The sequence below is a fragment of the Petromyzon marinus genome, chromosome 43 (assembly GCF_048934315.1).
Source record: "Petromyzon marinus isolate PM22_M1 ecotype Great Lakes invasive population chromosome 43, UKy_Petmar_22M1.pri1.0, whole genome shotgun sequence".
NCBI classification, from domain to species: Eukaryota; Metazoa; Chordata; class Hyperoartia; order Petromyzontiformes; family Petromyzontidae; genus Petromyzon; species Petromyzon marinus.
This window is the reverse complement of record NC_133709.1, coordinates 15,368,136-15,440,224: the sequence shown is the minus strand read 5'-3', so window position 1 is coordinate 15,440,224 and position 72,089 is coordinate 15,368,136. Positions and strand designations below refer to the sequence as shown.

The following is a 72,089-nucleotide window of genomic DNA, read 5'->3' as shown; positions in this document are numbered from 1 at the left end:
GATGAAGGTGATTTACAATTGTCATTCTTCATTTACAGGTGTGTTATACATTACTCTCAGAAGAGAAAATTACATTCGGTACGTCACATTCCGTAACTTTAGTTCATTCAGATGAAGCCAGAAGAGTCGCAGACGAAAGAAGACGTCGATTAAACGGAGGAAGACGGCAGAGATGGCGTCATCGACAAAGTCACGACACACTGGATCGTTTACGACGTGAAAATACCCGTCACGTGACGGGCAATTACGCAACTTTTATACGTTATTATTAATTTCTATTTTGCTTTTTCAGGTGACATTTTTCAAAAATGGAAAGGTAATTGACCAAAGACGAACGAGTTCGATTGTCATTTGTATGTGTGGTGGGTAATTGTTGGGCGTAATACGCCGCCACCACTTTGGTTGAGCAGGTACTTCAAGTCAGGGGGCAATAGCGAGTACGGCCTGTGCTAAGCAGGACTCGTGGGTCAGGCATCCCGGGGGGGGGGACGGTTGGGAACCGGAGGGGGACACCCCAGGTCCCCGGGTGGGGGGCTGGGGAGGATTGCGCAACAATCCAGGTCCCTCGAGAAGGTTCCAGATGGTGGGCGTGACCAGGGGCGGGGTGACCCTGGGAGCCCCATAAAAGCCGGACCCCAGTGCGGCTGAGGCAGTTCGCCTCAAGCCGAAGACCCAGAAGCCCACCTGAAGATAGGACCCTGGACCCCAAGCCCCGCCGTCCTTATAAGGGCCGGGGCTCAGTGAGGCCAGTGATCAATAGGCTAGGACCCTGAGGATCCCCCGACCCGACGCCCTTCTCAGGGCCGTGTCTGTGTGGGCCAGCGGTCGAGACCCGAGGACCTTGGCTGGGTCGGGTCAGCCTCCCCTAGGTCCCGCTAGCCGGAGGGCTAAGGAGTGGTTAGCCCCAGTAGTTAGGGCACGTTAGCCCGGAGGCCGTACCTCCTTAGGTGGTGGGTAGAAGGGGCCATTACCCCTCCGTGTTAGGGACCTAAGTGTTACTGTTATTGTTGTCATAAATAAATACGTGTTGCCTCCTACGAAGACTCAGTCTCCATACAAACCCACTACATATGCAAAAGAAGGCAGCTGTGATTGATTTTTTTAAAGGCCTAAATTAATTTGAAGAAATAATAAATTCGTCCATCGTGCATTAATGTAAATAGATGTAAGTTTTAACGTTTATTAAACAAATCAAATAAAGCTCTGTTATCTGTTGAAATAAACATGATAGCTCTATGTGGCATGACTTGTGGGCCACGCTTTATAGGCGACGTTATGAAGAGCCAACTGTGATGTGCTCTGAGGAAGGGGCATTGACTGAAACGTCGTTTTTCTATATTTAATAATACTTTATATATGTATTGCACGTTATTATCAGAGTCAGAATATTTATACTGGAGGAATCCGATGAGCTATAAAGCTATTTTTCACATGTCCAATTGGCACGGGTCAGAAGGTTACAACAACGAACAACACAAACACATAATAGGAGTACAATTTAACTTAATACTGAAATTACACCGTTCTCATTATTCTTAAAGTTAACAATTATCATTATTAATATCGATAACAAATCCTCTGTGACTTGTTCAAATAAATACGATACCTGTGTCCTGACTTTTGGGCAACCATCTATAGGCGACGTTATGAAAATTTAAAAAAACTGATGTACTCTGCAGAAGGGACATTGCCTGAAACGTCGCCTATCATTTTCCTGTAACAATTCCCCCACCCCCGTGCACTCCTAGAGTTGTGATTGGCTGAGCGACGCCAGCAGGCCCCGCCCGCCACCCGGGGCTCCTCCCCCTCACCTGAGGATCCGCCGTCAGACGCGGCCCCGCCGCCGCCTGCGCGGCTCCCGTCAGCTCCGGCACGGCGACCCGCGCCGTGCCTCGGGCTTCATCCGGGGAGGGGGTCCCGGGCACAGCCCCGCGGGATCCCTCGGGGGGGTCGCCAACTGCAACAAGAAGCACAGCGATCACATTTTACACTGCGGATAAACACACGGCTCTACATTTCCCACTGAAGATAAACATGGCACTGGATTCAGTGGCCCCATCCAGCACCCGTGCTGCTACTCTTAACCAGACATTTTGCCCCACATTGAAGTGTAAGGCTCAAGTTCGCGACAAATGTGATGTGCCTGTCACGTGGGCCGCTGGGTGTTTTGAGCTCCCCGTGTTACTCGTGAAGGGCAACAGCAGTGGCTCCAACGCGGCCCTTGCGTTGGTGGCTGCCACCCTAACGAGAGGTCGCGTGGTCGCACGCTCACCTTGGGGTGCAGGCAGCACAGACACGCCGATGTTCTCGCGTGCTGTGGCTGTCACCGGGGAGGGTTCAGGCCGGCCGTGGGGAAGGCAGCTGGGTTGGGTGCAATGCCTCTCGTCGGCCGCCACCGGCACCTCGTTGGACGAGGTGGGGGCCAAGACCGTGAGGTCGTTACCGGACGAGGTGCCCTCCGCTCCAGCTGCCACAGTCGTGGTTGGGTCCTGCCACAGCAACGCAGTCAACACATCCACAATTACTCCTCCCATCCGGACAGGGATCCCAACACACGTTGGACTGTTTTATCACCAAAAGAAATACAATTTTAGTCCATGAACCGATAATCGATCTGCATAAAATGTCTCAGAAATATATATAGACTATTGATTTTTAGAAGAAGCCACAACTCACAAAATATTCTAAGAAGGGGCCATTGACTAAAGACGAACGAGTTCAGTTCGTTGTTATGCATGCAGAAAAAGGTAGCTGTAATTTTAAAAAAGGTGCTAAATGCATTTCAAAAGAGTCATGGATATCAGTTGTAACATTTGTTAAAATTAAACTAAATAACCCTTTGTGATTACTTAAGAAACATACAATAACTTTGCGTGTCCTGACTTTTGGGCCACCCTCTGTAGTCCACGTTATGAAAGGGTCTAACAACTGTTGACGTGCTCTGCACAAGGAACATTGCCCGAAACGTCGCCGATCATGATCCAATAACAATTTCCCCACACCCGTGGATTCCCAGCGTTGTGATTAGCGCCAGCGGGCCCCGCCCACCACCCGGGGCTCCTCCCCTCACCTGAGGCTCCGCCCTCAGATGCGGCCCCGCCGCCGCCTGCGCGGCTCCCGTCAGCTCCGGCACGGCGACCCGCGCCGTGCCTCGGGCTTCATCCGGGGAGGGGGTCCCGGGCACAGCCCCGCGGGATCCCTCGGGGGGGTCGCCCACTGCAAGAAGAAAGAGGAGCACGTCGATCACATTTTACACTACGGATAAACACACGGCTCTACATTTCCCACTGTAGACAGACATGGGCCTGCCTATCGCTTCTGAAGAACTAAATAGCTCAGTGGGCTTCACCTGGTTTAATAAAAAAAAAGAGTAGTTTATTTAGTTTACGGGATTTTCTTACCTTTCTTATACCTTTCTCGTGTCGGTATTGGTGTAACTTTCTGAACCCGTCTCTACTGGACATTTGTTTAAAAGAGCTTCATAGCTCATCGGATTTATCCACGATGAATAAAGTTCATGATCTTGAATTGATGAGTGACGGTTGGTAACTCACGGGGGGTCCATTGCCCCCCCCCCCCCATGAGTGACGGTTGGTCACTCACGGGGGGTCCACTACCCCGTGAGTGATGGTGCTCAACGCGACCGCTTAACCCCGACACGAATCACGACCTAAAATGACCACTTGGCCGAACCCAACCACACACACGCAGAGGGATCTTGAGCAGTGCTCTGAGTTGTTGGCCGCTCGGCGTTTTGGGCCTCTTGAGTGCTTATTTATCGTGATATTGGTTATTTAAAGCGACCAATCACGCAATTAAACCATACGGGTGGTGCTACTGCGTCGGCAGTGGTGAACAGGTTGGACCAGAACACAACCACTCGGCACTCTCCGTGTCGATAGCGACACTGCGGCCTCCATAGGTGCAGGTGGACGTGGGTCATGGCCCGACTTCAACAGCCCCATCTATTGTATTTGTTTCCCTTCGCAATGGTGCTGTTGACGTGGTGTAGATTTATTATCACGGCGTCTTCTGACCAAATATGGACGAATAAACACATTCACGATCGTGTTCCCTCATCTCTCTATATATAAGAGGGAAATTTGTGAATGTGTCTGTTCGAAATGTTTAATATACTTCCCAACATGCAACAAACTAAAAATTTGGCATGTGGGTAGTTTCCAGATTGTATACAATACAATACTTTACCGCCTGTCTCATATGTGTTGTGAGTGTGTGCGTGTGCAGGGAAAAAATCCACAGTTTTGAGGTAAAAATCTGGATAATTTCCCTTTAAAAGTCCGACGCTCACCTTGGAGAAGCTCTCCTGGCATAATCGGTCGATGGGATTCTCAGCTTGTTGAAAGTGTCGCCGCTGTTCACGTTAAAGAGAGCAGGGACGACGCAGAATCACACAAACACGTCTGGTCTTCTCGCCGTGCTGGAGTTCTGTGACCGTTACGGGCCTCACGTGACCATTGTGTCACCTTGACAACGACCACGATCATCATCTTGGCGACATTCAAACTCGGCACGTGGTCCCTCGTCATCGTTACGACGTTGGAGACGCGAGAGGCACGTGGGGGGCACGAGGGGGGAGGGGCTCGTGGGGGCACGAGGGGGGAGGGGCTAGTGCCATCCCCCCCCCCCCCCCCCCCGTGAGTGACGGTTGGTCACTCACGGGAGGTCCACTACCCCATGAGTGATGGTGGTCAACGCGACCGCTTAACCCCGACACGAATCACGACCTAAAATGACCACTTGGCCGAACCCAACCACACACACGCAGAGGGATCTTGAGCAGTGCTCTGAGTTGTTGGCCGCTCGGCGTTTTGGGCCTCTCCGCTCAGCAGCTGCGACCCAAATCGACGTGGATCGGGGGCTCAGGGGACGCGTGGCGAGGTTGGAACGAGAGGCCTCGAGAGTGAAGAAGAAGAAGCGAGGGGAGAGCGAGGCGAGCTTGGGGTGAGACTCTGAGCGGCAGAAGGTGAAGCAGACGTGGAGTGGGGAACACGTGCAGGGTGAGGACATCAGCATCAGTCACTTAATCATCATCGCCATCAACATGATCATCATCCACATCATCATCAGCATCATCATCGTCCACATCTACATCATCCACATCATCATTATCATCATCAACATCATCAGCCACGTCATCCACAACATTATTCACATCATCCTCAACGTCCACATCATTATCATACACATCATCTGCATTCACATCATCATCAACATCCACATCATCCACATCATCATCATCCACATCATCATCAACATCGCCATCCACATGATCATCGACATCATCATCCACATCATCATTGTCCACATCATCATCAACATCATGATCCACATCATCATCATCGTTATTATCCACATCTACATCATCCACATCTTCATATTCTTGGTTCTTTCGGTAAAGTCACGAAGATGAAAACATAAGAATAAAATGACAATAAATTAAAATTAAATTTAAAAAAATTAAAAATACAAATTCTAAATTGAAAATAATAAAAGCAAAAAACCCACGATGTTTCCATGACAACACAAGTGGTCTTCATCGCTTCATTTAGGGGTAGGCCCTCATCCAGCAGTTGATTCATCCACGCGTGGCCGGCGTGACGAGGTATGGTCACACAGCCACACCCACACGGTGCGTGAGAGGCGTTCATCCAGCAGTGGATTGAACAAGCCGCGTAGATGGCAATGTATGGGGTGCGTCATGCAGGTGTCCGTGTGTGCACCTGTGTGTGTGTGTGCGTTGGTGTTTGATTGACGTTTCTCTCAAAGCTGATGTTGCAACAATCTTCCTGCTGAATATTTGACCATCTGGTCATACGGGATTCGGATTATCCCAATCGTACGGTGTTGTCTGTACGATACCCGTTGAATCAAAGTAGAGTACAAAGTATGTGGCCGCTGTCGATGTCCACACGATGATAAGCCACGTGGGTGAGCTCTCATTTGTGATGGCCAAAGTCGCTTCCGACAAAAGAGCTACGCAGCTCAGAGCGCCTTACCTGGCGGAATAAAAAATAGTTTAATAAGTTGAGTGTGATGACGCAGCAGCAGCTGCTGCAGGCGCAGCCCTGCAATTGCTTGCTCGCTCCACTGTCGACGCACCGGCCTCCACCTACAGCGAGCTCTCTAGAGTCTCACCTCTCGAGGGATGTCTTTGTCCGGCTCTCCCACCACGGACACACCGACTTCGAAGAGGCGGCGGTACCCACACTTTACCCCACCGCGCCTTGGCGCACTGCTGGGTGGACAGAGGCGGCCGGGGGGAGGAGGGAGAGTTAATAGACGTGGCCCCATCGTCTCAACTGTCAGCGAGTACCTCTGATTATTATTCTTATTATTACTATTCCCACGGTGGTCAATAGTAGCTCTGTATCCTATAATGCTGCTCTCTGTGTGTGTGTGTCAAGTGCAAGGTTGGCAGAAGTGTGTAACTCTGTGCAGTGTGCTCCAATGTGCATTCACGTGTGCATTGGAGAAGCTTCGCCCCTTGTGAATGCGTGTCGGTGTTTCTGTCTCCTGGAAGATTAGATGTTATCTGAGAATCAAGCAGCACTCGAGTATTTGTTTGTGACATTTTATAGACGGTACCTTTTATTTCAAACCACTTTTTACTTCAACGGCTTCAATATAATTTAATTATGATGATGATTAAAATATAAAAGTCTTCATACACTTTCCGGCAGTAACACAGGAGGTGTTAAGATGCGCAAACACCAAATAGGCACCCCGACTGCAAGGCATCGAGTCTGCATTGACCACACGTCGTGCTCGTGGTCAAGCATCCAAACCGACGTGCTCTGATGATGCACGCCTTGTCCCTGAAACGACATTGGCCTCCAGCAGAGACGTCCTCCGTCGTGGCCTTGACCCACCCACAAGTTGTCAGGCCAGAGAACAACGACACGAGGAGGCGAACGGCAGCACAGAGGCGATGCAAACACCAATCCGTGAATGTGCAGCTAATGCAGACTCGATGCCTTGCAATCGGTGAGTCCATTTTGGGCGTCTTAACACCTCCTGCGTTATTGCCAGAAATGGTAAAACGCCTCTCTTCTGTCTACATCGACACGTCGATACCGGCAACACAACTGGTGCCGTGGATGTGTAGCTCGTGATGTATATACAGTAGTGTGTGTGCGGAGAGACAGATATGAAAGAGACAGTGTCACTTGATCTGTTTCTATTCGATAACCTCCTACCACTGTGAGACAGGCGAGGCGTTCACTTCCGTGGGGTGCCACGGGGTGGCGAGATGTTAACTTCCTCGCCTGGTATACATGAGGTCGTGGGTTCGGTTCCGATGCTGACGCCTGCTGCTGTATATTTGGAGTTTGCGGTGTCTCTCTCCCCGTGGTCGCGTGGATTTGTCTCCAGGTCCTCCGCGTTTTCCCACCACATTTAAACAACACGCGTCTAGAGTATTTGTGTCTGCCATACATGTCTCCGTGACGAGCCACTTCGTTAAGCTATCATTTGTTATAGCCAGGTCGCTGCTGAGAAAAATCTACATCACTCAGTGGGGCCTTACCTGGTAATATAAAATATAAATATTTTAGTTTGGAATGTCAACCAGCACTGCTTCGCATTGAGCTGCATGCGATTGCACTGGCAATGATCTCTCTACAGACACAGGACTCACGAGGTGGCTTTGCAGTCACGTCAGCTCATTTTCCCTCGAGCAAGAGACGACAGTGGTGGACTGTACGGTCCATAGCTTGAGTCGCGCTGTGGCTGGTCTTGAATGTGCCTCTATCTCTGCGAGTCTCTTATGGGTCTCTACGAGTCTCCATGTATCACAACGTGTGTGTGGGTTTACTCTACGGTCCATAGCTTGAGTTGCATGGCCACAGTCGCACTACTGCTGCTGCATGTTGCAGCTCGTCTCTAATTTTCCATTCGTAAAAACGTGCACATCGTTCCGTTGATGTTCTGGTGCGGTTCATGGTGACAGTGGTGTATTTGCGGAAGATTGTCCATGCCAGGAGGTGTGCGGTGGTTGATATTTGGGTCCCGAACGAGGCGTTCATTCCGGACGTCCGTGCTGTTCCACCGTTCGCCGGCGATCTTCCAGATCTGTGCGAGAGCCACAGCCCCGATGGATCCGAGGTTCATCCACGTACTCGATAGCAGCGATTTCTCAACCCCTTTCGTTCCAACGGGACACTTTCGAGCCCGCTCGATCTTCACGGCGCACCGAACCAAAGAGTCGGTCCTGCTAATGAGCACAACTTTGCGGCGGCATACCGCTCGAGATGCCACGAGGAGGTTGGGGCAGCTCAGAGGTCCTAGCGCCGAGCCGGCGCCACTGACACCCTGGGTTGGAGTGAGGGCTGCAACCACTGCCTGTGATTGAACCGGGTTCATCTTCTTTGGTTCTTTCGGTAAAGTCACGTAGAATGAGAATAAAATAATAAATTCATAATATAAAATAACACACTAAAATTCTCACGACGTTTTGGCTACAACACAAGCGGCCTTCTTCATGTGAAAGGAACAGACCCATCGAAACGACAGAGCTTTAATGAACGTTGTTAAGATTCGTAGCGTCTTTTTAAGCTGGTTTAGAGAAGTGAGGCACCTTGACAAAGGGGTTTACATATAAAACAGGAGAATTTAGCATTGAAATAGCTGAGTGATTAGCTTGTGACTGGTCATAGAAATAGCTATGTTAAAGTCAAAGCCTACACATCCACAGAGGCACCTAGTACAAATCAAACAGGAGAATTTAGCATTGAATTAACTGAGTGATTAGCTTGTGACTGGTCATAGAAATAGCTATGTTAAAGTCAAAGCCTACACATCCACAGAGGCACCTAGTATAAATCAAACAGTAGAATTTAGCATTGAAATAACTGAGGGATTAGCTTGTGACTGCTCATAGAAATTGCTATGTTAAAGTCAAAGCCTACACATCTACAGAGTCACCTAGTACATGGACGCCAAAGGGGCTGCAACAACTCGACTATCATATAGTAAAACAATGTGAAAAAACCTAAGTCTAAATCACATCAATATAATAAATGTACTCAATATATTCTTCAATAAGCTGAGCTATTAACAGTAACTGGGTATACACTACACTATATAATGAATACCATATAGTAAACCAATAAAAACTAAAATATAAACTACCTCAATGTTATCAATAAACTCTATATATTCTCCAATCAGCTAAGCTACCAACAATAAGTCGTTATATATGACAATGCTATATGGCGAAAAAATGGGTGGATTCTTACCCTCAACTTCAGCACCACGGATAGCTTTTAAATACACGATGCGTAGCCGAGTTGACCCCGACACTGAAGGAAAGTTGTGAACATCGATCGGAGGCCGCGCGGCCACTTTTAAGAACATGCACGAGTTTTGTGAACTTTAAACACAACCACCCCCACCCCACCCCTTACCCCTCCCCTGTACCGTCAAACGAACACAAAAAAAAACCGCGTCAAAAACACCCACGAACGAACGAACAAACGGCGAGTGTACAAGTGAGTGAGTGTACAAGTGAGTGAGTGTACAAGTGAGTGAGTGTACAAGTGAGTGAGCGTGGAGGCGAGTGTTCAGGCGGGAGTGCAGGTGAGTGTACAGGTGAGCGTGCAGGTGAGTGTACATGTGAGTGAGTGTCACAGGTGAGTGTCACAGGTGAGTGTACAGGTGAGTGTACAGGTGAGTGAGTGTACAGGTGAGTGTCACAGGTGAGTGTACAGGTGAGTGTACAGGTGAGTGTCACAGGTGAGTGTACATGTGATTGAGTGTCACAGGTGAGTGTACAGGTGAGTGTACAGGTGAGTGTACAGGTGAGTGTACAGGTGAGCGTGCGGGCGAGCACCTGGAACGCGTCGTTGGCGCACTTGCGGCACGGGTTGTACTGGCAGGGCAGGATGACAACGGGCTTGGAGGACATCTCCAGGCAGAGGGGGCATTCGCCACTAAGTGGCGGTGACGTCCCCGCGGCGTTTGTGCCAGGCTAGGTGCACTCTTAGCCCACGCGAAGTGTCGAATGCTCGCTGACAGGAGGTCACGGGACAGAACCCTGCAGGTGCCATGGGTTGACGGACTCGAAATGGCTGGCAGACGCCACCAGCTGTGCCAACTCGCCGCATTTTAGCCGCCCGCCTCTCCGCTCGTTGTTGTGAGCGTCGCTCCTTTGCCCCTCCGTCGTCGTCGTCGTTGTTGCTGGAGGGCGACTGCCGCCAACTGCCCGGGAGCGTCCCTCACAAGCCTCCTCCTCCTCCACAGAGGCCGATCTTGACACTGCCGGTACCGCTCATCGGCAAGTCCACTCGGCTCCACATCCTCCAACCAGGTACCTTTGTAGACCCGCAATGATGCCGTGCCGTGTTGGCAGTCCACTGCTGGATGAAGGCTTCGGGTCGCCACGGTGGCTAGGAGATGTTAACTACCTCGCCCGGTGTGCAGGAGGTCGTGGGTTCGATCCCGACCCCGACGCCTGCTGCTGCTGCTGTATATTTGGAGTCTGCGGTGTCTCTCTCCCCGGGGTCGCGTGGATTTTTGCTCCGGGTGCTGCGGTGTTTCCATTCCACGTTGAGAATCGACGTGTTTCGAATATTTGGCTGCTCTAAATGTCCACACGATAAGCCACCTTGTTGAGCTAGCATCTGTGGCCAGGTCGCTTCTTATAAAAGCGCTATGTAGCTCAGTGTGACTTAGGTGCTTAAAATAAATAAAAATAGTAAAAATAACAGCACCACCACTCCATGCACACAGAACATCTGTCGTGATCCTGACTGCAGTGCTCATCTCGATATGGTCGATGAAAGTGAATTACGTGACGGCCGCTACGTTCAAAGGTTTCGTCACCTTTGGGTGGCATCAGTTGCTGCTCTGGCCCATCGGGAAATACAATAATGCCTTGATGGAGGCTCCATTGAAGATGCGTGCGACCCTCTCAACTGGCCGTCTGACCCGAATGTTCGGTCCAACCCGAGCTGAATATCGAGTGGAACTGTGTGACCCTGGGGCTATTAGCTACAAAGCAACACTTTATTTTTTACAGCTCACGGTCAATCCACTGCTGGATGAAGGCCTTCCCACCATTGTGGTTCTTTGACCATATCCCACCACGGGTGCTCGATGCTGGTCGGTGAAGGTAGCGGGCAACCAGCCCTGACATCGCTCGCCAGTCGTGTCGTTGTTAGCCCTGGACAGGAATTGAACTCGGGTGGAGCCGGTTCGTAGCGTGGCGCGCTACCCATCTGTGCCACTTCTCGTCACCCTCTTTGGCTGTTTACTCAACGACCCCAACATCCGTCAATGATGACCGATTCCATTCATGAAGTGCGCTCTTGCCGCCGTGTGCGCTGAGTAGTACTCAGTATTAAACACGCGTTGACTACTCTATACAGCAGGGGTGTCCAAACTTTTTTTCCCGATGGCCACATACAGAAAAATATACGAAGGATTGGGCCACTCACTAGACGTGAGGTATACTGCCTCACTTCTCATGCACTAATATTGTCAAAATCAATCAAATGCAGGTAAATTACGTTTGATTATTGAACATGTTTGAAGAAAAAAAGCCTCCATCATAGCTCTTCATTAGTAGATTTTAATTTTATTTTTTACAAAAAGGTTGGCAGGTCATTCTCTCAGTGACAGCCTCAGGTTGGTTCTTAGGGTGCTGATCCCCCTTCATTGTCCATATGAAGGGAGAGACAAGAAGACAAATAGGGGATGTGGATATTTCAAGCTTATTACACAAATAAATTATTGGGCTTGTTAACACATCAACTAACGTTTGTTAAAAAAATTGTCATCAACTTTAATTGACTGAATTTATTAAGTAATTGGGCTTATTAACAAATGAAAACTGCGTGCATATTTTTAACTCACCTGTAATGGGAAGAATGTTACGCTCAGTGGGAGCAGTGATGCTGCGCTTTGGCCTGAAGGATAGCTGGCAGGTCAGGAGTAAGTTTGGTGGTTGAGATGCGAAGGACGTCACGCAGATGGCTGTCGGTCGTTCTGGTTCTCAGCCTGCTTTTGTTCAGCGTTAACAGAGAGAATGTCTGCTCACATATGTATGTTGAGCCGAACAGACTCATCATTCGTTTTGCACGGCGTCTCATCAGAGGAAACTTGGCCTTTTCCAAACTCCGGTAGAAGTCAGGTAGGGAAAGAAGCTGATGCTGATTCTTCAGAGAATCATCACACTGAATTTCGATCAGTTCTAATTGCAGACTCTCCTCCACTTCTTTCGCATCCATTGAAAACGGAGCCGCAAACAGTGTGATTTCCTTCTCAATGACAGAAAAATCTTGGAAGCGCTGACTGAATTCTGTCATGAGAGATGTGATCACAGACACATATTCTCCCATTTTTGCAGAGAGCTTGGCATTTGGAAATGCGCATTGATTTCGGTCAGCGTGGGGAAGCGCGCTACATTTAAGTTGCGCAGTTGTGACTCGAAGAGAAGGAGCTTCGCACGGAATGCTTTCATGTGCACATACAGCTGTGGTACCAGCTGCTCTTTGCCTTGTAGTCTCTTTTTCGGGGTGTTGAGATGATCAGTGAGATCAACTAAAAAAGCCAGGACTGCCAACCATAAAGGGTCACTGATTTCATGGAGAGGTCTGCCCTTTTCTTTCAAAAACTTGTCGATATTTGATCTAAGGGAATAAAACCGCTGCAGCACGGAGCCGCGACTGAGCCAGCGCACTTGAGAATGGTAGAGTAGGTCCCCGTATTCAGCATCGACATCAGAGAAGAACGCTTGCAATTCTCTGTGGTAAAGCCCTCGGGCCATAATTTTTTTTTACATTTTTCACAACTGTGTTCATCACATCGCCAAGCTGGATTATCTTGGCACAGCGGGCTTCTTGGTAGATGATACAGTGCATTTTAACAGCCTCACCTCCGCTCTCCTGCACCTTGGCACTCACCATAGAAGCCATTCCTTTGCGCTCGCCTGTCATTGCTGGAGCCCCATCCGTTGTAATTCCACACAGCTTGTCCCATTTAAGTCCAGCCTGGTTAATTGAATCTGACACAGCTTCAAAACATGTCCTTCCCAGTTGTTGTCCCCTTTAGACTCCGAACATCAAGCAGTTCCTCCGTAATGCAAAAATTCTCATCAACTCCCCGCAAAAAAATTAACAGCCGTGCAGTGTCCGTGGCATCTGGGCTCTCATCACATGCAATCGAGTAAAAATCGAAAGCACAAGCTTTATCTGACACTTGCTGTTTTAAGTTAGCCGACAAGTCTTCAATTCGCCGCACAACCTTATTTCTGGACATACTAACATCGTTGAAATCCTGCATTTTCTCCAGGCACATTCCCACGACTTTAGTGAGGCACTGTTTGATGAAGTCACCGTCTGAGAAAGGTTTCCCGTGTAGGGCAATGAGTTGAGCTACTTCATTGCTGGCTATTGTTGCATTTTCTTGAGCTTTGTTAGCACGGAAAAAAAAACCCTGCTGCTGCGTTAGCAGGCTAGCTTGCCATTTGCTTTACCTTCTCTCTCCGCTCGGCGCCAGTGTAGGACGTGAAGGTCTGATGTTTCGTTTCATAATGCCGTCGTACATTGTACTCTTTCATCACGGCAACACTCTCATTACAAATCAAACAAACACACTTCCCCTTGGTTTCTATGAAAAAAAAATCATTTTTCCACCGAGTCTGAAATTTTCTGCACTCGCTTGCAATCTTGCGTCTCTTCAGTTCCGGCATTTCTGGTGACCCTGAGCAAATGTTTTCTTCGATTGCTTGCTTTGTGGAGACGCTGCCTTGTTCAAGACAATACCGCCATCTAATGTTTAAATTAAGAAATGCAACACAATGGGCCATAGTCCATTATATTTTTAAACTTTGATACGGGCCAATTAAAAATGGATGGCGGGCCGCAGTTGGCCTGCGGGCCGTAGTTTGGACACCCCTGCTATACAGGGTGGGATAGAGATCTCTACTCTATCCTGCAGGGTGACCCCTCTCATAGCGAAGGCGTTCACACTCGAGCCGCGGTTGCCCTGTGCCAGTAGTTGCATCATTAACTGTGCGAAATCATTATCAAACCATTACTTTAAAAATGCAGAATTTGCCATTGTTACCTTTCTTGGATTTAGCAGAATTCCAAAATAGCTCTCTCAATAGCTGTAGCGATTACATATTTGCGTTGTTAAATCGAATGACTCATAAAACGATAATTAAATGACCCCTTAGTGTAGGACGATCATTGAATGTTGAACTATAAAACTCTGCAATGTTAATTTAATGCTGAGGGTGTTGACAAGAAAAGTAGCGGATGTGTGGGGTTGAAATTGTCAACTCGTGTCCACACTGCATCGTGCGGCGGGTTTCTGACAGCAGCAGCATCGCCACGACGCTCTCATTGCCGCTTGGTGAATATCCGTGGCGGGTTCCTTTTCGTTTTTTATTCATTGAATGAGGACGTCACCCTCCCTGCACCTGGCCACCCACTTGTGTTGTTTGTGTGCCTTCAGGTGTTACAGCAGAGCTATTGCAGAGGGATGCTGCGATTATACTGGCGTGGGGCTCAGCATAGACGGCGTCCCTCTGTCAATCCACAGCGGAGGTAAGAGCCCCCCACTCTGTGTCAGTAAATGGGGGGGGGGGGTGTTTGATCATACTTCACCACGCTGGTCAGTATGAGTTGGTGTGAAGGTGAGGCAGCCCAGAGATTTGTTCAGATGTCACTCAGCACCGACGTTAGCCGTGGCCGGGAATCGAACTTAGCTGGCAGTGGTCAGTGTGCGCTAACGGCCGGGCCACCGCTTCACGGGTGAACGGGTTGATTAGGTGAGACGATGGCGTTGCGTTTCATATCAGTGGCTACTCCTCCACGTGGCTGGGCGATTGAGTAACCACACCCACAGTGTCCCAGTGTACCGGCACCCCTCCAGTGCTGGAGTCAACATTCTCTGGGCCCCGTTTTTCTTCACACGCCGCCCTGGATTTGAGCCCAGCAAGAAGCGTGTCCCCACCGAACGCGTTACGGTCAAATGTTGTAAGCGGCAGGTAAATCTAACTTTATATTTGACTACCTTCTCTTCCAAGCCGTCCTGACCAATGTGGAGGAGTAGGCCAATGACCCTCACAGGGGCTCTCTGGAGCTCCCGCTCGTGGAGGCCCCATTTGCCGGCAGTGGCGTGAACAACCGCAGGAGCTGTACCATTACCTTTTATCCACTTTTTATATTCAACATTTAATTAGGTCAGCAACGTGGTCTTGACCTTTGGCCCACAAACATTTCTGAGAAATACAAGTGCACGTGTATACAAGTGTACTTCTGTGGCCACGCTGTCGTGGTCGGTGCTGTGAGGGAGAGGGCCAATTCCAATTGGCCCTTTCCCCTTATGGCGTCTGTGACCATCACAGCGGCTAAATGAGGGCTCTGGATGGGTGCGAGGGGCTGGTAACCCCTCCACCTTCAATTAACTACCACTAAACTACGACCGAACAATGTAATTAGATATACACACACACGCATTCACACACACAAACACGTACACACCCATCAACACACAGACATACAAAGACAAAGATCCCCCGTATAGGCAAAACAAGCTGTTTGGGCAAGTTTTGTTAGCGAGCACACGCACCTGCATACACACATACATACACACATAAACACACGTAAACAAACACAAACACACATACACCCACACACAAAGACACACACACACTGCGATGGCAAAGTAAGAAATGGAAGCGAGACCAGTTTTGTCACGACAAGTATATATTGATGTCAAGTGCAAATACAAAACGAGGTAGACAAAATATCTGGAAAACATTAATCTCGCTTTCCCTTCCCACACTTTGAGCTGCTTTTGTACAAACGATAAAAACCCCGAGGAGACCGAAGTGTCACCGATCTACATTCACGAGTTCAGAAACCGCTGTTTCTGGAGGCATCATGGAAGATGGAAATAAAGTGCTTGGCGAAGTTCATCATTTATCGTACATTTCACGTGGTAACGGCTTGGCGCTACGGTTAGCGTGTCCATTGAAATGTGCACGCCCCGTACGTAAAAAAGTAACAGATATGTAGTTTAAAAAATGCCGACGTATTCACAGTTCGATAAATAAATAAATACTTTGCAACAGCGGTGACTTTTTAAATCCCCGACACAACGCGAAATAAAAGCCCCCCATTTTAAATTAACGGAGACAAGAACCGTACGGGAATACCTTGCACGACCTCACTGAGAGCGCACTCCGGCATCGCGTTGCGGAGGACACAACCTCTGTCTTCATTTGTAATGAGACAGTTAATTTTACGGTCACCATCACAATAACGTTCCTGGTGCCAACTCTCTTGACGATTGGCCAGGGAATAAACGGCAACCCCAAGCCATAATGGGTTGGTGCCGCCTGCATGGATCTTGGCTCCTGTTTCCCAGAATGGCTGGCGTGATTTTAAGCACTTTCGTGCTGGGTTTTTTAAGTCTACGTGGATTAAAACTTGATTTGAAGCTTTCATGACTGCAGGAATTGCTCTTTTGTTCTTTCGGTAAAGTCACGTAGAAAGAAAATAAATTAAATAATAGAGTACGACGTTTCGATTGCAACACAAGCAGGGGCTGGTGGTGGAGCCAGATAAATCCGATGAGCTATGAAGCTCTTTTAAACAAATGTCCAGTAGAGACGGGTTCAGAAAGTTACACCAATACCGACACGAGAAAGGTATAAGAAATGTAAGAAAATCCCGTAAACAAAATTAACTACTCTTCTTTTTTATTTAACCAGGTGAAGCCCACTGAGCTATTTAGTTCTTCAGAAGGCCCATGTCTGTTTACAGTGGGAAATGTAGAGCCGTGTGTTTATCCGTAGTGTGAAATGTGATCGCTGTGCTCCTCCTTCTTCTTCTTGCAGTTGGCGACCCCCCCGAGGGATCCCGCGGGGCTGTGCCCGGGACCCCCTCCCCGGATGAAGCCCGAGGCACGGCGCGGGTCGCCGTGCCGGAGCTGACGGGAGCCGCGCAGGCGGCGATAGCGGGGCCGCGTCTGAGGGCGGAGCCTCAGGTGAGGGGGAGGAGCCCCGGGTGGGGGGCGGGGCCAGCTGGCGCCAATCACAATGCTGGGAATGCACGGGTGTGGGGAAATTGTTATTGGATCATGATCGGCGACGTTTCGGGCAATGGTCCTTGTGCAGAGCACGTCAACAGTTGTTAGACCCTTTCATAACGTGGACTACAGAGGGTGGCCCAAAAGTCATGCCACATAGAGCTATCATGTTTATACTGGTAGGAACGAAGTTGTAAACTGAGTGTACCAGCCTGCAATAGATTAATGTGTCCGTCCGTCCCCTTTCAATACTTTAACGAAGTGAAATCTCGTGCTGTTGGGGTGTAAAAATAAAATTGCGCAAAATTCCAATGTTCCTACCAGCCCACCCTGCAGGGACCTGTTTTCACAGATAACAGAGCTTTATTTGATTTGTTTAATAAATGTTAAAACTTACATCTGTTAACATTAATGCACGATGCACGAATTTATTATTTCTTCAAATTAATTTAGGCCTTTAAAAAAATTCAATCACAGCTGCCTTCTATTGCATATGTAGTGGGTTTGTATGGAGACTGACTCTTCGTAGGAGGCAACACGTATTTATTTATAACAACAATAACAGTAACACTGTCCCTAACACGTAGGGGTAATGGCCCCTTCTACCCACCACCTAAGGAGGTACGGCCTCCGGGCTAACGTGCCCTAACTACTGGGGCTAACCACTCCTTAGCCCTCCGGCTAGCGGGACCTAGGGGAGGCTGACCCGACCCAGCCAAGGTCCTCAGGTCTCGACCACTGGCCCACACAGACCCGGCCCTGAGAAGGGCATCGGGTCGGGGGATCCTCAGGGTCCTAGCCTATTGATCACTGGCCTCACTGAGCCCCGGCCCTTATAAGGACGGCGGGGCTTGGGGTCCAGGGTCCTATCTTCAGGTGGGCTTCTGGGTCTTCAGCTTGAGGCGAACTGCCTCAGCCGCACTGGGGTCCGGCTTTTATGGGGCTCCCAGGGTCACCCCGCCCCTGGTCACGCCCACCATCTGGAATCTTCTCGAGGGACCTGGATTGTTGCGCAATCCTCCCCAGCCCCCCACCCAGGGACCTGGGGTGTCCGCCTCCGGTTCCCAACCGCCCCCCCCCCACCCCGGGATGCCTGACCCACGAGTCCTGCTTAGCACAGGCCGTACTCGCTATTGCCCCCTGACTGGAAGTACCTGCTCAACCAAAGTGGTGGCGGCGTATTACGCCCAAGAATTACCCACCACACATACAAACGACAATCGAACTCGTTCGTCTTTGGTCAATTACCTTTCCATTTTAGAAAAATGTCACCTGAAAAAGCAAAATAGAAATTAATAATAACGTATAAAAGTTGCGTAATTGCCCGTCACGTGACGGGTATTTTCACGTCGTAAACGATCCAGTGTGTCGTGACTTTGTCGATGACGCCATCTCTGCCGCCTTCCTCCGTTTAATCGACGTCTTCTTTCGTCTGCGACTCTTCTGGCTTCATCTGAATGAACTAAAGTTACGGAATGTGACGTACCGAATGTAATTTTCTCTTCTGAGAGTAATGTATAACAAACCTGTAAATGAAGAATGACAATTGTAAATCACCTACATCATTCTCGCAGCTGTTTGAGTTGCCTTTCTGTCGGGAAGAAAGTAAACTAAATGTTGTAGGAATGATTTCGTTCTAAGTATCGACTTACTGGATTCCCTATTGATGTGAATACTAAAAAATAATCTATTTATAAACCGGAAGGACGCGTCGGTGTGTTCACCAATTTTCGCTCAAAACGTCTTTGTGGTTAAGAGTAGCAGCACGGGTGCTGGCTGGGGCCACTGAATATCCACGCCAGCCCCATCGGCGGTGCAGCGCTCTGCGATGACGCCGGCTTCCGCCACCACCGTTCCCTTTGTGCAGAGGAGGACGACGGCATTCCGGCGGCACGGCTCTCGCTGTTTGCGCCGGAGCGGCTGAGCCTCAGGTGGGAGAACGACGTGGGCAAGGGTGCCGGCCTGCGCAACCTGGGGAACACCTGCTTCCTCAACGCCACGCTGCAGTGCCTCACCTACACGCCGCCGCTCGCTAACTACCTGCTGCTGCAAGAGCACTGCAGCACCTGTAAGTACCCCCCTGGCACTCTCGTTTACCCATGGGCTAGGTTATTGTCACGGTTAATTTGGCTGCTATGAATTTCACACTTGATAAGCCACTTCATTGAGCTATCATTCGTGGTCAGATCGCTTCTGAAGAAGCAGCTAATAGCTCAGTCGACTTTGCCTGGTAAAATACAAACATAGATTAGTTTTATTTGTAATTGTTTTTAAGTGGTTTGTTCACCTTTCCTATATTTTCCACTCCTATCGTGTTTTTGTTGTTTGTTGTTGTAATGTTCTCACGCCGCACCATTATTGGACATCTGCAAATAAAGAACTTCATAGCTCATTGGATTCCTCAAGCATAAATCAATATTGTGTTTTTGATAAGCACATTCACACGTGGCCAACATGTGTTTAATAGGCTGCACAGATTTAACTTGGGCTTATAAATCATCTTGTGATGCAATTGGTACTTAGACTCATCATTAATTGCGTTTGCTGCTGGTGCCAGGTTTCCTAGCATTTGTTGTTACTCCCCAGCTGGGCTGAGTGCGAGTGGCGTGCGCTGACGGATTGTGCCACCTGTGCCCTCGTTCGCAGGCGAACGGAGCGACTTTTGCCTAATGTGCGTCATGGAGCGTCACGTTGTCAGCACATTCAAAAACTCGCAGAGAGTGCTGACACCCAGCGGCATCACTAAAAACATCACGCGTGAGTCCCACAACTACGTTCACACTTGGACTCGAAGGAGGAGAAGCCATCGCCGCGATCCTTCGCCGTCTGTTCCAAATCCTTTGCACCGCTCCTTTTGAAATGACTGTTGGGGAGCTCTTGAAGGATGTCATCAGATCCTGTACCTGTCACTTTGTCCCCATGTCCATTTCTCTACAGGCATCGCCAAACACCTGCGCATTGGGAGGCAGGAAGATGCCCACGAGTTTCTGCGATACGTGGTAGATGCCATGCAAGCCTCATGCCTCCATGGCCACAGCGAGTGAGTACCGCGCGCCAGTCAACTTGCGGCAGTCGTTCTGCAGTTCGGTACCTCACAGCTCCCTCTTGGTTTTCTGCACGATTGTCCTTCGACGTTTGTGAGAAGCTACTCACACTTTTGTGTGAACACCTGGGAGATGCAGAGGACCGGCCCTGCTGGCACCACGGTGCTTTCACCTTGGCCCTGACGTGGGCCGTCTTTTGTTTGCGCATTTCACGTTGCCAATAAATACCGGGGGGTCGATGTCTCGACGTCGGTGGCCCCTTGACATCATTCCTCGTTTTGGCGGGCGGCACGTGGCACGCCGGGCATAACAAAACTGCCGGGCAACAGCACCGCGTGTCGGCTGCCAGCTTGCCCCCAGCTCTGTGGCTGTGCCGTGAAGGTGGCTGCCCTGTGCAGACGCTAGCACGTTTGGTTGCTACAGAGCACGCGTTGCAGTGCTGAAGGCAAAGAGTGAATCGACAGCTCGGGCAATGGTGTAACTGTCACACACGCGTGTGCATCCGGTAAAGGTGCTACTGCTACTGCCGCTGTAACCACCGTGTGGTGTCGTTCTCTGTGACGTGGCATGCTGGACAGATACACAGAGGCTACCACCCTCATTTACCAGATCTTCGGGGGTTACCTTCGATCACGTGGTAAGTTGTGCGCACTCCTCTACCAACTTGTAAACCGTGAGCAGCAAGCGCATCATCACCGTGTAGACGCGCTCGCGTTGCAGCGTTTACACACTCTCACGCACGTGCCACACGGAATAACCTTTTACCAGTTGGTGAAAAGTACCAATTACCTATGTCAGTGGGAAGCGTGCATTTAGTTTACTAAGTAACATGTGACGTCCCTTCCTAATGTGTGCTTGTGTTTTGCAGTGGAGTGCATGCAGTGCTGCAACCACTCCGACACCTACGACACGTGCCTGGACATTGCACTCCATATTAATGTAAGCAATGAGAAAGCCATCGCTTAACAGTTATACATGTACGTACGGTGCGAAGGAGGTTCAACATGCATACATCAACAACAACCGCCATTCGCCACTAAATGGCGGTGACGTCACCACGGTGCTTGTGCCAGGCTGAGTGCACTTTAAGGCCACGTGAAGTGTCGAACGCCCGCTGGCAGGAGGTCACGGGGCACACCCAGGTGCCATGGGTTGACTGAGATGACTGGCCGATGTACCACCTGTGCCCCCTTCTGTGCCAACATACATCACGCAGACACGTACATCAATTAGTCACTGAACATCCAAACACTGCCAGTAACGTGCGTCATCTCGTTTATTGCGGTCGTACGATTTAATACAAGATGTGGGTTTTCGGAGAAGCCGTCACAATATAATTCTGCAGATGTTCATGGAATGCTTCTTAAGAGTCATCATTTGTCTTTCACTCTGTTGGGCAACAGAACTCATCGGATCTGGTGGAGGCGTTTGGGGAGTTTTTCAACGAGGAGATTCTGGATGAATACACCTGTGCAAGGTGAGCGGGCCGTCGGGTGTCGAGACCCTGAAAACATTTGTCGCTTCAAAAGTCTGCAGATTAAATATATATCTCACAATAATATAAAAAGAAGAATATTAATTACGATAAATAATTAGAAAATAATGCATTACGCAGAATTTTTGTTTTACAAAAAAAATATTTAATAAATAATAAGTATTGTTTTTTAACTAAAATAATAGTAAAGAAAAAAATGAGAAGACTTGTCGTTTAAAAGTTGCCCTCATCGGTTGGGGAACACGTGCAATGGCTGGCTTTGTTGTTGTCGTGCAGGTGCTGTTGCAAGGGGGAAGCGACGAAGACGATGGCTCTCCACCGCCTGCCCAACGTCCTCACCGTCTCCATCAAGCGGTACAACCTCTACGGCGTCAAGATCAACCGGGTAACGATTCTGCCCCTCCACATCGCTCTAATGAATTTATTTTATTACAGCCCTTGTCAGTTCAACGCTGGAGAAAATGCCTCTCCATGTTGGAATAAGTGCTACGGAAAGACTCGCCCCCCGTCATATGACTGTAGAATTTCCACCACTTGCTCAGGGCTATAAACAGGAGATGAGCACCGTCTTCAACGCTCAAATGAGCGAGACATCACGTCATCACGTTGACGTGTAACTTAGATGGTGCCCATCTCTGCTGCCCACCCCACCACTCCTGCCGTTTCCTCTTCTAACGTTTGTCTCTGTGCGCTGCCTGTAGAACATCACCTACCCGGAGCACCTGGACATGCAACCCTTCACCTCAACGTCTCAGGGCGAGCCCGCAATCTACTCCCTGTACTCGGTGCTGGTGCACAAGGGAGCCGACTCCAACAGCGGCCATTATTATTGCTACAATAAGGTAATTACATTTGTTACCATCAAACAATAACAATGCACATCTGCAAATGCGCCCATAATATTACAAATGTCTAATATGGAGAAAGAAATTAAACAGTCTTGCAACTAAATTTTGACTTAAAACGTTCGTGACTGCAGGAATTTTTATTCTTCTGTTCTTTCGGTAAACTCACGTAGATAGAAAAATAATGAAAATAAAGTGAATAAAATAAATAAATAAACCCACCAGTCTTGCAACTGTTCTTGCGTTTTGATGTATTTATGCAATTTCTACTTCCAGTATATACTTTATTTATTTGTATTTATTGACTTGCTTAGCTTTCCTACACTTTTCACTCCTACCGGTTTATGTATTGTTTGTTGTAACTTTCTGACCCGCCCCTACTGGACATCTGTGACAAAGAGCATCGTAGCTCAGATTCTTCCAGTCTCAATAAAAATTCAGATTTTGATTAAATTTGTCCAAGGTTATCGATGCAGTGATGTGTTCAGGCAGACCGTACCGTAACTTCAACACCATCATAGCAACCGTAGCACGCTCTGCAGCTCTGACGTTGGGGCGATGCTCTTGAGGAACTTGTTGTCTCGAGGGTATCGTGCGTTGTTATTACATGAGCGGAGAATGTTGGGTGCGGTTTTGTAAACATTGTAACCAAGTGCAGCTGTGCTTTAACTGTGCACAGATCAGCGATGGACAATGGTGCCGTATGAACGACTCCATCGTGCGGCTCGTCGACACCAAGGCTGTGATGAATGAGCAGGCCTACATGCTCTTCTATATTCGGTAAGTTGCCCTTCTCTCACATCCGCTTTGACCTCCGCTTACAACCGACCCCCAGACCAGCTCGCTGCACGGATATTGTCTTGCGCGAGCCGCAACAGCAGTGTCTCCTTGAAAGGCAGTTGAGTTGTTCCGACTAATTTGGAGCTTAGCGCCGCGATGGGTGTCCGGCCAGACAGCTCAGCGGTGGAGCGAGCGGTGGTGTTAACCGCAGTTTGCGATGTGTGGTGCCGGCATTCAGGTCCCCAGAATTGAACGCGCCACCAGCGGACAGCTACCGCCCGCTGGAGCACGTCAAGGCGAAGTCCAGGTTGTGCATCAAACGTTCCCGCTCGGTGATGGAGACCCAGGACCTCGTCACTGAACAGCAGCTCTCTTCACCGGCGTGCAAGGTAAAGGATGGTTTGAAACGTTACCCCGCGTGCATGGAACTGCCCGGGGAGAATGTAAACCCTGACAGTGCATCATTTTACATTAGAGGAATGGTGAAGTACAGCAATCTTCTTGTTTCTACTTTAGACCAGTTTTGTTTCATTCACTCAGTGTCGAGCGGTTTGGACTTGAGCACCCTCAACTTATTTATCTCCAGAAACCCAAGATGGCGAACCGCCCCAACGGGAACAACTGCCGGAGCAACTGCAAGGGCGACAGCAGAAACAGCAGCAGCAGCAGCTGCTACCGGCAACGCCAGGCATGCAACAGCCGCGGCCGCCACCACTAGTCCCAGAGCATCCGCCACCACCACCACCCCAATCTCCAAGCAGCCACTGCCAGTCCAACAGCAACCACCGCAAGTTCCGCAGCAGTCGCCACCACCCTGATCTCCTAGCAGCCACTTCCAGTCCAACAGCAACCACTGCTGTCGCCAGATCCACAGCAGCCACCGCCTGTCTTGGAGAAGCTGCCATCAGCACCACAGCAGCTACTGCCACCGCCAGTCCTGCAGCAGCCAACACCACTACAGCTTGTTTCGAAGAAGCCGTCGCCAGTCCCACAACAACCACCACCACCCCGCTCTCCTAGCAGCCGCTGCCAGTCCAACAGCAGCCGCCACCACCCCCAAATCTTATAGCAGTTGTCGCCAGTCCAACAGAAACCACTGCTGTCGCCAGATCCACATCAGCCACCGCCTGTCTGGAAGAAGCTGCAGTCAATACCACAGCAGCTGCCGCCACCGCCTATCCCACCGCAGCCACTTCCAACGCCAGTCCAACAGCAGCCACCACCACTCTGGTCTCACAGCAGCCACCACCGGTGTAACAACTGGCACTCGCCCCACCGATAGTGGTTGGTGCCTGAATTCCACACGATCAAGTGGCTAACCCTTTCCTTCCTCTCAAATTCAAACTAATTTTGAGAGACATTTTACAAAGGCACCAGGCAGCGGCTCACCACGGCGTCGCCGGCGCCCCAAAATGTACTCATCGCCAGCTCCACCATCAGCCCCGGAAATCACTTGAACATCATTGGAATCACCTTGGACTCTACATTCTCACTCGACGACCACAGTCTCTAAACAATAAAGAGCTGCAATTATTACCTCAGGGCATTATGGCACACCTGTCCAATGCTGAGATGGAAAACAATTAAAGCAATTCTAAACTCACAATCCACAATGACTTGAAAAACCCAGTACCAAAGCACTTAAAATTACGCCATGATTCTGGGAAACAAGAGCCAAGATCCATGCAGCCGACACCAACCCATTACGGCTTGGAGTTTCTGTTTATTCCGAAGTCAATCGTCAAGGGAGTTGGCACCAGGAACGTTATTGTGATGGTGACCGTAAAATGAACCGTCCCATAACAAATTAAGACAGAGGTTGTGCAAGGTATTCCCGTACGGTTCTTGTCTCTGTTCATTTAAAATGCGGGGCTTTTATTTTGCGTTGTGTCGGGGATTTAAAAAGTCACCGCTGTTGCAAAGTATTTATTTATTTATCGAACTGTGAATATGTCGGCACTTTTTTAAACTACATATCTGTTAAATCTTGACTTAAAGCTTTTGTGACTGCAAGAATTAATATTCTTTGGGTCTTTCGGTAAAGCCACGTAGATAGAAAAAAATAATAAAAATAATAACAATATCACGACGTTTCGATCGCAACACAAGCAATCGTCTTCAGGTGAAAAAGAGGGGAAAATCTGCCGAGGCAGGCTGCTTATAAAGTAAAATAAAATATGTGACTTTACCGAAAGAACCAAAGAGTATGGATTCCTGCAGTCATGAAAGCTTCAAATCAAGATTGTTTATAAAGGTTTAGAGATGGGCGGGGCAGCTAATGTTAATTTAGAAGAGAGGTCTCCGTAACCTGCAGTAGGTCTACACCAATCACAGAGCTGTTGACAAATGGTTTAGAGATGGGCGGGGCAGCTAATGTTAATGTAGGGGAGGTACTACGGTGCTGTGGGGGTGGCCATTGTATTGTGAGAGAGTAGCTTCATGAAGCCATCCAGATGTATAAACACGGACACAATTTTAACTGAGAAAATGGGTACAAACTGAGAAATCATTGGAAGGACGTATTAACCAGTTTAGGTCATGACTAGCTGCGATGTTCCTATCCTACCTGGCAGTTATTTTCGACTCTCTGAGTCACATTCACTAACACAGCCACCGTTAGCTGTGTTAGTAAATGGCGGCTTGCCATTCTTTTCCACCTCCATATGGCCACTGCGCTGTCTTACATTGACATGCTAATCTCTCACAATACAATGGCCACCCCCACAGCTCCGTAGTACCTCCCACACATTAACATTAGCTGCCCTGCCCATCTCTAAGCCTTTACAACAGCCTGCCTCGGCAGATTTACCCCTCTTTTTCACCTGAAGACGATTGCTTGTGTTGCGATCGAAACGTCGTGATATTGTTATTATTTTGATTATTTTTTCTATCTACGTGGCTTTACCGAAAGACCCAAGGAATACATATCTGTTTCTTTGTTTTTTAATGTACGGGGCGTGCACATGTCGATGGACACGCTAACCATAGCGCCAAGCTGTTACCACGTGAAATGTACGGATAAATTATGAACTTCGCCAAGCACTTTATTTCCATCGTCCATGATGCCTCCAGAAACAGCGGTTTCTGAACTCGTGAATGTAGATCGGTGACACTTCGGTCTCCTCGGGGTTTTTATCGTTTGTACAAAAGCAGCTCAAAGTGTGGGAAGGGAAAGCGAGATTAATGTTTTACAGAGATTTTGTCTACCTCGTTTTGTATTTGCACTTGACATCAATATATACTTGTCGTGACAAAACTGGTCTCGCTTCCATTTCTTACTTTCCCATCACAGTGTGTGTGTGTATGTCTTTGTGTGTGGGTGTATGTGTATGTTTGTGTTTGTTTACGTGTGTTATGTGTTTGTGTATGTGTGTATGTGTGCATGTTTGTGCGTGTGCTCGCTAACAGCATTTGCCCCAACAGCCTGTTCAGCCTCTACGGGGGATCTTTGTCTTTGTATGTCTGTGTGTTGATGGCTGTGTACGTGTTTGTGTGTGTGGATGCGTGTGTGTGTATGTTGAACTTCTTTAGCACCGCACACAGCCAACCGTGCTAATCTGAGTTATGGGGGAACGACAACAAACTAAACACAAAAAGCAGAAGTGGCGTGCAACTAGCACAGAAGTCCACTTAAATACACGTGTACTTATATTCTTGGTTCTTTCGGTAAAGTCACATAGACGGGAAACAATAAAATAATAAAAAATATAAAAAAATAAAATTCTCACGACGTTTCGACTGCAACACAAGCAATCATCATCAGGTGTGAAAACCACAGCAAGAAAATTTGAAAAAAGTTATTTTTAACGTTAGCACCATGGAAAGCGATTTGACAGTTTGTTCAGATGGACGAGTCCATCTATGTTCGGAAAAGAGGAGGGGGGAGACGAAAATAATGGATGCGGTCTGAAAGCCACCGTGATTGTTCACGCATACGGTGGCTTTCAGACCGCATCCATTATTTTCGTCCCCCCCCTCATCTTTTCCGAACATAGCTGGACTGATCTATCTGAACAAACTGTCAAATCGCTCTCCGTGGTGCTAACGTCAAAAATAACCGCCACTTTTTAAAATTTCCTTGCTGTGGTTTTCACACGTGTTGCAGTCGAAACGTCGTGAGAATTTTATTGTTTTATATTTTTTTATTATTTTATTGTTTCACTTATCCGTGACTTTACTGAGAGAACCAAGAATATGAATCCCTGCAGTCACGAAAGCTTTAAATCACACGTGCACTTGCTGTATTTCTCAGAAATGTTTGTGGGTAAGAGGTCAAGACCACGTTGCTGACCTAATTAAATGTTGAATATAAAAAGTGGATAGAAGGTAATGGTACAGCCCCTGCGGTTGTTCACGCCACTGCCGGCAAATGGGGCCTCCACGAGCGGGAGCTCCAGACAGCCCCTGTGAGGGTCATTGGCCTAATCCTCCACACTGGCCAGGACGTCTTTGACGATGAGGTCGTCAAATATAAAGTTAGATTTACCTGCCGCTTACAACATTTGACCGTAACGCGTTCGGTGGCAACGCGCTTCTTGCTGGGTTCAAATCCAGGGCGGCGTGGGAAGAAAAACGGGGCCCAGAGAATGTTCACTCCAGCACTGGGGGGGTGCCGGTACACTGGGACACTGCTGTGGGTGTGGTTACTCAATGGCCCAGCCACGTGGAGGAGTAGCCACTGATGTGAAACGCAACGCCATCGTCTCACCTAATCAACCCGTTCACCCGTGAAGCGGTGGCCCGGCCGTTAGCGCACACTGACCACTGCCAGCTAAGTTCGATTCCCGGCCACGGCTAACGTCGGTGCTGAGTGACATCTGAACAAATCTCTGGGCTGCCTCACCTTCACACCAACTCATACTGACCAGCGTGGTGAAGTATGATCAAACACCCCCCCCCCCCATTTACTGACACAGAGTGGGGGGCTCTTACCTCCGCTGTGGATTGACAGAGGGCCGCCGTCTATGCTGAGCCCCACGCCAGTATAGTCGCAGCATCCCTCTGCAATAGCTCTGCAGTGACACCTGAAGGCACACAAACAACACAAGTGGGTGGCCAGGTGCAGGGAGGGTGACGTCCTCATTCAATGAATAAAAAACGACAAGGAACCCGCCACGGATATTCACCAAGCGGCAATGAGAGCGTCGTGGCGATGCTGCTGCTGTCAGAAACCCGCCGCACGATGCAGTGCGGACACGAGTTGACAATTTCAACCCCACACATCCGTTATTTTTCTTGTCAACACCCTCAGCATTAAATTAACATTGCAGAGTTTTATAGTTGAACATTCAATGATCGTCCTACACTAAGTGGTCATTTAATTATCGTTTTATGAGTCATGCATTTTAACAACGCAAATATGTAATCGCTACAGCTATTGAGATAGCTATTTTGGAATTCTGCTAAATCCAAGAAAAGTAACAATCGCAAATTCTGCATTTTTTAAGTAATGGTTTGATAATGATATCGCACAGTTAATGATGCAACTACTGGCACAGGGCAACCGCGGCTCGAGTGTGAACGCCTTCACTATGAGAGGGGTCACCCTGCAGGGTTAAGTAGAGATCACTATCCCACCCTGTATAGCAGGGGTGTCCAAACTACGGCCCGCGGGCCAACTGCGGCCCGCCATCCAAGAAAACATTTGCTCAGAGTCACCAGAAATGCCGGAACTGAAGAGACGCAAGATTGCAAGCGAGTGCAGAAAATTTCAGACTTGGTGGAAAAATGAATTTTTTTTCATAGAAACCAAGGGGAAGTGTGTTTGTTTGATTTGTAATGAGAGTGTTGCCGTGATGAAAGAGTACAATGTACGACGGCATTATGAAACGAAACATCAGACCTTCACGTCCTACACTGGCGCCGAGCGGAGAGAGAAGGTAAAGCAAATGGCAAGCTAGCCTGCTAACGTAGCAGCAGGGTTTTTTTTCCGTGCTAACAAAGCTCAAGAAAATGCAACAATAGCCAGCAATGAAGTAGCTCAACTCATTGCCCTACACGGGAAACCTTTCTCAGACGGTGACTTCATCAAACAGTGCCTCACTAAAGTCGTGGGAATGTGCCTGAAGAAAATGCAGGATTTCAACGATGTTAGTACGTCCAGAAATAAGGTTGTGCGGCGAATTGAAGACTTGTCGGCTAACTTAAAACAGCAAGTGTCAGATAAAGCTTGTGCTTTCGATTTTTACTCGATTGCATGTGATGATGAGAGCACAGATGCCACGGACACTGCACGGCTGTTAATTTTTTTGCGGGGAGTTGATGAGAATTTTTGCATTACGGAGGAACTGCTTGATCTTCGGAGTCTAAAGGGGACAACAACTGGGAAGGACATGTTTTGAAGCTGTGTCAGATTCAATTAACCAGGCTGGACTTAAATGGGACAAGCTGTGTGGAATTACAACGGATGGGGCTCCAGCAATGACAGGCGAGAGCAAAGGAATGGCTTCTATGGTGAGTGCCAAGGTGCAGGAGAGCGGAGGTGAGGCTGTTAAAATGCACTGTATCATCTATCAAGAAGCCCTCTGTGCCAAGATAATCCAGCTTGGCGATGTGATGAACACAGTTGTGAAAAATGTCAACAAAATTTATGGCCCGAGGGCTTTACCACAGAGAATTGCAAGCGTTCCTCTCTGATGTCGATGCTGAATACGGGGACCTACTCTACCATTCTCAAGTGCGCTGGCTCAGTCGCGGCTCCGTGCTGCAGCGGTTTTATTCCCTGAGATCAAATATCGACAAGTTGTTGAAAGAAAAGGGCAGACCTCTCCATGAGATCAGTGACTCTTTGTGGTTGGCAGGCCTGGCTTTTTTAGTTGATCTCACTGATCATCTCAACACCCCGAACAAGAGACTACAAGGCAAAGAGCAGCTGGTACCACAGCTGTATGTGCACATGAAAGCATTCCGTGCGAAGCTCCGTCTCTTCGAGTCACAACTGTGCAACTTCAATGTAGCGCACTTCCCCACGCTGACCGAAATCAATGCGCATTTCCAAATGCTAAGCTCTCTGCAAAAATGGGAGAATGTGTCTGTGATCACATCTCTCATGACAGAATTCAGTCAGCGCTTCCAAGATTTTTCTGTCATTGAGAAGGAAATCACACTGTTTGCGGCTCCGTTTTCAATGGATGCGAAAGAAGTGGAGGAGAGTCTGCAATTAGAACTGATCGAAATTCAGTGTGATGATTCTCTGAAGAATCAGCATCAGCTTCTCTCCTTACCTGACTTCTAGCGGAGTTTGGAAAAGGCCAAGTTTCCTCTGATGAGACGCCATGCAAAACGAATGATGTGTCTGTTCGGCTCAACATACATATGTGAGCAGACATTCTGTCTGTTAACGCTGAACAAAAGCAGGCTGAGAACCAGAACGACCGACAGCCATCTCCGTGACGTCCTTCGCATCTCAACCACCAAACTTACTCCTGACCTGCCAGCTATCCTTCACACCAAAGCGCAGCATCACTGCTCCCACTGAGCGTAACGTTCTTCCCATTACAGGTGAGTTAAAAATATACACACCGTTTTCATTTGTTAATAAGCCCAATTACTTAATAAATTCAGTCAATTAAAGTTGATGACAATTTTTTTAACAAACGTTAGTTGATGTGTTAACAAGCCCAATAATTTATATGTGTAATAAGCTTGAAATATCCACATCCCCTATTTCTCTTCTTGTCTCTCCCGTCATATGGACAATGAAGGGGGATCAGCACCCTAAAAACCAATCTGAGGCTGTCACTGAGAGAATGACCTGCCAACCTTTTTGTAAAAAATAAAATTAAAATCTACTAATGAAGAGCTATGATGGAGGCTTTTTTTCTTCAAACATGTTCAATAATCAAACGTAATTTACCTGCATCTGATTGATTTTGACAATATTAGTGCATGAGAAGTGAGGCAGTATACCTCACATCTAGTGAGAGGCCCAATCCTTCGTATATTTTTCTGTATGTGGCCATCGGGAAAAAAAGTTTGAACACCCCTGCAGTATAGAGTAGTCAACGCGTGTTTAATACTGAGTACTACTCAGCGCACACGGCGGCAAGAGCGCACTTTATGAATGGAATCGGTCATCATTGACGGATGTTGGGGTCGTTGAGTAAACAGCCAAAGAGGGTGACGAGAAGTGGCACAGATGGGTAGCGCGCCACGCTACGAACTGGCTCCACGCGAGTTCAATTCCTGTCCAGGGCTAACAACGACACGACTGGCGAGCGATGTCAGGGCTGGTTGCCCGCTACCTTCACCGACCAGCATCGAGCACCCGTGGTAGGATATGGTCAAAGAACCACAATGGTGGGAAGGCCTTCATCCAGCAGTGGATTGACCGTGGGCAGTAAAAAATAAAGTGTTGCTTTGTAGCTAATAGCCCCAGGGTCACATAGTTCCTCTCGATATTCAGCTCGGGTTGGACCGAACATTCGGGTCAGACGGCCAGTTGAGAGGGTCGCACGCATCTTCAATGGAGCCTCCATCAAGGCATTATTGTATTTCCCGATGGGCCAGAGCAGCAACTGATGCCACCCAAAGGTGACGAAACCTTTGAACGTAGCGGCCGTCACGTAATTCACTTTCATCGACCATATCGAGATGAGCACTGCAGTCAGGATCACGACAGATGTTCTGTGTGCGTGGAGTGGTGGTGTTGTTATTTTTACTATTTTATTTATTTTCACCACCTAAGTCCCACTGAGCTACATAGCGCTTTCATAAGAAGCGACCTGGCCACAGATGCTAGCTCAACAAAGTGGCTTATCGTGTGGACATTTAGAGCGGCCAAATATTCGAAACACGTCGATTCTCAATGTGGAATGGAAACACCGCAGCACCCGGAGCAAAAATCCACGCGACCCCGGGGAGAGAGACACCGCAGACTCCAAATATACAGCAGCAGCAGGCGTCGGGGTCGGGATCGAACCCACGACCTCCTGCACACCGGGCGAGGTAGTTAACATCTCCTAGCCACCGTGGGGACCCGAAGCCTTCATCCAGCAGTGGACTGCCAACACGGCACGGCATCATTGCGGGTCTACAAAGGTAAATGGTTGGAGGATGTGGAGCCGAGTGGACTTGCCGATGAGCGGTACCAGCAGTGTCAAGATCGGCGTCTGTGGAGGAGGCTCGTGAGGGACGCTCCCGGGCAGTTGGAGGCAGTCGCCCTCCAGCAACAACGACGACGACGACGGAGGGGCAAAGGAGCGACGCTCACAACAACGAGCGGAGAGGCGGGCGGCTAAAATGCGGCGAGTTGGCACAGCTGGTGGCGTCTGCCAGCCATTTCGAGTCCGTCAACCCATGGCACCTGCAGGGTTCTGTCCCGTGACCTCCTGTCAGCGAGCATTCGACACTTCGCGTGGGCTAAGAGTGCACCTAGCCTGGCACAAACGCCGTGGGGACGTCACCGCCACTTAGTGGCGAATGCCCCCTCTGCCTGGAGATGTCCTCCAAGCCCGTGGTCATCCTGCCCTGCCAGCACAACCCGTGCCGCAAGTGCGCCAATGATGCGTTCCAGGTGCTCGCCCGCACGCTCACCTGTACACTCACCTGTACACTCACCTGTACACTCACTCACCTGTACACTCACCTGTATACTCACCTGTGACACTCACTCACATGTACACTCACCTGTGACACTCACCTGTACACTCACCTGTACACTCACCTGTGACACTCACCTGTACACTCACTCACCTGTACACCCACCTGTACACTCACCTGTGTAACTCACCTGTGACACTCACTCACATGTACAGTCACCTGCACGCTCACCTGTACACTCACCTGTACACTCACCTGTGACACTCACTCACATGTACACTCACCTGCACGCTCACCTGTACACTCACCTGCACTCCCGCCTGAACACTCGCCTCCACGCTCACTCACTTGTACACTCACTCACTTGTACACTCACTCACTTGTACACTCACTCACTTGTACACTCACTTGTACACTCGCCGTTTGTTCGTTCGTTCGTGGGTGTTTTTGACGCGGTTTTTTTGTGTTCGTTTGACGGTACAGGGGAGGGGTAAGGGGTGGGGTGGGGGTGGTTGTGTTTAAAGTTCACAAAACTCGTGCATGTTCTTAAAAGGGGCCGCGCGGCCTCCGATCGATGTTCACAACTTTCCTTCAGTGTCGGGGTCAACTCGGCTACGCATCGTGTATTTAAAATATTGTACTCTCTAACACAATTACGCTCGGATGCTCCTGTATATTGGAAAAGGCGTTCACGAGATATAGATCACAAGTAACGGTGATGATGATTTAAACGATCTCTTTATTTTTCAGTTATTGGAAGAAAAACATAAGGGATGTACACCGGCCGCTAATTTTGAAGATGCACGGGACTACAATTCCATTCTGAGATCATGGAGATCATCATCGAGATGATGATGATGATGGAGATCACCATCGAGATAATCATGGAAATGACGATGGAAATGATCATGGAGATGACCATGGAGATGATCATCGATATGATCATGGAGATGACCATGGAGATGACCATCGAGATGATCATGGAGATGACCATCGAGATGATCGTGGAAATGATCATGGAGATTACCATTGAGATGACCATCGAGATGAACGTGGAGATGATTATGGAGATGACCATCGAGATTATCTTCGATATGATCATGGAGATGACTATTGAGATGACCATGGCGATGACCATCGAGATGATTATGGAGATGAACATGGAGATGACCATCGAGATGATCATGGAGATGACCATCGAGATGACCATCGAGATGATCGTGGAGATGATCATGGAGATGATTATGGAGATGACCATCGAGATGATTATGGAGATGCCCTTCCAAAACCGGCGTGTTCTCTCATCTGTGTTTTGTACGTAATATTTTTCGGAAAAAAAGTACACACGCGTCCCGCAGAGTCTGTCGTCGTGGTGGTGGCTGACACTGTCGCATCGCAAGGCTCCTGTTGCTCACTCCTCCTTGATGGTCATTCCCAGGCGTGGCAGCACGCTGCTGTTTGGCCGTCACGAGTCGTGGAACCAATTCTGAATTCACGGGCAATTTATTTTTAACACGCGAGGAGAGGATGCCGCATTCTACACGGAACCAGGCGTCGGCAGCCAAAATAACAAGACGGGCCGTTGTTTTTTTCTAATTTGGTATATTATATTGAAAAATATCTCTCTAAATTTCAAGAGCCACCATGCCACGTGAATACGAGACGGTGGGTCCTTAATAAATAACGTCACGAAGCGGTCGCTTAAAGAGCCGCAGGTTTGCCCGACCCCTGACGTAGACGAATATGACCTCGCAACTCCCTTGCATGGAAGAAAACGAGCAATACACATTCCCAAAAAGACTTTCAAGAGGGGGACACACGAATGTTGACGGCTGATCCCCCATTACAGGGGGGGCAACATCGGAGACTTCTGCACGGTGTAGCCAACGCTCCCCTCGCCAACACGCGGAGACATGGAAGGGTTCCAGTCAATTGTTTCCACCTTCCCTGTCACACACAGCTCCCTCCTTCACACACAACTCTCTCCTCTTCATCCACAACTCTCTCCTTCATCCACACCTCTATCCTGTCTAAGGGCCCTCGTAATGACATTGGCGTTTATCGCATGTTTCAGTGGAATTTATCCGAATGAAGTGAAATTCTGATTCTAATATGTATACACACATTTCATGGGTAAAGTCATTGTTAGCTGGGCCAAAGCCATCCACTCGTTAAACTCGAGAACCCGGTTCAATTTCGATTTAAAGCTTTCGTGACTGCAAGAATTCATCTTCTTTGGTTCTTTCGGTAAAGTCACGTAGAATGAGAATAAAATAATAAATTAATAAAATAAAATAACACAATGGTTACACATGACATTGACTTCTTCAAGACGGAGGTTCTTTGCAAACCAACCGGCTACCATGAGAGATTCGTTCATGAGGCCATTCACATATACAAGCACAGAGACAATTTCAACCGAGAAGATGGATTCTGGCTTAGTAACCATTGGAAAGATGTTTTAAACCATTTCGGTTCTTAATTAATTGTATTTTACGATGACCTTCAGACCGCAGCTCTTTTGCTGGCATTGACTCTTAATACCTCTCACACCACGGTTAATGGTATGGTTTACAACATGGAGTATAACAGCGCCTCGCAGCTGTCTCTCTCCCCCTCCTCCGTTCCGACCATGGATGAACTCGTCCGTCTGAACGGGGCTCGTAGCTATCCGTGGTGCTGAAGTTGAGGGTAAGAATCCACCCATTTTTTCGCCATATAGCATTGTCATATATAACGACTTATTGTTGGTAGCTTAGCTGATTGGAGAATGTATAGAGTTTATTGATAACATTGAGGTAGTTTATATTTTAGTTTTTATTGGTTTACTATATGGTATTCATTATATAGTGTAGTGTATACCCAGTTACTGTTAATAGCTCAGCTTATTGAAGAATATATTGAGTACATTTATTATATTGATGTGATTTAGACTTAGGTTTTTTCACATCGTTTTACTATATGATAGTCGAGTTGTTGCAGCCCCTTTGGCGTCCATGTACTAGGTGCCTCTGCAGATGTGTAGGCTTTGACTTTAAGATAGCTATTTCTATGACCAGTCACAAGCTAATCCCTCAGTTATTTCAATGCTAAATTCTCTTGTTTGATTTATACTAGGTGCCTCTGTGAATGTGTATGCTTTGACTTTAACATAGCCATTTCTGTGACCAGTCACAAGCTAATCACTCAGTTATTTCAATGCTAAATTCTCCTGTTTGATTTGTACTAGTTGCCTCTGTGGATGTGTAGGCTTTGACTTTAACATAGCTATTTCTATGACCAGTCACAAGCTAATCACTCAGTTATTTCAATGCTAAATTCTCCTGTTTTATATGTAAACCTCTTTGTCAAGGTGCCTCACTTCTCTAAACCAGCTTAAAAAGACGCTACGAATCTTAACAACGTTCATTAAAGCTCTGTCGTCCCGACGGGTCTGTTCCTTTCACCTGAAGAAGGCCGCTTGTGTTGTAGCCAAAACGTCGTGAGAATTTTATTGTGTTATTTTAGATTATGAATTTATTATTTTATTCTCATTCTACGTGACTTTACCGAAAGAACCAAAGAAGATGAACCCGGTTCAATCAAACGCAGTGGTTGCAGCCCTCACTCCAACCCAGGGTGTCAGTGGCGCCGGCTCGGCACTAGGACCTCTGAGCTGCCCCAACCTCCTCGTGGCATCTCGAGCGGTGTGCCACCGCAAAGTTGTGCTCATTAGCAGGACCGACTCTTTGGTTCGGTGCGCCGTGAAGATCGAGCGGGCTCGAAAGTGTCCCGTTGGAACGAAAGGGGTTGAGAAATCGCTATCGAGTACGTGGATGAACCTCGGATCCATCGGGGCTGTGGCTCTCGCACAGATCTGGAAGATCGCCGGCGAACGGTGGAACAGCGCGGACGTCCGTAATGAACGCCTCGTTCGAGACCCAAACATCAACCACCGCACACCTCCTGGCATGGACAATTCTCTGCAAATACACCGCTGTCACCATGAACCGCACCAGAACATCAACGGAACGATGCGCACGTTTTAACGAATGGAAAATTAGAGACGAGCTGCAACATGCAGCAGCAGCAGTGCGACTGTGGCCATGCAACTCAAGCTAAGGACCGTAGAGTAAACCCACACACACGTTGTGATACATGGAGACTCGTAGAGACCCATAAGAGACTCGCAGAGATAGAGGCACATTCAAGACCAGCCACAGCGCGACTCAAGCTATGGACCGTACAGTCCACCACTGTCGTCTCTTGCTCGAGGGAAAATGAGCTGACGTGACTGCAAAGCCACCTCGTGAGTCCTGTGTCTGTAGAGATATCATTGCCAGTGCAATCGCATGCAGCTCAATGCGAAGCAGTGCTGCTTGACATTCCAAACAAAAATATTTATATTTTATATTACCAGGTAAGGCCCCACTGAGTGATGTAGATTTTTCTCAGCAGCGACCTGGCTATCACAAATGATAGCTCAACGAAGTGACTCGTCACAGAGACATGTATGGCAGACACAAATACTCTAGACGCGTGTTGTTTAAATGTGGAGGGAAAACGCGGAGGACCTGGAGACAAATCCACGCGACCACGGGGAGAGAGACACCGCAAACTCCAAATATACAGCAGCAGGCGTCAGCATCGGAACCGAACCCACGACCTCCTGTATACCAGGCGAGGAAGTTAACATCTCGCCACCCCGTGGCACCCCACGGAAGTGAACCCCTCGCCTGTCTCACAGTGGTAGGAGGTTATCGAATAGAAACAGATCAAGTGGCACTGTCTCTTTCATATCTGTCTCTCCGCACACACACTACTGTATATACATCACGAGCTACACATCCACGGCACCAGTTGTGTTGTCGGTATCGACATGGCGATGTAGACAGAAGAGAGGCGTTTTACCTTTTCCGACAATAACGCAGGAGGTGTTAAGACGCCCAAAATGGACTCACCGATTGCAAGGCATCGAGTCTGCATTAGCCGCACATTCACGGATTGGTGTTTGCATCGCCTCTGTGCTGCCGTTCGCCTCCTCGTGTCGTTGTTCTCTGGCCTGACAACTTGTGGGTGGGTCAAGGCCATGACGGAGGACGTCTCTGCTGGAGGCCAATGTCGTTTCAGGGACAAGGCGTGCATCATCAGAGCACGTCGGTTTGGATGCTTGACCACGAGCACGACGTGTGGTCAATGCAGACTCGATGCCTTGCAGTCGGGGTGCCTATTTGGTGTTTGCGCATCTTAACACCTCCTGTGTTACTGCCGGAAAGTGTATGAAGACTTTTATATTTTAATCATCATCATTATTAAATTATATTGAAGCCGTTGAAGTAAAACGTGGTTTGAAATAAAAGGTACCGTCTATAAAATGTCACAAACAAATACTCGAGTGCTGCTTGATTCTCAGATAACATCTAATCTTCCAGGAGACAGAAACACCGACACGCATTCACAAGGGGCGAAGCTTCTCCAATGCACACGTGAATGCACATTGGAGCACACTGCACAGAGTTACACACTTCTGCCAACCTTGCACTTGACACACACACACAGAGAGCAGCATTACAGGATACAGAGCTACTATTGACCACCGTGGGAATAGTAATAATAAGAATAATAATCAGAGGTACTCGCTGACAGTTGAGACGATGGGGCCACGTCTATTAACTCTCCCTCCTCCCCCCGGCCGCCTCTGTCCACCCAGCAGTGCGCCAAGGCTCGGTGGGGTAAAGTGTGGGTACCGCCGCCTCTTCGAAGTCGGTGTGTCCGTGGTGGGAGAGCCGGACAAAGACATCCCTCGAGAGGTGAGACTCTAGAGAGCTCGCTGTAGGTGGAGGCCGGTGCGTCCACAGTGGAGCGAGCAAGCAATTGCAGGGCTGCGCCTGCAGCAGCTGCTGCTGCGTCATCACACTCAACTTATTAAACTATTTTTTATTCCGCCAGGTAAGGCGCTCTGAGCTGCGTAGCTCTTTTGTCGGAAGCGACTTTGGCCATCACAAATGAGAGCTCACCCACGTAGCTTATCATCGTGTGGACATTGACAGCGGCCACATACTTTGTACTCTACTTTGATTCAACGGGTATCGTACAGACAACACCGTACGATTGGGATAATCCGAATCCCGTATGACCAGATGGTCAAATATTGAGCAGGAAGATTGTTGCAACATCAGCTTTGAGAGAAACGTCAATCAAACACCAACGCACACACACACACACACAGATGCACACACGGACACCTGCATGACGCACCCCATACATTGCCATCTACGCGGCTTGTTCAATCCACTGCTGGATGAACGCCTCTCACGCACCGTGTGGGTGTGGCTGTGTGACCATACCTCGTCACGCCGGCCACGCGTGGATGAATCAACTGCTGGATGAGGGCCTACCCCTAAATGAAGCGATGAAGACCACTTGTGTTGTCATGGAAACATCGTGGGTTTTTTGCTTTTATTATTTTCAATTTAGAATTTGTATTTTTAAATTTTTAAAATTTAATTTTAATTTATTGTAATTTTATTCTTATGTTTTCATCTTCGTGACTTTACCGAAAGAACCAAGAATATGAAGATGTGGATGATGTAGATGTGGATAATAACGATGATGATGATGATGATGTGGATCATGATGTTGATGATGATGTGGACGATGATGATGTGGATGATGATGTCGATGATCATGTTGATGGCGATGTTGATGATGATGTGGATGATGATGATGTGGATGATGTGGATGTTGATGATGATGTGAATGCAGATGATGTGTATGATAATGATGTGGACGATGAGGATGATGTGGATAATGTTGTGGATGACGTGGCTGATGATGTTGATGATAATGATGATGTGGATGATGTAGATGTGGACGATGATGATGCTGATGATGATGTGGATGATGATCATGTTGATGGCGATGATGATTAAGTGACTGATGCTGATGTCCTCACCCTGCACGTGTTCCCCACTCCACGTCTTCTTCGCCTTCTGCCGCTCAGAGTCTCACCCCAAGCTCGCCTCGCTCTCCCCTCGCTTCTTCTTCTTCTTCTTCACTCTCGAGGCCTCTCGTTCCAACCTCGCCACGCGTCCCCTGAGCCCCCGATCCACGTCGATTTGGGTCGCAGCTGCTGAGCGGAGAGGCCCAAAACGCCGAGCGGCCAACAACTCAGAGCACTGCTCAAGATCCCTCTGCGTGTGTGTGGTTGGGTTCGGCCAAGTGGTCATTTTAGGTCGTGATTCGTGTCGGGGTTAAGCGGTCGCGTTGACCACCATCACTCACGGGGTAGTGGACCCCCCGTGAGTGACCAACCGTCACTCACGGGAGGGGGGGGGATGGCACTAGCCCCTCCCCCCTCGTGCCCCCACGAGCCCCTCCCCCCTCGTGCCCCCCACGTGCCTCTCGAGTCTCCAACGTCGTAACGATGACGAGGGACCACGTGCCGAGTTTGAATGTCGCCAAGATGATGATCGTGGTCGTTGTCAAGGTGACACAATGGTCACGTGAGACCCGTAACGGTCACAGAACTCCAGCACGGCGAGAAGACCAGACGTGTTTGTGTGATTCTGCGTCGTCCCTGCTCTCTTTAACGTGAACAGCGGCGACACTTTCAACAAGCTGAGAATCCCATCGACCGATTATGCCAGGAGAGCTTCTCCAAGGTGAGCGTCGGACTTTTAAAGGGAAATTATCCAGATTTTTACCTCAAAAATGTGGATTTATTCCCTGCAAACGCACACACTCACAACACATATGAGACAGGCGGTAAAGTATTGTATTGTGTACAATCTGGAAACTACCCACATGTCAAATTTTAAGTTTGTTGCATGTTGGGAAGTATGTTAAACATTTCGAACAGACACATTCACAAATTTCCCTTTTATATAGAGAGAGATGAGGGAACACGATCGTGAATGTGTTTATTCGTCCATATTTGGTCAGAAGACGCCGTAATAATAAATCTACACCACGTCAACAGCACCGCTGCGAAGGGAAGCAAATACAATAGATGGGGCTGTTGAAGTCGGGCCATGACAGACGTCCACCTGCACCTATGGAGGCCGCAGTGTCGCTATCGACACGGAGAGTGCCGAGTGGTTGTGTTCTGGTCCAACCTGTTCACCACTGCCGACGCAGCAGCACCACCCGTATGGTTTAATTGCGTGATTGGTCGCTTTAAATAACCAATATCGCCATAAATAGTCACTCAAAAGGCCCGAAACGCCGAGCGGTCAGCAACTAGCAGCAACTTCTAAAGATCGCTCTGTGTGTGTGTGGTTGGGTTCGGCCAAGTGGTCATTTTAGGTCGTCATTCGTGTCGTGGGTTAAGCGGTCGCGTTGACCACCATCACTCACGGGGTAGTGGACCCCCCGTGAGTGACCAACCGTCACTCACGAGGGGGGGGCAATGGACCCCCCGTGAGTTACCAACCTTCACTCATCAATTCAAGATCATGAACTTTATTTATCGTGAATAAATCCGATGAGCTATGAAGCTCTTTTCAACAAATGCCCAGTAGAGACGGGTTCAGAAAGTTGCACCAATATCAAAAAAACGATACACGTGAAAAGTATAAGAGAGGTAAGCAAATCCCGAAAACGAAATTAATTACACTTTTTTTTATTAAACCAGATGAAGCCCACTGAGCTATTGAGTTCTTCAGAAGCGATAGACAGGCCCATGTCTGTCTACAGTGGGAAATGTAGAGCCATGTGTTTATCCGTAGTGTAAAATGTGATCGCTGTGTTACTCCTTTTGCAGTTGGCGACCCCCCCGAGGGATCCCGCGGGGCTGTGCCCGGGACCCCCTCCCCGGATGAAGCCCGAGGCACGGCGCGGGTCGCCGTGCCGGAGCTGACGGGAGCCGCGCAGGCGGCGATAGCGGGGCCGCGTCTGAGGGCGGAGCCTCAGGTGAGGGGGAGGAGCCCCGGGTGGTGGGCGGGGCCCGCTGGCGCTAATCACAACGCTGGGAATGCACGGGTGTGGGGAAATTGTTATTGGATCATGATCGGCGACGTTTCGGGCAATGTTCCTTGTGCAGAGCACGTCAACAGTTGTTAGACCCTTTCATAACGTGGACTACAGAGGGTGGCCCAAAAGTCAGGACACGCAAAGTTATTGTATGTTTCTTAAGTAATCACAAAGGGTTATTTAGTTTAATTTTAACAAATGTTAAAACTGATATCCATGACTCTTTTGAAATGCATTTAGCACCTTTTTTAAATTACAGCTACCTTTTTCTGCATGCATAACAACGAAATGAACTCGTTCATCTTTAGTCAATGGCCCCTTCTTAGAATATTTTGTGAGTTGTGGGTTCCTCTAAAAATCAATAGTCTATATATATTTCTGAGACACTTTATGCAGATTGATTATCGGTTCATGGACTAAAATTGTATTTCTTTTGGTGATAAAACAGTCCCACGTGTGTTGGGATCCCAGTCCGGATGGGAGGAGTAATTGTGGATGTGTTGACTGCGTTGCTGTGGCAGGACCCAACCACGACTGTGGCAGCTGGAGCGGAGGGCACCTCGTCCGGTAACGACCTCACGGTCTTGGCCCCCACCTCGTCCAACGAGGTGCCGGTGGCGGCCGACGAGAGGCATTGCACCCAACCCAGCTGCCTTCCCCATGGCCGGCCTGAACCCTCCCCGGTGACAGCCACAGCACGCGAGAACATCGGCGTGTCTGTGCTGCCTGCACCCCAAGGTGAGCGTGCGACCACGTGACCTCGTGACCTCTCGTTAGGGTGGCAGCCACCACCGCAAGGGCCGCGTTGGAGCCACTGCTGTTGCTCTTCATGAGTAACACGGGGAGCTCAAAACACCCAGCGGCCAGCGTGACAGGCACATCACATTTGTCGCTAACTTGAGTCTTGCACTTCAATGTGGGGCAAAATGTCTGGTTAAGAGTAGCAGCACGGGTACTGGATGGGGCCACTGAATCCAGTGCCATGTTTATCTACAGTGGGAAATGTAGAGCCGTGTCTATCCGCAGTGTAAAATGTGATCGACGTGCTTCTTGTTGCAGTTGGCGACCCCCCCGAGGGATCCCGCGGGGCTGTGCCCGGGACCCCCTCCCCGGATGAAGCCCGAGGCACGGCGCGGGTCGCCGTGCCGGAGCTGACGGGAGCCGCGCAGGCGGCGGCGGGGCCGCGTCTGAGGGCGGATCCTCAGGTGAGGGGGAGGAGCCCCGGGTGGCGGGCGGGGCCTGCTGACGCCGCTCAGCCAATCACAACTCTAGGAGTGCACGGGGGTGGGGGAATTGTTACAGGAAAATGATAGGCGACGTTTCAGGCAATGTCCCTTCTGCAGAGTACATCAGTTTTTTCCATTTTCATAACGTCGCCTATAGAAGGTTGCCCAAAAGTCAGAACACAGGTATCGTATTTGTTTGAACAAGTCACAGAGGATTTGTTATCGATATTAATAATGATAAGAGTTAAATTGTTAACTTTAAGAATAATGAGAACGGTGTAATTTCAGTATTAAGTTAAATTGCACTCCTATTATGTTTGTGTTGTTCGTTGTTGTAACGTTCTGACCCGTGCCAATTGGACATGTGAAAAAAAAGCTTTATAGCTCATCGGATTCCTCCAGTATAAAAATTCTGACTCTGATAATAACGTGCAATACATATATAAAATATTATTAAATATAGAAAACGACGTTTCAGTCAATACCCCTTCCTCAGAGCACATCACAGTTGGCTCTTCATAACGTCGCCTATAAAGCGTGGCCCACAAGTCATGCCACATAGAGCTATCATGTTTATTTCAACAGATAACAGAGCTTTATTTGATTTGTTTAATAAACGTTAAAACTTACATCTATTAACATTAATGCACGATGGACGAATTTATTATTTTTTCAAATTAATTTAGGCCTTTAAAAAAAATCAATCACAGCTGCCTTCTTTTGCATATGTAGTGGGTTTGTATGGAGACTGAGTCTTCGCAGGAGGCAACACGTATTTATTTATGACAACAATAACAGTAACACTTAGGTCCCTAACACGGAGGGGTAATGGCCCCTTCTACCCACCACCTAAGGGGGTACGGCCTCCGGGCTAACGTGCCCTAACTACTGGGGCTAACCACTCCTTAGCCCTCCGGCTAGCGGGACCTAGGGGAGGCTGACCCGACCCAGCCAAGGTACTCGGGTCTCGACCGCTGGCCCACACAGACCCGGCCGTGAGAAGGGCGTCGGGTCGGGGGATCCTCAGGGTCCTAGCCTATTGATCACTGGCCTCACTGAGCCCCGGACCTTATAAGGACGGCGGGGCTTGGGGTCCAGGGTCCTATCTTCAGGTGGGTTTCTGGGTCTTCGGCTTGAGGCGAACTGCCTCAGCCGCACTGGGGTCCGGCTTTTATGGGGCTCCCAGGGTCACCCCGCCCCTGGTCACGCCCACCATCTGGAACCTTCTCGAGGGACCTGGATTGTTGCGCAATCCTCCCCAGCCCCCCACCCGGGGACCTGGGGTGTCCCCCTCCGGTTCTCAACCGTCCCCCCCCCCCCGGGATGCCTGACCCACGAGTCCTGCTTAGCACAGGCCGGACGCGCTATTGCCCCCTGACTGGAAGTACCTGCTCAACCAAAGTGGTGGCGGCGTATTACGCCCAACAATTACCCACCACACATACAAATGACAATCGAACTCGTTCGTCTTTGGTCAATTACCTTTCCATTTTTGAAGAATGTCACCTGAAAAAGCAAAATAGAAATTAATAATAACGTATAAAAGTTGCGTAATTGCCCGTCACGTGACGGGTATTTTCACGTCGTAAACGATCCAGTGTGTCGTGACTTTGTCGATGACGCCGTTTAATCGACGTCTTCTTTCGTCTGCGACTCTTCTGGCTTCATCTGAATGAACTAAAGTTACGGAATGTGACGTACCGAATGTAATTTTCTCTTCTGAGAGTAATATATAACAAAACTGTAAATAAAGAATGACAATTGTAAATCACCTTCATCGTTCTAGCAGCTGTTTGAGTTGCCTTTCTGTCGGGAAGAAAGTAAACTAAATGTTGTAGGAATGATTTCGTGCTAAGTATCGACTTACTGGATTCCCTATTAATGTGAATACTAAAAAAATAACTATTTATAAACCGGAAGGACGCGTCGGTGTGTTCACCAATTTTCGCTCAAAACGTGAGCAGAAAGTCGCTTTTACCAAAATGAATTTGAACTCAGTGAGAGGGGTGGCCCTAGACCAGCTGCTGCCAGCAACTGGCAGCGCCCTCGGCCAACATCGCAATGGGCGCCGCCACCCCCAAACCTCAAGGGCAGATCCAGGCTGAGGTTTCTGGTAAACTGGGAAACATTTTGCCACGATTTTACATTTAATGTTTAATTAAGCGTATTTTTTTAAACAGAGGCAAAATTATTCGGTTTGTCTGTCCGTCCGTCTGTACAACCAATACATTCTCAGGAATGTTGAGAAATGAATTATAATTCATAGACCCTCTGTACGTTGTACGGGAATCAAAATGACATCGTCGTTATTTTATTTGTATATTTTTTCCTCGAATTGGTGGCGCCCCAGGCGACCGCCTCGTTCACCTACATGGACGGGTGTCCGCCCCTGTTTAGTTACAATAATTTACTGGATTCTGATTTGATGTGAATTAAAAAATAGTGACCGTTCATTATTGATCGCAAGGGGAGATGTCGGTGTTCACCAATTGTCACAAATGTTCACCGTAAGTGCGAGCACAAGCCATCAAAGTGAAACTGCACTGAGTTCAAATTAAAAGCGGATTCTGCTTCTTTATTTCTATTCGACGTTCAAAAAATAAATATTATCACGCACAAATTAACTGAATGGGTTATTTATTATTACTCACTAATAATGGTGCACAAAACGCAAAGATAAAATACAAAAACAGAGGGCAGACGTGGCTCTTATCATAAGAGGCGCTGGTATATTTTTGGAGAAAATTTATCGTTGTGGTAACAACAAACTAATAATTAGTTACATGTTTAATCTAAGCCTTTCGTGAAAATCAAAAGAATTGCATGGGAATCCACGTAGCCAAGCCAGCGTTACCTGCAGCGTGTGTCAGGCGTTCGGCACAGATCATCAAAACTATAAATATAAAGTTTACTTTTAAAAATAAATAATTAAAACGTTATGAGGGTTTATATAAATGAAATAACCCTGTCTTAACTTTTGGGCCAACCTGTATAATTATGTTTATTAAATATATACTGTATGATGAAAGATATAAAATCGACGTTTCAGGCAAGGGGCTTTCTTCAGGGCACATCACATCATGACGTCGTTTGTAAGAGGGTGGCCGAAAAATCAGGACACATCGGGTTATTGTGTTTATTTGAACAAATAACGGAGGGTTATTTCGTTTAATTTTAACAAATGTTAAAAATGAATTCGATTAACCTGAATGCACGATTTCTCTTCTGAAATGCATTTAGGAATTCTTTGAAACTACAGATGCCTTCTCTGTAGCATGCATGACAACAAATTGAACTCGTTCATCTTTTGTCAATGGCCGTTCATCATAGAGTATTTTACGAGTTAAAGTGAGATTGGGGTTCCTTTAAAAATACTGTATATATTGACTTCTGAGACATTTTATTGCCCATCGGTTCATGGACTAAAATTGTATTTCTTTTGGTAATAAAACAGTCCCACGTGTGTTGAGATCCCAGTCCAGATGGGAGGAGTAATCGTGTATGTGTTGATTGCGTTGCTGTGGCAGGAACCAACCACGACTGTGGCGTGCGGAGGAGAGGGCACCTCGTCCGGTAAAGACCTCACGGTCTTGGCCCCCACCTCGTCCGACGAGGTGCTGGTGGCGGCCGACGAGTGGCTCTGCACGCAACCCAGCTGCCTTCCCCATGGCCGGCCGGAACCCTCCCCGGTGCCAGCCACAAAGAACATCGGCGTGTCTGTGCTGCCTGCACCCCAAGGTGAGTGTGCGGTCACGCGACCTCGTGACCTCTCGTTAGGGTGACAGCCACCAACGCAAGGGCCGCTTTGGAGCCACTGATGTTGCCCTTCACGAGTAACACGGAGAGCTCAAAACACCCAGCAGCCCACGTGGCAGGCGAATCATGTTTTGTCGCGAACTTGAGCCTAACACTGAAATGTGGAGCAAAATCTTTGTGGTTAAGAGTAGCAGCACGGGTGCTGGCTGGGGCCACTTAATATCCACGCCAGCCCCATCGGCAGTGCAGCGCTCTGCGATGACGCCGGCTTCCGCCACCACCGTTCCCTTTGTGCAGAGGACGACGGCATTCCGGCGGCACGGCTCTCGCTGTTTGCGCCGGAGCGGCTGAACCTCAGGTGGGAGAAGGACGTGGGCAAGGGTGCCGGCCTGCGCAACCTGGGGAACACCTGCTTCCTCAACGCCACGCTGCAGTGCCTCGCCTACACGCCGCCGCTCGTGAACTACCTGCTGCTGCAAGAGCACTGCAGCACCTGTAAGTACCCCCCTGGCACTCTCGTTTACCTATGGGCTAGGTTATTGTCACGGTTAATTTGGCTGCTATGAATTTCACACTTGATAAGCCACTTCGTTGAGCTATCTTTGTGGTTCAGGTCGCTTCTAAAGAAGCTAATAGCTCAGTGGGCTTTATCTGGTAAAAAAAAAAAGTTTAGTTTTAATTGTCGATTTTTTTAAAAGTGATTTGTTTACCTTACCAATACTTTGTACTCTTATCGTTTTTTGTATTGTGCCCTCGTTCGCAGGCCAACAGAGCGACTTTTGCCTGATGTGTGTCATGGAGCGTCACATTGTCAGCACGTTCAACAACTCAAAGAGAGTGCTGATACCCAAGGCCATCACTAAAAACATCACGCGTGAGTCCCACAACTACGTTCACACTGCACTCGGAGGAGAAGTTATCCCCGCGATCTTTCGCCATCTGTGTTCCAAGTCCTTTGCACTGCTCCTTTTGACATGTTGGGGAGCTCTTGAAGGATGTCATCAGATCCTGTACCTGTCACTTTGTCCCCATGTCCATTTCTCTGCAGGCATCGCCAAACACCTGCGCATTGGGAGACAGGAAGATGCCCACGAGTTTCTGCGATACGTGGTAGATGCCATGCAAGCCTCATGCCTCCATGGCCACAGCGAGTGAGTACCGCGCGCCAGTCAACTTGCGGCAGTCGTTCTGCAGTTCGGTACCTCACGGCTCCCTCTTGGTTTTCTGCACGATTGTCCTTCGACGTCTGTGAGAAGCTCCTCACACTTTTGTGTGAACACCTGGGAGATGCAGAGGACCGGCCCTGCTGGCACCACGGTTCTTTCACCTTGGCCCTGACATGGGCCGTCTTTTGTTTGAGCATTTCACATTGCCGATAAATACCGGGGGGTCGATGTCTCGACGTGGGTGGCCCCGTGACATTACTGCTCATGTTGACGGGTGGCACGTGGCACACTGGGCATAACAAAACTGCCGGGCCACAGCACCGCATGTCGGCTGCCAGCTTGCCCCCAGCTCTGTGGCTGTGCCGTGAATGTGGCTGCCCTGTGCAGACGCTACCACGTTTGGTTGCTACAGAGCACGCGTTGCAGTGCTGAAGGGAAAGAGTGAATCGACAGCTCGGGCAATGGTGTAACTCTCACACACGCGTGTGCATCCGGTAAAGGTGCTACTGCTACTGCCGCTGTAACCACCGTGTGGTGTCGTTCTCTGTGACGTGGCAGGCTGGACAGATACACGGAGGCTACCACCCTCATTTACCAGATCTTCGGGGGTTACCTTCGATCACGTGGTGAGTTGTGCGCACTCCTCTACAAACTTGTTAACCGCGAGCAGCAAGCGCATCATCACAGTGTAGACGCAATCGCGTTGCAGCGTTTGCACTCTCACGCACGTGCCACACGGAATAACCTTTTACCAGTTGGTGAAAAGTACCAATTACCTATGTCAGTGGGAAGCGTGCATTTAGTTTACTAAGTAACATGTGACGTCCCTTCCTAATGTGTGCTTGTGTGTTGCAGTGGAGTGCATGCAGTGCTGCAACCACTCCGACACCTACGACACGTGCCTGGACATTGCACTCCATATTAATGTAAGCAATGAGAAAGCCATCGCTTAACAGTTATACATCTATGTACGGTGCGGAAAACGTTAAATGTACATACATCACATACATGAACAACAACCGCCATTCGCCACTAAGTGGCGGTGACGTCACCACGGTGCTTGTGCCAGCCTGAGTGCCTTTTAAGGCCACGTGTAGTGTCGAACGCCCGCTGGCAGGTCACGGGACAAACCATGGGTTGACTGAGATGACTGGCCGATGCACCACCTGTGCCCCCTGCTGTGATCAACATACATAACACACACATACATAAATCAGCCACTTAACATCCAAACACACTGCCAGTAGCATGCGTGATCTCTTTTTTTGCGGTTGTACGATTTCATACGAAATGCGGGTTTTCCGAATTGCCATCACAATATAATTCTGCAGATGTTCATGGAATGCTTCTTAGAGTCCTCATTTGCCTTTCACTCTGTCGGCCAACAGAACTCATCAGATCTTGTGGAGGCGTTTGAGGAGTTTTTTAACAAGGAGACGCTGGACGAATACACCTGCAGAATGTGAGTGGGCATCGTGTGGTGACACCCTGGAATCATTTGTAGCTTCAAAAGTCTGATGATTGAACCAAATTCTAATAAAATATAGTAATAAAAATATAAGTAATACATAAAAAATAACGTCCAATATATAACGTAAATAAGTAACAATTTTCACGTTAAGAAATGAATAAAAAATAACGAACAACAAAAAGTGAGTAGACTTATTGTTTAAAAGTTGGGGAACACGTGCGATGGCTGGCGTTGTTGTCGTGCAGGTGCTGTTGCAAGGGGGAAGCGACGAAGACGATGGCTCTCCACCGCCTGCCCAACGTCCTCACCGTCTCCATCAAGCGGTACAACCTCTACGGCGTCAAGATCAACCGGGTAACGATTCTGCCCCTCCACATCCCTCTAATTAATTTATTTTATTACAGCCCTTGTCAGTTCAACGCTGGAGAAAATGCCTCTCCATGTTGGAATAAGTGCTACGGAAAGACTCGCCCCCCGTCATATGACTGTAGAATTTCCACCACTTGCTCAGGGCTATAAACAGGAAATGAGCACCGTCTTCAACGCTCCAATGAGCGAGACATCACGTCATCACGTTGACGTGTAACTTAGATGGTGCCCATCTCTGCTGCCCACCCCACCACCCCTGCCGTTTCCTCTTCTAACGTTTGTCTCTGTGCGCTGCCTGTAGAACATCACCTACCCGGAGCACCTGGACATGCAACCCTTCACCTCAACGTCTCAGGGCGAGCCTGCAATCTACTCCCTGTACTCGGTGCTGGTGCACAAGGGAGCCGACTCCAACAGCGGCCATTATTATTGCTACAATAAGGTAATTACATTTGTTACCATCAAACAATAACAACGCACATCTGCAATGCGCCCATAATGATACAAATGTCCAATAGGGAAGAATAAATAGAAGTCTTGTGTCTGTTCTTGCATCTTGATGTACTTATGCAATTTCTACTTACAGTATAAATACTTTATTTATTTGTAGTGACTTCCTTAGCATTCCTACACTTTGCACTCCAATCGGTGTTGTATTGTTTGTTGTTGTAATTTTCTGACCCGCCCCTACTGGACATCTGTTGAAAAGAGCTTCGTAGATCATCAAATTCTTTCAGCACAAATAATTATTCTGATTCCGATGAAATTGGTCCAAGGCCAGCGATGCAGTGACATGGTCAGGCAGACCGTTCTGTAACTTCAGCACCATCATAGCAACCGTAGCACCTTCTGCAGCTCTGACGATGGGGTGATGCTCTTTACGAACTTGTTGTCTAGAGTGTATCGTGTGTTGTTATTAATGAACGGAGGAGGTTGGGTGCAGTTGTGTAAACATTGTAACCAAGTGTAGCCGTGCTGTGACTGTGCGCAGATCAGCGATGGACAATGGTGCTGTATGAACGACTCCAACGTGCGGCACGTGGACACCAAGGCTGTTATGAACGAGCAGGCCTACATGCTCTTCTATATTCGGTAAGTCGCCTTCTCTCCCCTTCACTTTAACCTGCACTTACAACCGTCCCCCAGACCAGCTCACTGGAAAGATATTGTCTTGTGCGATTAGCAGTGTCTCCTTTAAAGGCGGGTGTTAACGGTTTGCGACGCGTTGGTGCGTGCATGCAGGTCCCCAGAATTGAACGCGCCGCCAGCGGACAGCTACTGCCCGCTGGAGCACGTCAAGGCGACGTCCCGCTTGTGCCTCAAGCGGCCACCCTCGGCGAAGGGAGACCCCGGACCCTGTCTCGGCACGGCAGCTCTCCTCACCGGCGCGCAAGGTAAAGGATGGATTTGAAACGTCGCCCCGTGTGCGTGGAAATGCCCAGGGAGAATGTACACCCTGACAGCGCATCGATTTATATTAAGGGAATGGTGAAGTACAGCGATCTTCTTGTTTATACTTCAGACCGGTTTTGTTTCATTCACCCAATGTCGAGCGGTTTGGACTTTAGCGCCATCATCTTCTTTACCTCCAGAAACCCAAGACGTCGAACCGCCCCAACGGGAACAACTGCCGGAGCAACTGCAAGGGCCACGGCAGGAACAGCAGCAGCAGCAGCTACCGGCAACGCCAGGCATGCAACAGCCGCTGCCGCTAGTCCCAGAGCAGCCACCACCACCCCGATCTCACAGCAGCCGCTGCCATTCCACCAGCAACCACCGCCGGTCCTGCAGCAGCCACCACCACCACCGCCGCCACTCTCGAAGAAGCCGCCGTCAGCACCACAGCAGCTGCTGCCACCGCCTGTCCCACAGCAGCCAGTCCAACAGCAGCCAGTCCAACAGCAGCCAGTCCAACAGCAGCCAGTCCAACAGCAGCCACCGCCACCAGTCCCACCACAGCCACCGCCACTCTGGTCGCACAGCAGCCACCACCGGTGCAACAACTGGCACTCGCCCCACCAATAGAAGTCGGTGCTTAAAATCCATGATCGCGTGTCTAACCTTTTGCTTCCGCTCAAATTCAAAATAATTTTGAGAGACATTTTACGAAGGCACCAGGCAGCGGGTCACCATGGCGTCGCCCGCTCCCCAAAATGTACTCATCGCCGGCTTCACCACCAGCCCCTGCTTGTGTTGCAATCGAAACGTCGTACTCTATTATTTAATTTATTTTCTTTGTACGTGACTTTACCAAAAGAACCAAAGAGCAATTCCTGCAGTCATGAAAGCTTCAAATCAAGTTTTAATCCACGAAGACTTGAAAAACCCAGCACGAAAGCGCTTAAAATCACGCCAGCCATTCTGGGAAACAGGAGCCAAGATCCATGCAGGCGGCACCAACCCATTATGGCTTGGGGTTGCCGTTTATTCCCTGGCCAATCGTAAAGAGAGATGGCACCAGGAACGTTATTGTGATGGTGACAGTAAAATTAACTGTCTCATTACAAATGAAGACAGAGGTTGTGTCCTCCGCAACGCGAGGCCGGAGTGCGGTCTCAGTGAGGTCGTGCAAGGTATTCCCGTACAGTTCTTGTCTCCGTTAATTAAAAATGCGGGCCTTTTATTTCGCGTTGTGTCGGGGATTTAAAAAGCCACCGCTGTTGCAAAGTATGTATTTATTTATCGAACTGTGAATACGTCGGCATTTTTAAAACTACATATCTGTTACTTTTTTTACGTACGGGGCGTGCACATTTCAATGGACACGCTAACCGTAGCGCCAAGCCGTTACCACGTGAAACGTACGATACATGATGAACTTCGCCAAGCACTTTATTTCCATCTTCCATGATGCCTCCAGAAACAGCGGTTTCTGAACTCGTGAATGTAGATCGGTGACACTTCGGTCTCCTCGGAGTTTTTATCGTTTGTACAAAAGCAGCTCAAAGTGTGGGAAGGGAAAGCGAGATTAATGTTTTCCAGAGATTTTGTCTACCTCGTTTTGTATTTGCACTTGACATCAATATATACTTGTCGTGACAAAACTGGTCTCGCTTCCATTTCTTACTTTGCCATCGCAGTGTGTGTGTGTGTCTTTGTGTGTGGGTGTATGTGTGTGTTTGTGTTTGTTTACGTGTGTTTATGTGTGTATGTATGTGTGTATGCAGGTGTGTGTGCTCGCTAACAGCACTTGCCCAAACAGCTTGTTTTGGCTATACGGAGGATCTTTGTCTTTGTATGTCTGTGTGTTGATGGGTGTGTACGTGTTTGTGTGTGTGAATGCGTGTGTGTGTATGTCTAATTACATTTTTCGGTCGTAGTTTAGTGGTAGTTAATTGAAGGTGGAGGGGTTACCAGCGCCTCGCACCCGTCCAGAGCCCTCATTTAGCCGCTGTGATGGTCACAGACGCCATAAGGGGAAAGGGCCAATTGGAATTGGCCCTCTCCCTCACAGCACCGACCACGACAGCGTTGCCACAGAAGTACACTTGTATACACGTGCACTTGTTGTATTTCTCTGAAATGTTTGTGGGAAAGAGGTCAAGACCACGTTGCTGACCTAATTAAATGTTGAATATAAAAAGTGGATAAAAGGTAATGGTACAGCCCCTGCGGTTGTTCACGCCACTGCCGGCAAATGGGGCCTCCACGAGCGGGAGCTCCAGAGAGCGCCAGTGAGGGTCATTGGTCTACTTCTCCACATTGGTCAGGACGGCTTGGAAGAGAAGGTCGTCAAATATAAAATTAGATTTACCTGCCGCTTACAACATTTGACCGTAACGCGTTCGGTGGAGACACGCTTCTTGCTGGGCTCAAATGCAGGGCGGCGTGTGAAGAAAAACGGGGCCCAGAGAATGTTGACTCCAGCACTGGAGGGGTGCCGGTACACTGGGACACTGCTGTGGGTGTGGTTACTCAATCACCCAGCCACGTGGAGGAGTAGCCCTGATATGAAACGCAACGCCATCGTCTCACCTAATCAACCCGTTCACAAGTGAAGCGGTGGCCCGGCCGCTAGCGCACACTGACCACTGCCAGCTAAGTTCGATTCCCGGCCACGGCTAACGTCGGTGCTGAGTGACATCTGAACAAATCTCTGGGCTGCCTCACCTTCACACCAACTCATACTGACCAGCGTGGTGAAGTATGATCAAACACCCACCCCCCATTTACTGACACAGTGGGGGGCTCTTACCTCCGCTGTGGATTGACAGAGGGCCGCCGTCTATGCTGAGCCCCACGCCAGTATAGTCGCAGCATCCCTCTGCAATAGCTCTGCAGTGACACCTGAAGGCACACAAACAACACAAGTGGGTGGCCAGGTGCAGGGAGGGTGACATCCTCATTCAATGAATAAAAAACGAAAAGGAACCCGCCACGGATATTCACCAAGCGGCAATGAGAGCATCGTGGCGATGCTGCTGCTGTCAGAAACCCGCCGCACGATGCAGTGCGGACACGAGTTGACAATTTCAACCCCACACATCCGTTATTTTTCTTGTCAACACCCTCAGCATTAAATTAACATTGCAGAGTTTTATAGTTGAACATTCAATGATCGTCCTACACTAAGTGGTCATTTAATTATCGTTTTATGAGTCATGCATTTTAACAACGCAAATATGTAATCGCTACAGCTATTGAGATAGCCATTTTGGAATTCTGCTAAATCCAAGAAAAGTAACAATCGCAAATTCTGCATTTTTTAAGTAATGGTTTGATAATGATATCGCACAGTTAATGATGCAACTACTGGCACAGGGCAACCGCGGCTCGAGTGTGAACGCCTTCACTATGAGAGGGGTCACCCTGCAGGGTTAAGTAGAGATCACTATCCCACCCTGTATAGCAGGGGTGTCCAAACTACGGCCCGCGGGCCAACTGCGGCCCGCCATCCAAGAAAACATTTGCTCAGGGTCACCAGAAATGCCGGAACTGAAGAGATGCAAGATTGCAAGCGAGTGCAGAAAATTTCAGACTCGGTGGAAAAATGAATTTTTTTTCATAGAAACCAAGGGGAAGTGTGTTTGTTTGATTTGTAATGAGAGTGTTGCCGTGATGAAAGAGTACAATGTACGACGGCATTATGAAACGAAACATCAGACCTTCACGTCCTACACTGGCGCCGAGCGGAGAGAGAAGGTAAAGCAAATGGCAAGCTAGCCTGCTAACGTAGCAGCAGGGTTTTTTTTTCCGTGCTAACAAAGCTCAAGAAAATGCAACAATAGCCAGCAATGAAGTAGCTCAACTCATTGCCCTACACGGGAAACCTTTCTCAGACGGTGACTTCATCAAACAGTGCCTCACTAAAGTCGTGGGAATGTGCCTGAAGAAAATGCAGGATTTCAACGATGTTAGTACGTCCAGAAATAAGGTTGTGCGGCGAATTGAAGACTTGTCGGCTAACTTAAAACAGCAAGTGTCAGATAAAGCTTGTGCTTTCGATTTTTACTCGATAGCATGTGATGATGAGAGCACAGATGCCACGGACACTGCACGGCTGTTAATTTTTTTGCGGGGAGTTGATGAGAATTTTTGCATTACGGAGGAACTGCTTGATCTTCGGAGTCTAAAGGGGACAACAACTGGGAAGGACATGTTTTGAAGCTGTGTCAGATTCAATTAACCAGGCTGGACTTAAATGGGACAAGCTGTGTGGAATTACAACGGATGGGGCTCCAGCAATGACAGGCGAGCGCAAAGGAATGGCTTCTATGGTGAGTGCCAAGGTGCAGGAGAGCGGAGGTGAGGCTGTTAAAATGCACTGTATCATCTATCAAGAAGCCCTCTGTGCCAAGATAATCCAGCTTGGCGATGTGATGAACACAGTTGTGAAAAATGTCAACAAAATTTATGGCCCGAGGGCTTTACCACAGAGAATTGCAAGCGTTCCTCTCTGATGTCGATGCTGAATACGGGGACCTACTCTACCATTCTCAAGTGCGCTGGCTCAGTCGCGGCTCCGTGCTGCAGCGGTTTTATTCCCTGAGATCAAATATCGACAAGTTGTTGAAAGAAAAGGGCAGACCTCTCCATGAGATCAGTGACCCTTTGTGGTTGGCAGGCCTGGCTTTTTTAGTTGATCTCACTGATCATCTCAACACCCCGAACAAGAGACTACAAGGCAAAGAGCAGCTGGTACCACAGCTGTATGTGCACATGAAAGCATTCCGTGCGAAGCTCCGTCTCTTCGAGTCACAACTGTGCAACTTCAATGTAGCGCACTTCCCCACGCTGACCGAAATCAATGCGCATTTCCAAATGCTAAGCTCTCTGCAAAAATGGGAGAATGTGTCTGTGATCACATCTCTCATGACAGAATTCAGTCAGCGCTTCCAAGATTTTTCTGTTATTGAGAAGGAAATCACACTGTTTGCGGCACCGTTTTCAATGGATGCGAAAGAAGTGGAGGAGAGTCTGCAATTAGAACTGATCGAAATTCAGTGTGATGATTCTCTGAAGAATCAGCATCAGCTTCTCTCCTTACCTGACTTCTAGCGGAGTTTGGAAAAGGCCAAGTTTCCTCTGATGAGACGCCATGCAAAACGAATGATGTGTCTGTTCGGCTCAACATACATATGTGAGCAGACATTCTCTCTGTTAACGCTGAACAAAAGCAGGCTGAGAACCAGAACGACCGACAGCCATATCCGTGACGTCCTTCGCATCTCAACCACCAAACTTACTCCTGACCTGCCAGCTATCCTTCACACCAAAGCGCAGCATCACTGCTCCCACTGAGCGTAACATTCTTCCCATTACAGGTGAGTTAAAAATATACACACAGTTTTCATTTGTTAATAAGCCCAATTACTTAATAAATTCAGTTAATTAAAGTTGATGACAATTTTTTTAACAAACGTTAGTTGATGTGTTAACAAGCCCAATAATTTATTTGTGTAATAAGCTTGAAATATCCACATCCCCTATTTGTCTTGTCTCTCCCTTCATATGGACAATGAAGGGGGATCAGCACCCTAAAAACCAATCTGAGGCTGTCACTGAGAGAATGACCTGCCAACCTTTTTGTAAAAAATAAAATTAAAATCTACTAATGAAGAGCTATGATGGAGGCTTTTTTTCTTCAAACATGTTCAATAATCAAACGTAATTTACCTGCATTTGATTGATTTTGACAATATTAGTGCATGAGAAGTGAGGCAGTATACCTCACGTCTAGTGAGTGGCCCAATCCTTCGTATATTTTTCTGTATGTGGCCCTCGGGAAAAAAAGTTTGGACACCCCTGCAGTATAGAGTAGTCAACGCGTGTTTAATACTGAGTACTACTCAGCGCACACGGCGGCAAGAGCGCACTTTATGAATGGAATCGGTCATCATTGACGGATGTTGGGGTCGCTGAGTAAACAGCCAAAGAGGGTGACGAGAAGTGGCACAGATGGGTAGCGCGCCACGCTACGAACCGGCTCCACCCGAGTTCAATTCCTGTCCAGGGCTAACAACGACACGACTGGCGAGCGATGTCAGGGCTGGTTGCCCGCTACCTTCACCGACCAGCATCGAACACCCGTGGTGGGATATGGTCAAAGAACCACAATGGTGGGAAGGCCTTCATCCAGCAGTGGATTTACCGTGGGCAGTAAAATATAAAGTGTTGCTTTGTAGCTAATAGCCCCAGGGTCACACAGTTCCACTCGATATTCAGCTCGGGTTGGACCGAACATTCGGGTCAGACGGCCAGTTGAGAGGGTCGCACGCATCTTCAATGGAGCCTCCATCAAGGCATTATTGTATTTCCCGATGGGCCAGAGCAGCAACTGATGCCACCCAAAGGTGACGAAACCTTTGAACGTAGCGGCCGTCACGTAATTCACTTTCATCGACCATATCGAGATGAGCACTGCAGTCAGGATCACGACAGATGTTCTGTGTGCGTGGAGTGGTGGTGTTGTTATTTTTACTATTTTTATTTATTTTAACCACCTAAGTCCCACTGAGCTACATAGCGCTTTTATAAGAAGCGACCTGGCCACAGATGATAGCTCAACAAAGTGGCTTATCGTGTGGACATTTAGAGCAGCCAAATATTCGAAACACGTCGATTCTCAATGTGGAATGGAAACACCGCAGCACCCGGAGCAAAAATCCACGCGACCCCGGGGAGAGAGACACCGCAGACTCCAAATATACAGCAGCAGCAGCAGCAGGCGTCGGGGTCGGGATCGAACCCACGACCTCCTGCACACCGGGCGAGGTAGTTAACATCTCCTAGCCACCGTGGCGACCCGAAGCCTTCATCCAGCAGTGGACTGCCAACACGGCACGGCATCATTGCGGGTCTACAAAGGTACCTGGTTGGAGGATGTGGAGCCGAGTGGACTTGCCGATGAGCGGTACCGGCAGTGTCAAGATCGGCCTCTGTGGAGGAGGAGGAGGCTCGTGAGGGACGCTCCCGGGCAGTTGGAGGCAGTCGCCCTCCAGCAACAACGACGACGGAGGGGCAAAGGAGCGACGCTCACAACAACGAGCAGAGAGGCGGGCGGCTAAAATGCCGCGAGTTGGCACAGCTGGTGGCGTCTGCCAGCCATCTCGAGTCCGTCAACCCATGGCACCTGCAGGGTTCTGTCCCGTGACCTCCTGTCAGCGAGCATTCGACACTTCGCGTGGCCTAAGAGTGCACCTAGCCTGGCACAAACGCCGTGGGGACGTCACCGCCACTTAGTGGCGAATGGTGACGGCTGTTGTTGTTGTCGATGCCGCTTCTGTGGACTGTCCTACTGTACGTTGACTTCGATGATTTTCCGTGAGGGAGGTGGGACCAGTGATGGACGAGTCCATAGTTGGTGTTTGACAGGGGGCGAGGGGGTTTGACTTGGACGGACCAGTCCATGTTGGGAGTTGGTTTAGAGGGGGGGGGATTTGTTCTCTCCTGGGCCACGTGACTCGTGGTGTGAATGCCCTCTCTCTCTCTCTGTCTCCACGTGACATGGGGAAGAGGAGGATAGGGAGCCCGGGAACGTGACAGCTGTGGCAGCGACGAGGCTGTCCGCCTGTACGTGACAGCTGTGCCGACGAGGCTGTCCGCCTGTGCGTGACAGCTGTGCCGAGGAGGCTGTCCGCCTGTGCGTGACAGCTATGCCGACTAGGCTGTCCGCCTGTACGTGACAGCTGTAGCAACGAGGCTGTCCGCCTGTGCGTGACAGCTGTAGCAGCGACGAGGCTGTCCGCCTGTGCGTGACAGCTGTAGCAGCGACGAGGCTGTCCGCCTGTACGTGACAGCTGTAGCAGCGATGAGGCTGTCCGCCTGTGTGTCGCTGCTGCTGCTGCGCGAGTCCCAGGCGCGCTACGAGGAGCTGGAGCGCGCCAGCTGCTGTGCCCCCTCTGCCTGGAGATGTTTTCCAAGCCCGTGGTCATCCTGCCCTGCCAGCACAACCCGTGCCGCAAGTGCGCCAACGACGCGTTCCAGGTGCTCGCCCGCACGCTCACCTGTACACTCACCTGTACACTCACCTGTACACTCACCTGGACACTCACTCACATGTAAACTCACCTGTACACTCACCTGTGACACTCACTCACATGCACACTCACCTGCACGCTCACCTGTACACTGACCTGTACACTCACTCACCTGTACACTCACCTGTGCACTCACCTGTACATTCACCTTTAACACTCATCTGTACACTCACCTGTACACTCACCTGTGAGACTCACTCACATGTACACTCACCTGTAACACTCACCTGTACACTCACCTGTGACACTCACTCACATGTACACTCACCTGCACGCTCACCTGTACACTCACCTGTGACACCCATCTGTACACTCACTCACCTGTACACTCACCTGTACACTCACCTGTGACACTCACTCACATGTACACTCACCTGCACGCTCACCTGTACACTGACCTGTACACTCACCTGTACACTCACCTGTGACACTCACTCACCTGTATACTCACCTGCACGCTCACCTGTGACACTCAACTGCACGCTCACCTGTACACTCACCTGCAAGCTCACTCGCATGTACACTCACCTGTAACACTCACCTGTACACTCACCTGTACACTCACCTGTGACACTCACTGACATGTACACTCACCTGTACACTCACCTGTACACTCACCTGTGACACTCACCTGCACGCTCACCTGTACACTCACCTGTACACTCACCTGCACTCCCGCCTGAACACTCACCTCCACGCTCACTCACTTGTACACACTCACTTGTACACTCACCTGTACACTCACCTGGACACTCACTCACATGTAAACTCACCTGTACACTCACCTGTGACACTCACTCACATGCACACTCACCTGCACGCTCACCTGTACACTGACCTGTACACTCACTCACCTGTACACTCACCTGTGCACTCACCTGTACATTCACCTTTAACACTCATCTGTACACTCACCTGTACACTCACCTGTGAGACTCACTCACATGTACACTCACCTGTAACACTCACCTGTACACTCACCTGTGACACTCACTCACATGTACACTCACCTGCACGCTCACCTGTACACTCACCTGTGACACCCATCTGTACACTCACTCACCTGTACACTCACCTGTACACTCACCTGTGACACTCACTCACATGTACACTCACCTGCACGCTCACCTGTACACTGACCTGTACACTCACCTGTACACTCACCTGTGACACTCACTCACCTGTATACTCACCTGCACGCTCACCTGTGACACTCAACTGCACGCTCACCTGTACACTCACCTGCAAGCTCACTCGCATGTACACTCACCTGTAACACTCACCTGTACACTCACCTGTACACTCACCTGTGACACTCACTGACATGTACACTCACCTGTACACTCACCTGTACACTCACCTGTGACACTCACCTGCACGCTCACCTGTACACTCACCTGTACACTCACCTGCACTCCCGCCTGAACACTCACCTCCACGCTCACTCACTTGTACACACTCACTTGTACACTCACTCACTTGTACACTCACTCACTTGTACACTCACTCACTTGTACACTCGCCGTTTGTTCGTTCGTTCGTGGGTGTTTTTGACGCGGTTTTTTTGTGTTCGTTTGACGGTACAGGGGAGGGGTAAGGGGTGGGGTGCGGGTGGTTGTGTTTAAAGTTCACAAAACTCGTGCATGTTCTTAAAAGGGGCCGCGCGGCCTCCGATCGATGTTCACAACTTTCCTTCAGTGTCGGGGTCAACTCGGCTACGCATCGTGTATTTAAAATATTGTACTCTCTAACACAATTACGCTCGGATGCTCCTGTATATTGGAAAAGGCGTTCACGAGATATAGATCACAAGTAACTTTGATGATGATGATTTAAACGATCTCTTTATTTTTCAGTTATTGGAAGAAAAACATAAGGGATGTACAATGGCCGCTAATTTTGAAGATGCACGTGACTACGATTCCATTCTGAGATCATGGAGATCATCATCGAGATGATCATGGAGATCACCATCGAGATGACCGTCGAGATGATCATGGAGATGACCATCGAGATGATCATGGAGATGGTCATCATGGAGGTGATCATGGCGATAACTATTGAGATAATCAAGGAGATGATCGTCGAGATTATCATGCAGATGTCCATCAAGATGATCATTGAGATGATCATGGAGATGACCATCGAGATGATCATGGAGATGACCATGGAGATGACTATCGAAATGTTCATCGAGATGATCGTGGAGATGACCATCGAGATGATCATGGAGATGACCATCGAGATGATCGTGGAAATGATCATGGAGATGACTATCGAAATGTTTATCGAGATGATTATGGAGATGCCCATCGAGATGACCATCGAGATGACCATGAAGATGACCAATGGGATGATCATCGAAATGACATCGAGATAATCATGGCAATGACGATGGAGATGACCATGGAGATGAACATCGAGATGACCATCGATATGATCATGGAGATGACCATCGAGATGATCATGGACATGACCATCGAGATGATCGTGGAGATGGTCATGGAGATGACCATCAAGATGACCATCGAGATGATCGTGGAGATGATTATGAAGATGACCATCGAGATTATCTTCGATATGATCATGGAGATGACCATGGAGATGATCATGGCGATGACTATCGAGATGATTATGGAGATGAACATGGAGATTACCATGGAGATGATCATGGCGATGACCATCGAGATGATTATGGAGATGAACATGGAGATAACCATCGAGATGATCATGAAAATGATATTGGAAATGACCATCGAGTTGACCATCGAAATGACCATGCAAATGACCAATGAGATGACCATCGAGATGACATCAAGATAATCATAGAAATGACCATGGAGATGACCATGGAGATGACCATCGAGGTGATCATCGAGATGATCATGGAAATGATCATGGAGATGATTATGGAGATGACCATCGAGATGATTATGGAGATGATCATGGAGATGACCATCGAGATGACCATCGAGATGATCGTGGAGATGATTATGGAGATGACCATCGATGTTATTTTCGATATGATCATGGAGATGACCATGGAGATGAACATGGAGATGCCCATCGAGATGATCATCGATGTGATCATTGAGATGATTATGGAGATGACCATCGAAATGATTATGGAGATGCCCTTCCAAAACCGGCGTGTTCTCTCATCTGTGTTTTGTACATAATCTTTTTCGAATAAAAAGTACACACGCGTCCCGCAGAGTCTGTCGTCGTGGTGGTGGCTGACACGGTCGCATCGCAAGGCTCCTGTTGCTCACTCCTCCTTGATGGTCATTCCCAGGCGTGGCAGCACGCTGCTGTTTGGCCGTCACGAGTTGTGGAACCAATTCTGAATTCACGGGCAATTTATTTTTAACACGCGAGGAGAGGACGCCGCTTTCTACACGGACCAGGCGTCGGCAGCCAAAATAACACGATGGTCCGTTGTTTTTTTTTTATTTGGTATATTATATTGAAAAATATCTTTCAAAATTTCAAGAGACACCATGGCACGTGAATTCGAGACGGTGGGTCCTTAATAAATAACGTCACGAAGCGGTCGCTTAAAGAGCCGCAGGTTTGCCCGACCCCTGACGTAGACGAATATGACCTCGCAACTCCCTTGCATGGAAGAAAACGAGCAATACACCTTCCCAGAAAGGCTTTCAAGAGGGGGACACACGAATGTTGACGGCTGATCCCCCATTACAGGGGGGCAACGTCGGAGACTTCTGCACGGTGTAGCCAACGCTCCCCTCGCCAACACGCGGAGACAGGGAAGGGTTCCAGTCAATTGTTTCCACCTTCACACACAGCTCCCTCCTTCACACACAACTCTCTCTCCCCTTCATCCACAGCTCCTTCCTTCATCCACAGCTCTATCCTGCCTAAGGGCCCTCGTAATGACATTGGCGTTAATCGCATGTTTCGGTGGAATTCATCCGAATGAAGTGAAATCCTGACTCTAAAATGTGTGCACACATTTGATGGGTGCAGTCATTGTTAGCTGGGCCAAAGCCATCCACTCGTTAAACTCGAGAACCCGGTTCAATCACACGCAGTGGTTGCAGCCCTCACTCCAACCCAGGATGTCACCACTCATGCAAGGTGGAAAACTGTTGTCACATCTGGGGTGGAGTACCTATTTTCTACCTCACTGCACTTGATAGAATTCAACATAAAGCAGGGTGATTGATGATCCAGCACTCACTGACTTTCTGTTGGAACTTGCTCACCTGCCCCAAATGGACATCTGTGAAAACGAGCTTCATGGCTCATCGGATTCCTCCAGTCTAAATAAAGATTCTGATTCACTCTGGCTTCTTGCTCACCGGTAGTCAGTCACCTCCATATCACTCTTCTATCACTCCTATCATGGTTACTACTCCCCTGAATTTCACTTGTTAATTCCTCCAATTCCTCCTCCCATGCTGAGAGGTCTTGGTCTACCAGCCCAACTCTTTCATGTCATTCATATCGTGTTCAACCACAATACTGTATGTCACAACAACAACCTCCATTCCCAACGAAGTGGCGGTGACATCACCAGTGGACTTGTGCCAGGCTATTTGCACTCTGAGGCCACGCGAAATGTTGAAGGCTCGCTGGCAGGAGGTCATAGGACAGACCCAGGTGCCATGGGGTTGACTGAGTGAGATGACTGGCAGATGCACCACCTGTGAGCGCCGCTCCTCTGCCCTCCACTATTGTTTGAGGATGACTACTACCTCCAATTGCCCAGTAGCTTCCTTCACATGCCTCCTTCACAGAGGCCGATCTTGCCATCCCTCGACCGCACCTGGGCATCAATCAGCCTCCCATTGTATTTGTACCAGATGGACATTCCTCTAGTATAGCCATGGAAAGCTTCTCAAACTACGTGGTCGAAAATGTGTTGAATAATGTAGGAGATAGAGGATATCCCTGTCGCACTCCAAGGTGAACAGGAAATGGCTCTGACTCCCAGCAATGTAGCATTACCCGAGCCTGCCCACCATGAGGAGGGTCCATAATGATTGTGAGCAGAGTCGGGGAATCCGAAAACACGAACAACAACACAGAGCCCGGCCTATTGATGTTATCATAGGCCTTGATCAGGTGAATAAAGCAGAGATATAGGCTCTGTTGGTATTCCCTACACCTCTACTGTAGCAGGCGGACAGAGAATATGGCATCCGTGCAGGACCTCCCTGGCCTGAAACCACATTTGGGCTCTGCAAACCTCTCCTCAGTGTGCCTGGCAAGACGATGTTGAATAATCCTTGCCAGGGCCTTTCCCTGTCATTGTTACAATCTGTGCAGTCCCTTTTCTTAAAGAGGGGGACCACCAGGGTGTCCTTCCAATCCTGTGGAACCTGTTGTTGTATACGGCCCTTTTTCCACAATTAATATCCATACGAATATTTAAGGATGCATACACGTAGATTTCTTTTTCCTTTATTTTGTGACGAACAATTTTTATTTTAATAATGAATAAAACCCGTAAGCCAGAAACACGAAAAACCAGATGTCGATCATAAACAGGACATATATAAAGAAATAATAAAACTCTCAAGGCGAGGATGTTAACAGCTATCCGCGAAAATCTCCAGATGAACAAGAGTTTGATGGGCCCCTTAGGAAAGGTCCCCCCGAGGTCAGAACACCAAGAGAGTAGACACGGAGGCGCCAACAGGGTAAATCGTATACAATTTTTTTGTTTCTTATTTGCCAGTAAAACAACGGAAAAAATAATTAAAAGGCAACAACAAGAATAAGATAAAAATTAGCGGTCCTAACGCTCACTCCAATTAAGAACAGGCCACTAGACACATCAGTGAATCCTTATCCAAGTATTAATTCGACATCAAACGATTTTCACCTTTTAATACTCTTACTGTTAAATCACCAACTTGGGAGCGGGAATACCGAGTCACATCAAAAGTTATCGAGAAGGAATGAGGCGAACGAGCAAACTTACGAAAGAGTTAAACAATATCCCAAGCAACCCCGACCACCTTTGTCTCTCTCACAGCGCGGAGAAGCAGGAACCACACCTTATCACAAGAAGCCATCTGGAGCTAGCCAGACGGATTAATGAGAAAACACACACAACAGCCAGCGAAAACGTTTTTGAGTTAAAGAAGTGGCTACACATCAGTCACACATAAAATTAAGAATAACGTGTTCACCTTACACGACATTCCATTATAGAACCTTACAGAACCAAGGGATATGGATTCCAACAATCAAGAAACGGACCTCTTAAACTCAGGATGAAAATTATTTTTCTCTTTAATAATGCCATCATAACAATGCGAACCTCGGTAAACCGAGAGGGGTGTCGGGAGGACGTAGTTACAAACACGAGTCTTGGCGAACATGGGACCAAATAGTATTTGAGAAAAATAAAGTCGAAAGTATAAAGAGATAGGTACTCCCGACCACCTTTGTCTCTCCCGCAGAGCGCGAGAGAGGGCAAACAGATCGTTATCGCAGGAACCATCTGCCACACACGGGACTTAATAGTGGCCCCACCCCACCCTGCACACGGGCAGTAAAAGAGCGAGCAAGCTTTAAGTTAAAAAAACCGCCATACATTTATACGTGATAAGACACACAGAATGACGAAAATTAATAAACTGAGTAGGAGCCAAGGTAGCGGGGTGGATCAGGTTGGTTGAATGTGGAGTCGAAGTGATATTTGAGCGACGTTAACACAAAGTATAGAGAGATGGGAAGATCCCGGCCACCTTTGTCTCTCCCCGCAGCACGTGATATAATGCATACGCCCGGAAGAGCATCTTCACTTGGAAACAAAATCGAATACCCCGAACCACAAGCAGAATCATATATGGGTACGGTACAATACGCTGTCAGATGAGAATGTTAAACTTTAAAAACTAACCATCTCTTTGTGCGTCGGGAACGGTACAAAAGGGGGGGAAGCCCCCTCTGGATGGAGTAGACAACCAGGCGCCTTCAGGATGAATCGCAGCGTCTGTTGTCTTGATGTTTATGGCTTGAGGAAAGACCCGAACAGAACCATGTCATAAATGACACACACACAAACATACACACTGACACACAAACATACACACTGACACACGAACCCCCCCACCACTGACACACGAACCCCCCCCCACCATTGACACACGATCAGATCAAAGATAGCTCCGCCTCGGGAGGAGGAGCCAAGAAGGAGAGAGATTTTTGGCATAAAAAGGAGCCGTTTCAGCATTGAATTCAACTCATCAGCCCTCGGGGCCAGCTCAACAGAAGAAGACTCATCTCAACTCATCTCAGCAGAAGACCCGCTCAACTCGTCTCAGCAGAAGACCAACCATCACCGACGCCGGAGACGCCTCTACAAACTCGCCGAATTGGCGACCCGCTGCCGCTGTTAGCGGCCAGCGCCACCACGAGCGAATCGTGAGCCTGCAATCTACAACCGCCGACGACGGAGCACCAGCGTGCCAGCTGCTCGCAAACGCACTGCGCGCATTACCAAACCGTCCGCGTACAACCGCGCCGCTGCGGGCGTGCTTCTACCGCCATCTGCCGGACGGTCATCGCAACTACAACAACTTATCAACTCGTTCACCAACGTCCGCCGAGTCCGAACCAACTACTGAAAGAAGAATCAACTGATACGTATGATACACTGCCCCCCCACTACACGACAAACCAGACGTCTGCTTGACGCAAAGAATCGATTCCGAACATTGGCCTACTCTTTCACCACTCATACCATTCAACACACACACACAGGTCATTAACAAAAGCCTAAAACCTCAAGCCATTGAACCATCCGTGATTGTGGAAACATCGCAACGACCGAGTGAATAATCCGTCGTTTTTAAGAGTGTTCATAATTGTCCTCTTTAATATTGTGTTGGGGCTGTACTTCTAACCGCATAAATTACCAACTGACCCATTAATAAGGATTAATTCTTGGCACCTCACCACGGAGCGCCGCTCGCGCGGGTGAAGAGCGTGTTCAACCGGTTCCCTGTCAGGGGTCTGGCCACAATTAATTAAAAGATTGGCCCGAGATAAGGATCTCAAAGGGAAACATCGCCACCCATTGAGTTGCGTTGAGAAAGTCGATTAGAAATACTTGAGTCGTTCGTTAATATTTTTCTTTCTGCATAATCTTGCTGGTATCCATGAATGAAATAACGAATTCAAACGCATATTTGTGCCTTCAAGAATAATACTGGTTAGAGTGCCCTTTCAACGAGTAGCGTTGCATAATAATCAGTCATCCTATTGTTAACAACGTGACAATAATTACATTAAGGGCCGCGCATGATCAATGACCGAATGCTGTGTTGTGTGACCATTCAAGTGACGAAAACATTGCGGCCATTGAGTGGTGTTGATAAGGCAATTAGAAGTATTTCAGTCGAACGCTTTAATTGCATAATCGTTATGAATCAATGAACGAACATCGACGTGGTACTGTGCTGACGATTTCAAGCATAATAACTTCGCATATCAGAATGTGTTAAGGATTGGATACGAATCAAAGACCGAGTGCCGTGTTGTGTAACAATTCAAGTATACGAGTTTGCATGTTATAAGGTTAAGGTTTTGATAGAATAGTTCGCATGTTTTTAATCTCTCTCTCAACAACCGATCGATTGCGTTACGCGTCGGGAATTAACCACAGGTGCCGTTATCAAAGTGAAACAACGCAATCGTGATGGTATCATGTTAACGCTGTGTTGAAATTCCAAAATCTCGAGATTGAGTTTTCATATTATCCAAAAATTAAAGTTAGCTAGAAAATAAAATTGATTAAAGCAGGTTTGTGTGTGATTCTTCCTGAAATTCTGCGTAATATTGTTCTGCGTATGAGATCTGAACCTTGAGGGGACCTATCACCACACATAATCCATAACACACATTATTCATAATGTTCAATCGAGAGTAATCGTATCCTTATCAATAATACGGAATTAAAGAGCAGAGTCGAATCGACTCTCTCTCTCATTTACGCTCACAACGCCTGCGTCACTGCATACGATTAATCGCGTTGTTCCAATTAATAACCAAACCTTGTCACCGAGGCTCGACCGCATAATCCATAACGACCTGGATTATCATAACCACACCCACTCGCATAAATGAATACGATTATCTCTCGAATCAGCATAATTTATGCGCATAATTACACCAATTAACATAATCTCGGATAAATTATGCAAATTTCAAATTTAATTTAATTTGCATTATTTTCATAAATTTTCATAACACCTATATATACAACAAAGGGCCTGCCACAAATGAACCATAATGCCTTGCTGATCTCGTCAAGGAGCATAAACAATCACGCGAACTCCGACTATCCTCGCAGCAGCGGCTTTTGGCTGAGCCATCGAACAAAGACGGTCACCGCATCGCGCGGTTTCAGATGCGCTTCTGTGGCCGTCTGGAACGCTCTAGGAAGCCACTGGGAGCTATGTACTTTTAAATCTAGATGACAAACTAAATTTCTTTAGAACTGCTTTTTGTGTTTACTTTGTTGGCTACGTACGCCGCGAAATAAGTTCAACATACATTCGAATTCGTTGACAGTTGTGTTCAGTTACACAAGGTGACCACGGGGTGGCGCTATATGCTAGAGCCCCGTACCTCTAATGCACACGTGTGCACACTCACGGTAAAGAGGTACACACGCACCCCACCCGACCGATTTGAATACCAATTAACACACCCGCGCACGCACACGCACCTCAAAAATGCTGACACAGACACGAAACGTACACACGCACCAACACCGACCAACTCTAACATCGATAACGACCGTCGTTCGCCAATAAGTGACAGTAACATTACCACAGAGCTTGTACAAGACTCGGTGCACTTTGAGGCCTTGTGAATTGTCGAAAGCTTGCTAACAGGAGGTCAGGGGTCAGGCCCAGGTGTCATAGGTTGACTGACTGGGGAGACTGGAAGATGCAACACCTGCGCTCCCCACTTGTCAACTTGCTGCATTTTAGTCGCCCGGCACTTGGCTCGTTGTTGTGAGGGTCACTGCTCTGTGCTCCGTTCTTCTTGGAGGGTGGCTGCCTCCAATTGCCCAGGAGCGTCCTTCACGAGTTGCCCCCAAAAGAGGCCGATCTTGACACCGCTAGTACTGGTCATCTGGAAGTCCAATCAGCTCCACATCTTTCTGTACCGCATCAGTCCATCTCTTCTCTAACCCCTGCCTCGCCCATTCTGCCCCTCTATCCAGACGCATAAAAGTTTATTTGGCATGTGGTGGCTGGGCATGCGAGCTACATGACCCAGCCAAAAGAGCTCACTGGTGGAAATGTCCAGATATTTCAAGGATCTGGGAGCTCCTCACACAATCCAATCTCTGGTTAAACATAGACAGGTCAGCCTGAATATATCAAACTGGCGTAGATGTTCCTTTAATAGGGCTTCATGTTTTTCAATTCTAGAGAAGGTAGGGAATAACTGGCCGAGAAGACCTGGAGCTTCCTATGGAGTGATAGGCCAGGTAGCTTCCACACAGCATTACGCAGGTAGAGATAATGCCGCTTAACCGATATTTGGTAAGATTAGTGCCAGGTGGAGGGGTTACTTGCCATTCGCACACACTAACCTTGCTACACAACCGAAACAGACTTTTGTGGCAAGTGCTTTTAGTAAGCACTGATGAAACCTGACGAGGCACACACATCCCCTGCTCACACTCACCCCCTACTCACAGGTCAACCTCACCACATTCACCCTCACGCTACACGGCACCTCACACTCATACGTTCTACTATTCATCACACACTACACTAAATACTACACTATATAACATCACACACTACAATATTTACTACACACTACACTGCACTACTCAAACTACTATACACTACTATAGTGTGCAGTACGCCACACATGAAACACAAAGCAAAGTTTCCCCATTTAGCCTTAACAGACTGTAGGGGCAAGTGCTGTTCGCGAGCACCTATGAAGGCCGGCACGGCACACGAGGGGGTTGATGGCCAACACCACGCCCGGCCGCCTTTGTCTCCCTAGTGACAGTGTTTACACATCGCACCAGGTACTCATTTGAGGCTGAGTCGACCTCGGGGAGGCCCGGGACCGGTTCAAATAATCGTCACCGGTGTTGGCTGTGAGCGGGAATCGAACCCGGGTCGCCAGGTTCAAAGCACAGCGCGCTAACCGCTACACTACCGCTCCCCCAAATGAAACACACACACATAAACACAAACACATGAATACACACCCACATCGTGATGGACCTCCCATAGCTCATCTTGCATTGCGCTGCGGTGGCTAGGAGATGTTAACTCCCTCGCCTGGTGTGCAGGAGGTCGTGGGTTCGATTCTGACCCTGACGCCTGCTGCTGTATATTTGGAGTTTAAATGTTCTCCCCATGGTCGCAGTAGGTTTTTGTTTTTCGGACCCTCCAGTTTTTCCCTCCACATTTAGAAACATGCCCTTTGATTATTTGATTCCCTATACATTTCCACGTGATAAGCCACTTTGTTGAGCTATCATTTGTGGCCAGATCACTTCTGAAAATAATCTACATCGCTCAGTGGGGCCTTACTTAGTAAAATAACAGTAGTTCAATTTTGATTTAAAGCCTTCGTGACTGCAGGGATTCATATTCTTGGTTCTTTCGGTATCTGTTTCTGGTGTGGAACAATCAGTTTCAGTGTTTCTTATTGTTTTATATTTTTATTATTTCATTGTTTCCCTTCTACGCGACTTTACCGAAAGAACCAAGAAAATAACAGTAGTTCAGTTTACCTTCCAGAGTCTGTCCCTGATCTCGGTTCATAGGCCTCCCATCTGGGGAATGACGATGGAGGTCAGGACAGCCACCTAGGCTGGCGTGGTGGTGGAGGCCATCTCAGCTTAAATGAGCGGCACTCAAGCACTCTCTTGCTGGCTCTCAAGGAAGCTGTCTCTGGTGTGGACCAATCAGGTTCAAAGACGACGCTTATATTACCGGAGCGTGTTTTTGTTTGCATGTTCCCCACAAGCACTGTGTGCGTGTAGTCAATGCAAACAGGATTCCTTGCAACAGGTTTCAGTTTGGTGTTTTAACATCTTAACACCTGTACCAACGTGACTTTACCGAAAGAACCAAAGAGTATGGATTCCTGCAGTCACGAAAGCTTCAAATCAATCGTAACACCTGTTTCATTGCCAGAAAGGGTAAAACCAATTATTATATTCGCCTTTTAGCGTCCTCTGGTCTCACACCGTTTTGAGACGAGGCTCAAAAAGGTGTCTCTGGTGTGGAACAATCAGTTTCAGAGTGTTTTTTTATTTGCATTCTGACCACAAGCATTGTGGTTAATGCAGATATGATTCCTTGTAAAAGGTCTCAGTTTCGGTGGTTTAACATCTTAACACAGCTGTTTTGTTGCCAGAAAAAAGGGGAAAAACCGATGATCAATTATGTTCTTCTCACGAGAAATGTTCTCGCACGCACGCTTGCTATCACCAGCATGTTAAAGCCCCGTCGTTGACAGACCACATCCTCCTGCCACCAACACGTGGTGCACAAATATAAGCCCCACGAAGTAGTTGACCATCGCCTTATCACACTGACGAAACGCCACTGCGCCTCAGCTGTATTTTCGATATCTCCTGGGTCTAAACGTTTTAAAAGTTGACGAACCAACTCGGCCCACTTTCCCTGGTTGCGCGCAGGTAGAGTATCGATGAAATCGGCCGCTCTTCCATTTAAATGCAGCACCCATTAATTTTGGTAGTCGGGGTAACATTACCATAGAGCAGAGGTGGGGAACCCTTTTCCTGCCAAGGGCCATTTGGATATTTATAACATCATTATATCAATTATATTTATGTTGCTATGAAAAAAGCGCCTAGATTTATTGAATTTCGACTCGTGCAGTTGCCTTGGCAGGGCCAGACC

The 72,089-nt window shown here is 48.4% G+C and overlaps 1 long non-coding RNA gene across 1 annotated transcript in view; it reads left to right on the top strand.

Annotated features, from left to right (window-relative positions):
- Positions 1 to 71,998: 71,998 nt before the first annotated feature.
- The window catches only part of LOC142930825 (uncharacterized), a 5,830-nt gene continuing 5,739 nt past the window's right edge, over positions 71,999 to 72,089 (top strand). The window contains exon 1 of the long non-coding RNA XR_012946800.1: positions 71,999 to 72,089. This exon is cut by the window's right edge and continues 279 nt beyond it. This is a non-coding gene — a long non-coding RNA (uncharacterized LOC142930825).